At 37.7% G+C, this 72089-nt stretch overlaps 2 protein-coding genes across 2 annotated transcripts; one reads left to right on the forward strand and one right to left on the reverse strand.

The window, feature by feature from the left end:
• Positions 1-24733: 24733 nt before the first annotated feature.
• On the forward strand, positions 24734-26429 carry LOC145064537 (protein FAR1-RELATED SEQUENCE 6-like). The gene is made up of 3 exons (XM_079011966.1): positions 24734-25270; positions 25352-25601; positions 25681-26429. The coding sequence occupies exons 1-3, from the start codon at positions 24734-24736 to the stop codon at positions 26427-26429; spliced, it is 1536 nt and encodes a 511-aa protein (XP_078868092.1).
• Positions 26430-35940: 9511 nt separating this feature from the next.
• On the reverse strand, positions 35941-38243 carry LOC145061605 (serine/threonine protein phosphatase 2A 59 kDa regulatory subunit B' gamma isoform-like). The gene is made up of 2 exons (XM_079009139.1): positions 36607-38243; positions 35941-36522 (listed from the first exon to the last, which is right to left on the reverse strand). The coding sequence occupies exons 1-2, from the start codon at positions 37798-37800 to the stop codon at positions 36142-36144; spliced, it is 1575 nt and encodes a 524-aa protein (XP_078865265.1). The 5' UTR covers positions 37801-38243; the 3' UTR covers positions 35941-36141.
• Between the last annotated feature and the right edge of the window lie 33846 nt (positions 38244-72089).

Consider the following 72089-nt stretch of genomic DNA (forward strand, 5'->3'; position numbering starts at 1 on the left):
ACTTCTTCAAATCCACCAAAAATGTAAGTTTCCTACTCTAAATTCGTCCATATTGTTGGATTAGTGTCTAAGGCTATAACTGTATTTGGTAAGTACTTGACCCGGTTGTGCATGGTCCTTTTGGGTTGCCTTCACCATAGCAACTTGACAGGATGATTTGTTAAGAGAGAAGAGATATTATTGTTAATATATTATGAGAATAATATATTAAAGGAATAATAATGTTATTTCATTAATATAAGTCGTATATTAATTGAGAATTAATTTGGTGACTTAAAGAGGTTAATTGAATAAAGGGGCATAAAGTGTCAAATGTGTGACAGTTGTGTTTTGCGCTATGTATCCTTATGGATATAAGGGTGGACGGATTTTAGGGTTAGGAGACTTTAAAATCGTCCAAGCCTAATATCTAGGAGGATCTTGGATTGCTTAGGGCCTAAGTTATTCAATTAAGGTTAAAGGTGAAACCCTAGTAGCTCATAGTATAAATAGATCCCTTGGGTGAGGGAAATTGACACTCATGCAAGGCAAGAAACCCTAGAGCCGATTTCTCACCCTCCTCTCTCTCTCTCTCTCAAGATCATCCTCTTGCTAGTTGGTGTTTGTAAGCCATTAGAGGAGTGACAATTGTGACTCTAAGCTCCAAGAAGAAGAAGTATCAAGCAAGTAATCCAAGGTATTGTTCTAGATCCGACTTCATATGATTAGATTCAATTGTTTACATTAGATCTAGTATTGTAAGTCTTGGATACAATGCATGTTCAATTAGAGAAACCTAGATCGAAACATTAAGGTTTGCATGTGCACATAGGAAAGTTCTTATGGCTCAAACCCATCAGTGGTATCAGAGCTTTGATTGATTTCTATTGAATTGATGCATTGGTTGATTGCTTGTTGCTTGAAAAATTCGATTTTTGTGATTCTGCCTAATGAACTCGGCGAGTTCCACTGTGGACTCGGCGAGTAGCTCCAACTCGGCGAGTCCATAGTGGAACTCGGTGAGTTCGAGCGTCAGAAGGAGATAGTTTCGGGATTTCTTGTTGTTTTACTTGAGGATACTTGCCTTAACTGTTTTGGGTCATTAAAACCCGATTTTAATCAAACATATGAGTAATTCTTGACCAAACCAAAGATAATTACCAATTAGTTGAATAATAATTTCCTTATATGATAATAATTGATTATTAGAATTGAATTGGTGAATGGTTCTGCAAGTAATATTGAATAACATCAAATTGAGATAATCTAATTAGTTGATTTATATTATTTGCTATTTGATCCTTATGTTTTGAAAAGTTTAAAACTTGTCCTCAAGTTTTGAAATTTAATTTTTGTGATCAAAAGTTTGATTTGAATAATTTAAATTTCAAACCCTAGAATTTTACAAGTTTAAAATTCAACACTATACTAATATATTATTACAAGCTTAATATATATATCTATATATATATATATATATATATGATTAAAAATGCTAGTCTTACCGTTAGTAGGCCTCATTCACGAAGCCGGTCTATAAGGTGGGTATAAGGTTGTTGCCTATAAAATGGTTCTTAATGGGTGTACACTCACACCCACCGCTTGCTTGACTGGTAGAGGGTCGTTAGCCGAACGGGTAGGATAGGGCAAACCTCTTCTCATTAATAAGTATAATGAATATATATAAAAAGTAACTAAACGTATTTCATAAAATTCCCAATCTTAGTTACTTTAGGAAAAGTGAATTGATGCAATCCCATGAAATTACACTTTGCACCCTTGCTAAGAAGTTAGTGGAGCGTGTGTGGTTAACCGGCACACTAATTGGTTCTAAGAAAAGGTTGCAAAGGGTAATTCATTGTTTATCATAGTTCGGTGGAGCGTGTGTGGTTTACCGACACATCGAATAGGTGATTGTAACAATGAAGGCACCATGTAGATTTGCATGGTTATTCACACCCACTTTGTGATCCTCGGTATCCCAGTCACAAACTAGAGGGGCATATCGAGATTTAAACATGCCATTAAAAGGTTCAATGAATCTCAAAGAAATCTAGGAATTCTTAATACATTTAAAACTTAAGCTTATGTTTTTCATGGTGAAGAATTAGTGAATCGTCATTCACTTACCTCCAAATTATTTGCATGTTGGATCACGGCATCCCTTTTCTAATGTGTAAATAATGTTGCTGGGTCCTAGCCCTAATTTTTCATTTTGGTGTTAATTAGGGACTTAATTCTAATCAACTTTGTTCCTTTCTATTTGTAGGTGTCTAACGCAAACAACGCTGCTGCTAGCTCATTCACGCTAATGAGCCTTTGTCAAAAAGTGACTTTCGATGGATCGAACTTTAGCGAATGGATAAGATACACTTGCACGATCGCGCGTTACGAGGACAAAGAGTATGTTCTCGATGAGACGCTCGAGAAGATCAATCCAGAAACTGCTACTCCCGAAGAAATGGTTGTCTTTGAGACCCATGAGCGTGATGCAACGAAAGTCCATTGCATCATGATAGCCACAATGAACTCTGAATTCCAAAAGTCCTATGAGGACATGTATCCTTATGAGATGCATCTAGACTTGATGGAGAGATACCACCAAAGCGCGAGGCAAGGGTGATATGAGATCATAACGAATATGATCACTGCTAAAATGGGAAGTGGAGAGTCTCTAACCGTGCACTTGCAAAAGATGCAAAGGTATGTTGATCGTCTTCGCAAGTTGAATGTCAACTTTGGGGAAGATTTGGCTATCGACATTGTTCTTCACTCCTTTCCCTCATGTTACAACCAATTTAGGATGACCTAACACATGAACAAGGAAGAGGTCACCCTAAGCAAACTCCAAGGGCTCCTAAGGACTGCTGAGAGAAACCTAAAGGACAAGTCTGTTGCACCAACTCCCAATCCACCCGCTGCTCCTGTTTTGGCTATTAGGCAGGGAAGGGGAAAGAAGAGGAAGGCTTCTTCAAAGAACCACCGCAAAGGAAAGTCCCAAGATGGTTCCTTTTCTAGTGAGACCAAGGTTGATCCTGCTAAGCCCAACCCAAACCCAAAGGAGGCAGAGTGCCATCATTGCCACAAAATAGGGCATTGGAAGAGAACCTGCCCGGAATATCTACAAGCCATCAAGGATGGGAAGATCAAGCCATCTTTCATAGGTATTTACACAATTAAATCTAATGATTCATCTCATGCTATTTCTTGGGTTGTTGATACAGGGTGTGGTTACCACATTTGTTCTGATTTGTAGGGACGAGGAAGAAATAGGGATGTGGAGCTTAGAAGAATAAATCTAATCATGGGGAACAGAAGATCGTCGCCTGTTACCAAGATTGGAGTGTATTCCTTAGTGCTTAGTAATGGATTGAATTTAGATTTAAATAATTGTTGCTACTCGCCAGATATGGCAAGAAACATCATTTCCTTTCATGGTTTGTTTAGACAAGGATTTAGATATTCATTTAATAATGAGAATGGTTCGATTTATGCTTATCTAAATGGTGTTTTATATTTTGAAGCAATGCCTTGTAATGGAATTTATGAAACTGTTATGGTTGTCGATAACCTAGGAAATGATGTGTTGTGCATGGATTCTTCCAATAGTATGGATAGAGCATCCTTGTGGCATTGTTAACTTGGACATGTCAACAAGAAGCGCATAGCCCAACTCCAAAAGGATGGAGTGTTGGAGTCATTTGACCTTAGGGAAGATGACACGTGCGAATCTTGTTTACTTGGAAAGATGACCAAGTCACCCTTCACTGGCACTTGTGAGAGGGGTGAGGGTTTATTGGATCTCATACACACCGACGTGTGTGGGCCCTTTAGATCCACCACAAAGGATGGGAACCGCTTCTATGTGACTTTCACCGATGATTATAGTAGATATGGGTATATTTACTTAATCAAGCACAAGTCAGAAACGTTTGAAAAGTTCAAAGAGTTCAAGCATGAAGTGGAGAATCAATTGGGTAGGAAAATCAAGATGCTTCAATCCGATCGAGGAGGAGAGTACCTAAGTCTTGAATTCCATGACTATCTCAAGGAATGCGGAATAGTTTCGCAATTGACGCCACCAAAGACACCACAATTGAATGGTGTGGCAGAAAGGCGTAATTGAACCCTGTTGGACATGGTTTGTTCTATGATGAGTCGTGCTTCACTACCTATCTCATTCTGGGGGTATGCCTTAGAGACTGCCACCAATATCCTTAACCGAGTCCCTACAAAGAAGGTTGCCAAAACACCTCACGAGATGTGGACAGGGAAAGCTCCCTCGTTGGCACATATCAAGGTTTGGGGCTGTGAAGTTTTCATAAGACGAGAAACTCACGACAAGCTCGAACCTCGTAGTGAGTGATGTATTTTCATCGGCTACCCGCAGAAATCCTTTGAATATCTCTTCTATAGACCGAATGACAATGTTGTCTTCGTTGCGAGGAGAGGGGTTTTCTGAGAGCGAGAACTCATAAGCCAAGGGGACAGTGGGACGAAAATCGATCTTGAAGAGATTCAAGACTCGAGCAATGAAGGAACCTCTAACACTGGCGCTCAACCTGAGGAGGAAACTCCAGTTGAACCGATTGACAAGTCCTTACCTCTTAGACGTTCCGAAAGAGTTAGAGTTCAACCCCAATTTTATGGTTTTCATATTACTACAGAAGGGGACACGTATATTAGTGATGGTACACTAATAAATCTAGAAGAACCTAATAGCTATAAGGAAGCCATGGCAGGCCCAGAGTCTGTAAAATGGAAAGAGGCGATGGACATCGAGATTCAGTCCATGTATGACAACCAAGTTTGGAATTTGGTTGACAATGTGCCCGGACGTAAGACAGTTGGGTGCAAATGGATCTTCAAGAAGAAGACCGATTTGGATGGGAATGTGCACACGTATAAGACACGATTGGTGGCGAAGGGCTTTACTCAAACTCCCGGAGTTGACTATGATGAGACCTTCTCGCCAGTTGCTAAGATAAAGTCTATTAGGGTGATGCTAGCCATTGCTGCATTTCATGATTATGAGATATGGAAAATGGATGTCAAGACCGCTTTCCTTAATGGGAAGCTGGCTGAGGATGTTTACATGGCTCATCCATAAGGTTTTGTCGATCCGAAGCATCCCAATAGAGTGTGCAAGCTTGAGAAGTCCGTTTATGGACTTAAGCAAGCATCTCGCAGATGGAATCTTTGCTTCGATGAGAAAGTCATAGAGTTTGGATTTGTACGAAGTGAAGATGAATCATGTGTATATGTCAAGGCCAGTGGGAGTATAGTTAGCTTCCTAGTTTTGTATGTCGATGACATACTGCTCATAGGAAACGACGTCCCGACTTTGCAGGAGGTTAAGTCCTGGATCGGGAAGTGCTTCGCTATGAAGGACCTCGGAGAGGCTTCCTATATTTTAGGAATAAGGATAGTGAGAGAGCGAAGTAAGACACTAATAGGACTTAGTCAGAATACTTACTTGCATAAGGTACTAAAATGTTTTAGTATGGAAAACTCGAAGAAAGGATAACTACCGATACAGAGTAATGTCAAATTGAGTAAGACTCAAAGTCCGAGTACAGAAGTCGAGATAGCTGAGATGAGCCGAGTACTCTACGCTTCTACAGTTGGCTCAATCATGTACGCTATAACTTGTACGCGCCCTGATGTGGCCTTTGCTTTGAGCATGGTCAGCAGATATCAAGGGAACCCAGGCAGAGCTCATTGGATTGCGGTCAAGAATACACTTAAGTACCTTCGGAAGACCAAGGAATGGTTCTTAGTTCTCGGAGGGAGTGATGACTTAAAGGTGCAAGGGTATAGCGACGCAAGCTTCCAGACCGACAGGGACAACTATCGTTCGCAGTCGGGCTGGGTCTTTACCCTTAATGGAGGAGCAGTGACTTGGAAAAGTTCCAAGCAAGAGACCGTAGCTGATTCAACGTGCGAATCAGAGTACATTGCAGCGAGCGAGGCGTCAAAGAAGGAGATGTGGTTGAAGAACTTCATTGATGATCTTGGAGTTGTGCCTACCATAAAGGAGCCTATGGAAATTTTCTGTGATAATGAAGGAGCGGTTGCCTTGACCAAGGAACCGAGGGATCATGGTAGATCTCGGCATATCGACAGAAAATATCACTTTATTAGACATCGAGTAGAAGAAGTACACCTCGTAGTAAAGAGGGTATCGTCAGAGGATAACCCAGCAGATCCGCTTACGAAGGGACTGAGCAGGGTTAAGCATTTGCAGCACGGTAGGAGCATTGGGCTGAAAGGTGATATTAGTTTAGATTAGATAGTTTTGGAAACATGTAGTAGATAAATGTAATTGACATTTGATGATTAAATAAAGGAGTATTATTTATAAGTAAAGCTACTGTCTTATGTTAATTGTTTAACTATTGTTTCACTTTGCATGTTTTGACTTCCTGAATAATTGAGTTATTAAGAATAATCGAATTATTTGAATGGTCCACAATCGTTCATATGTTGGAAGTAGGTATCAATGAAGATTGTCATGAATTGGTGTGTAGATTGTCTAAAAGGTATTAGACATAGCAAAGGTTTTCTACAACGTTCATGAGTGCTTATGAACAAGTTTTGAGCATTAGAATAAACATGTGCTTGCTGGAATCACTTTATGGAATATGACACAGTGATCGCAAGACGATAATATCATATGGTCTTAAAACCAAGATATATGGTTTTTGTTTATTAATTGGTTGTGCATTGACAATGCGAAACCGCATCAGTAAATTGATGTCATAAAACGCATTGTTGTGTATAATTGATTAGTAAATAAAAAATGCATATAAGTCGAAGTTTATCTGTTACTTTCATCCTAAGAGGGTAAAAGCGATATCAGGGCCCATCGCTGATTTGATTTGAATTATGTGTCGGGCCCGGTCAGGACTGAATTGATGTGTTCAATTAAGTTCTATGTCAAATGAATCTGAGATCGAGAAACCAACTGTTGGACAATAATTCCATAAGATTGTTCGCACAATATCTAAATAGAGGAATGTACGATCCCTTATCTAAGGGATAGGATACTGATAAGATCAGAGTTTGACAGCGTCTTTGAGAGCTACGATTCCTAATCGGATTGTGTTTGCATATACAGTTACTAGAATTATCCAAGTGGGAGACTGTTGGATTAGTGTCTAAGGCTATAACTATATTTGGTAAGTACTTGACCCACTATATTTGGTAAGTACTTGACCCAGTTGTGCATGGTCCTTTTGGGTTGCCTTCACCATAGCAACTTGACACGATGATTTGTTAAGAGAGAAAAGATATTATTGTTAATATATTATGAGAATAATATATTAAAGGAATAATAATGTTATTTCATTAATATAAGTCGTATATTAATTGAGAATTAATTTGGTGACTTAAAGAGGTTAATTGAATAAAGGGGCATAAACTGTCAAATGTGTGATAGTTGTGTTTTGGGCTATGTATCCGTATGGATATAAGTGTGGACGGATTTTAGGGTTAGGAGACTTTAAAATCATCCAAGCCTAATATCTAGGAGGATCTTGGATTGCTTAGGGCCTAAGTTATTCAATTAGGGTTAAAGGTGAAACCCTAGTAGCTCATAGTATAAATAGATCCCTTGGGTGAGGGAAATCTACACTCATGCAAAGAAAGAAACCCTAGAGCTGATTTCTCACCCTCCTCTCTCTCTCTCTCTCTCAAGATCATCCTCTTGCTAGTTGGTGTTTGTAAGACATTAGAGGAGTGATAATTGTGACTCTAAGCTCCAAGAAGAAGAAGTATCAAGCAAGTAATCCAAGGTATTGTTCTAGATCCGACTTCATATGATTAGATTCAATTGTTTACATTAGATCTAGTATTGTAAGTCTTGGATACAATGCATGTTCAATTAGAGAAACCTAGATCCAAGCATTAGGGTTTGCATGTGCACATAGGAAAGTTCTTATGGCTCAAACCCATCACATACAACACTAAATCTAGTGTTTATACATCATTTTTCATCCATGGATCTTGATTTTTACTTAGATCTTCAAGCATCATCAAATCACCAAGAACACACTAGTGTTTTTGGGTCCTAAAACCCTCTTACAAGCTTCATATAAGTAAGTATAGTCCTCCTATCTAGTTATCTTCTTAGTATGCTTGAAATTTATGGAATAAACCCCAAGAACAAGTGTTTACGGTTTGGGGATCTCCCAAAACCGTAAACACCTCAAAAAGGGTGTTTTGATGCCCTAACTCCCTCTCTAGAATGACTTATGGACTAGGAACTTTCTTGAATGATAAATGAACCCCAAAACTCGAAGTGGATGGAGTAACCATGAGTTTACTGCCGTAAACTCATGGGTTTACGGTAGTAAACTCCCCAAAAATGGTCCAAGGACCATAAACTCCAAAAGGTGGTCAATTCATGCCCTAACCACTTCATGGGGGATATGGTTCAAAAACCGTAAACACCCCTAGGTACTACCATTTGAGGAGTAAACTCCAAAGTGAGACTATACTCTCCTTAGATGCAACCCTTAACACTCCTAGCACTTGAAACAAGGTGTTTTCATGCATTAGAGGGTCTTTACTTACTTAATTGGTGATTAAATGACTAATTAGACACCATTATGTGTCACTACATGTTTCATAGGATATGTGTGTGTGTTCAAGTCCTCACTTGACACCTAGCATCCTACCCGACATTTTCATCCACTCCACTCACTGCATGTGAGTTCATACCCCTTAGTTAACCTTTCAAATATTTTTAAATGCTTTTAGGGGGGGAATACAAGTTGAATCCAACAAATTATAGTATCAATCACATGTGATTTGTAACTTGAAATCAAAAAGGATTTCTATACTTTTAACCGCTTTGCCATCAAAACTGCTTTAAATGTTTAGCAAACTCATTTTTTGTGTTAAATTGTTATGAAAACTATTTCCAAACTCTTTTTAATCCTCTTATGTTCCCAAACTATATCTACACCAATATATTTATATAAGTAAGACTTGAAGGACTTAGGACTGATAGCTCGCCTTATTTCCTGTTCTTGTTTGATTGTGGTCTTAGGGTTTATTGTTATCTGTCCAACTGTCGTTGAATTCTTAGTTATATAGTGTATATATTTGTGTTGGATATGAACGTCTTCACTCAGTTCAATACCTTCATGTATCAAAGACAGGCTACAACATGCTATTTAACTATAATAGGTATAGTTAAGGTTTACCGCTCCTTACTACCATTACTATGATACTTACCATAGTTAGTACTATTATGAGTCTCTACATGTTAAGTACTATATAAGAAGAATACTATATAGTATACAAGAGAACACCAAATACATGATACCGAGAAGTACACTATACACTAATACAAGATAATATAGTAAAACAGAATGTGACACACTATTCCTCTATACGGCACTTTACTGCGCCTTCGCCATGTAACCATAGTCTCTTGGAGGGAGAGCGGGCTCTACGTGTATAGATCTATACAGGACAGACACTCCCACATCCCGACTGCTAGCTACAGTCCGAGCCGACTAGGCCTAGGGATGACAAAATGTTACCACACTACGTGTGACCTGGAGGGTCATTAGACATTCGATCGCCTATCCGCATGGTTACATATGAATTCACATTCGGATCCCTAAATGAACAAATTAAGAAATAAAGGTAAAACAGACTCCCCGAGGTGTATTATATACTTATCACTACCTTGAGTCTGCAGTCTATTTTTCCCTTCAGCCGACAGTAACACTGCTAGAATAAAACCTTATCTTCCCATTTACTTTACATGAATGAAGTCTAAAACTATATTTTTATAACTGAGAGTCTCATTGGGAAAACTTTTACACACTCAAAGGATCAAACCTACAAGTAACCAAGTCTTGGCAGAAGACTACTTTTACTGGAAAATATAGGATTTTCTACAAATTCATACTATTTTCAAACTTGATAACAACTTTTATATTACACGATTGAAAACACTTTTATACAAGCAATGACACTAAATGCTTATGAACTCACCAGCTTTATGCTGATACTCGTTTTCAAAATAACTTGTATTCTCAGGTCATCAGTAGACAGGTACAGATGCAGCTTTTGAGAAGACGGAGCACACACAAGACTCCTCTTTATTTTGATTATACCTTTTTGGTGTCTAACAAACTGTACAGAATACGCTTGTATTACAATTACTCTATTAATGCAATGGATGTTGTTGCTTGTTTTTTTACTATTATGCATTTTTATGATACTGTACATGACGTCCTCCACCCCAAAATGTATTCTGCCGTTCTCGATTTTGGGGTGTGACTATATATATATATATATATATATATATATATATATATATATATATATATTATAATTAATGATATATTTTATTTTAATAAATCATATATGATTATATAGTCTAATTTTTATTTAATTATATATTATAGATCATGATCATATATGATTATTCATATAAATTATGATTAATGATATATTAAACTATATGAGTAAATCTTTTTAGAAAGTTAACTTATTTGTTATATATGTTTTTTGTAGTTGTTGTATGTGGATAGTTTCAAGTTTGATCATTTGCAAGTCACACATAAACGTCCAACTATTTTTATTGGACGTTAGAGAAGATAAGGTTTCTTAAGGATATTTTATAAGAGAATGGAGGATTTGGATGTGGAGATGTTAATGAACCATATGTTGAAGAAGAATGTCAAGAATTTGAGTATAATAAGGAGGAATCTCGTGGTGATGAGCATGAATCTGATCATTATAAGGATTTATGTGATGAGGATGAAGAAGATTTTGACGTTAATAAAGTTAGTGTTATGGAGGTAATTTTATAGTTTTATTCATTTATTATTTTATTAGTGTATTCATTATGACTTTTTATGTCTAAGTATTTTATTTGTAAGTATCTTTTTTCTTATGTAGGTGTATGAAAATATAATTTCATATATGTATCAGAACATGGAGGATTTGAAAAAGGATCTTGTTGTAAAGATAGATGAGGGGGTATTGAAATTTTCTCAAAGTAAAAATTTGAAAAATTGGAAATTATTATTTCCTGTTGAAGATTTAAGCACATAAAGTTTTGATTTCCATTATGTTTCACAACAAAGTAAAGAACCAATATTGACACCTGCTTTTGTTCAAGTTAATGATGAAGATTATGGGAATGATTTTCTGAATGATGATGAAAATGTTGAAGATGATGTGTAACGCCTCGATTTTCAGGTATTGAGTTATGTTGAATCCTTTTTGGCCTTTGGGTCTACTCGACAAGTTGGTTTCCCTACTCGTCGAGTAGCAGCGGGTTGGTCCACGTGTTTTAGTGACCTACTCGCCGAGACCAAGAAGGGACTCGACGAGTAGGAGCTAGCAGATGAAACCCTAATTCTTGGGGTTTTGCACCCTATTTAAAGAAGCACAAGCCTCCATTGGCCTCCTTACAGTCATTGAGAGTCCAAAAAGGCCCTAACTCGAGTATGTGTGTATTGTTTGGAGGTTTAAGCTTGAAGGGAAGTTTTGGTGGAGGAATCACTTGGGCGAAACAAGCTAGTTGAAGCAAGAGTTTGAGGGCTTCAAGTTCTATATCAGAAAGGGCTCTCTTGAAGGTATTAGATCGTTTTCCCTTGGCTCATTTTCTCCTAAACCCTTTTGTACATGAGTTTAGGAAAGGTTTCTTGTGTTTAAGCCAAGATCTAAAGTTGTAACTTCAGATCTAAACTATAATACTATTTATTATTGAGTAAATTTATGAATTTAGTTCAATACATATTGATTGAAGGCAAACGGGCAACAATCTGCGCCGCTAGCCCTTTCTGTATGGCAAAACCAATTCTTTCGAAAACAATATTTGTGGATCTAGGAGATATGACATTAGAATGCATGACCCGTTGGACTCTATTGAGGAGTTGCACCGCCTCTGGTGCAACAAACCCAAATGTATTGAATGCAAAAGGTACAAACACACGTTGATTTTCTAACATATGTTGATCTGGACTCCCCTTGGCTTCTAGATTCATAAAGCCATCAACCTTGTTAAGTATGAGCCTTCCCCCAAGGATGTGACTTCATTGCAATCTTAGTTGTGCCATTTTAGGGTCTTAAAGCCTTGCATGCACGTAAAGTTTGTAACTTTACGTGATAAGCATGCCTAAGGAAGTTGGATCTACAATTTGGGGCCTTGGCATGGCTTGAAAAGTGTCTGCATGGTTAAAGGGCCGAAGGGACTCGGCGAGTCGCATAGTCAACTCGGTGAGTCATATGAAGATAGGCATTGAACTCGACGAGTTGGATGAACAACTCGGCGAGTCCGATGAAGATTGTCGTAGACCCGACGAGTTGGATGAACAACTCGGCGAGTCAGTTAATGTTTCCCCAAATTGATGAATGTGTGTGAACCTATCGAGTTGGAAGAAGGAAACTCGACGAGTGGACTTAGGGTTTGATCGCGAACCTTGGGAACTCGGCGAGTCACTCCAGAGACTCGGCGATTGAACGAGTATCTCGAGGACTCGGCGAGTAGTCGAGGGTACTCGATGAGTAAGGGTCAACATGGACGGTTGACCTTGAATTTTGACTTTGAATTGGACTAGGGGTTGACTAGTTGACATATGGGGTACCTTGAAGAGTTGGGAACTTACGAGTATGGTTATTTTATGATAATAGGTGGTGGAGTTTGTGGCAGTGATCCGAGATTTGGAGTTTATTTACCCAGTCGGCATTTACGGGGTGAGTTATCCTCACTATACTAAGGGGTCTAAGGCACCAAGGTCGGCCCATTAAATATGTTATCCTAGCAGTGTTAGTATGTTGAGTATGAATTTAATGTTGTGTGCTCAGTGGTTATGCCAGTTAGGTAGATCTATAGGACTACATGTGTTGTTATATGATTATCTGCATGCTCGGTGGTTATGTTAGTTAGGTAGATCTGTAGGACTACCTGTGTTGTTATATGATTATCTACATGCTCAGTGGTTATGCTATATGTTGATATGTTATGTGGGATGGGTTGAGGTGGGACTGCTGCGTGCGGTAACCAACAGACCCGGGAGCATTCCAGTTACGGGCTAAGGGAGACTCGTACTGTGGGCTCGATGGCAAGCCAGATGTGAGCTGTGGGCCCACAAGGCAATCCAGACTCACATTTTGGGCCCAGGGGGTAATACAGTCTGTAAAGTTGTGGACCCTTTGCATTATGTTTGATTGTGTTATGATGTTGCTAACATGGTTAAGTGGACTGTATGTGTATCGGTATTTTGGGGGAACTCACTAAGCTTTCGGGCTTACAGTTTCAGTTTATTGTTTCAGGTACTTCAGGGTATCGGGGCAAGGCCAAGGCGTGATCGTACAACTCCTCACTTTTTATAAATTTGTTTATGGGATACTCTGATGTGATACATTTTGAAAACAAGTTGTAATGTTTAATGGATTTGAAATGTTTTAAAGTTTAAATTGGCTTGAATTTTTATGGGTATTACATGATGATCAAGGGAAATGTTCCGGTGATCAAGGGGATGGAAGTGGTCCACATGAGGGCAATATTGGTAAAAATCATGTTGAAGGTAAAGGTTATGTTAATGATCATGCATAAGAGGACGATATTGGTAAAAATAATGATTTTTTGAATGAGAAAGATGATGAACAAGGAAATGCAAGTTGATGCAATGAAGAAGAGGCCATGAATATAAATTCTGTTGTCGAAAATGTTACTAAGAGTGTGGGTCTAATTGATAGCCAGGAAGGTGCATCTTTTAGTCAATTCATTTGTGATCCAGTTGTTGAAAGTTTTCTTAAAACTTTGGACCAAGGTAAACATATTTTATTATTATATATAGTTTAATCATATATGATTTTAACTTTTTGTATTTGAATTTTATAGGTACTGAAAACTTGGTTGATGGTTGTACAAATCAGAAACGAGTTGAAGATGATGTGAATGCCAATTTGACTGGTTTTGAGAAAAATGAATTTGATGATGGTAAGTATTTATTTATGTATTTTTTATACATAAAATATATTATGATTTTAATAATTTGGGACTGTAAATTTGGGTGAGAATGATCATAAGAAAGAAGTAATTTTAGATCATACTGTTGATAAAGTTATTGTAGCAAAGAAGGATGGAGAAGGTGAAGACGTTGAAGTTGATTTGAATTAACGGAAAGCAATAGAAGATTGTTCAAATAAAAATAAAGATGGAGGTAATTAGTTTATAATTATTGTTTATTCATATATGATTGTGTTTATAATTCTTGTTTATTCATATATGATTTTTATAATTTTATTGGGTAGAAACTGTTGTAGATGGTTTAGAAATTATACTATAGAAGGATTCAAATAAGACTCAATCATTGGAAAAGGACAAAGTAGAAGGGAAAGTTGAGAAGTTTTCTGTTCCAAGTTTTAGTCTTGGATTTAGTCAAGATTCTAAAGGTTCCAAGAAGTCATCTCAAAGTCAAAGTTCTACTGAACAGATGACAAAGAAAAAGATTAAGGATATAGTTTATTTGAAGAAACCAAGTGTTGGTCCAGAGTGTGTTATTCCAAATGTTGATGTTACTGATGCTAGTCCAGTTTCTTTTGCACCCCCTTTGGGTACACTAGAAGGACCATCAAAACCAATTTCTGGCAAACCTAAAGATATAAATGAAGAAGTAACATCAATAGTAGATGTCAAAGGAAAGAGAGAAATGAATTTTTGTTATGTGTATAAGTCACCTTTTAAGGAAAGGTTAATTGATTTTAAACCAAGTTCGACACAAGTAGAAAATGTTGTTTGTGAATGGCTTTTCATTCTTCAAGGAAATCCAGGGTAATTTTTTTAAATATAATTTTTTATTTTTATAATTATAATTTTTTATTTTTAATGAAATTTAAATAAATATCTACAGGGATATTGTCTTGCTTATGGAAACAAATATTATGGGTTTTAGAGCTAATTATGAAAGTCTTTATAAAAAAACCTATTTGCATGTAAGTGTTCTTGATTCATGGTCTCGTATACTAAATCATGAAGAGAAATTTAGAGATGTTGTTAATTCTCCACTCAGATTGTTCAATATGTTGACACTATAAGTTTTTATTTTATTCTTTTCTTTTCTTATTTTTATAATCATTAATAATTTTTTTTATTAAATATTTTACATTTTATTATATAATCATTTCTGATTTTTTTATATTAGAGACTTTGTTATTTGAATATATTCATTTGAATGAAAATGGAGAATATAAAGTTTTCAAGGAGAACTTCTCTCGCAGTATTTCTGGTGATAGAGACTTGAAGGTTTTGAAGGATGTTGATATGGTATATTTAGTTTTTTATTATACATTTATATATACATTTATTAATGTTTTCTTTCTAATATAATACATGTTGATGTTAGGTATTTTTCCCTGTTCTGAGGCAAAAGCACATATATCTTATTGTTATCAATCTGAAGAAACGTGCTTTTGAGGTTATTGATAATGGTGTAGATGATGTTGATTTCGATGATAAGTATGGTGCAGTTTTTAAAACTCTTGTAAGTTTCAAATCATATTTATTATTTAGATTTGAAATCATATATGATATGTTTTATAATTATTATACTTATATTTTTCTGATGACAAATCATATATGATTTTCAGAAAAAAGATTTTTTTGAAGTAAAAGAGATCAATCATGTTAAAGCAAATGAAATGGATGATAAAAATCTTACACCACTAAGATTGATAATGCCATGGAGGACAGTTTACAACAAAGCGGATTGTGGTATTTTTGCTATGAGACATATGGAGAGTTATTTTGGAGAAAAAGGTTCTAAATGGAAATGTGGTCTTCCAAAAGAAGGTGGTTCTCAAGAAAAAATTCTGGAAAAGTTGAGAATGAAATATGCAGCAGTAATTTTAACTTCTGAGATTAATACAAAGCGTGATCATGTGTTGAAAGCTGCGTATGAGTATCAAAAAGTTGATCCAAAGATTCGTGGTAAGCAGCATATGATGCTCAATGAAATATAGAAAGAAGGTTGTCAAAATTTTTTTGATTGAATATTTTCTTATTTTAGAAGTAAATGGATGATGTTATAAGAACAAGATTGTTTATGTAGTGTATGTTATGGATATTCTGAAGAATGTTTGTTTTTATGGTGAAAGAAAACAAGTTTATATGTATTTTGGTGGATTTTATTATGTAAGTTTGTTTCTATGAATTATGTTATTTAATGTTAATCATAAGTAATTATGTTATATTTTTATATGTAATTATGTTTTTAGTACCGATTATATCTTGTTTGTATGTAATCATTAGTGATTGTATCGATTATTCTTTTCTGTTTTTGTAATCATAAATGATTACATATGTTGTACAAAACATTATAATTTATTATATCTTTTTCTTGATAAGTGAGCTTATGTTTAGTGCATGGAATACATCACCATGCATAATCTTATCTTTCTAAGATTTTAGTTTTGTTTTTTAGTGTTTGTAATGAAGAATCTTTTCTTTATAAATCAAAATAAATTGGGGAATCCAGGTAGTGTTTGAGTTGTGAATCTATTTTTATAAAGGGGGTAGCCTCGTGCTACCCCTTATATTTGCTCAAAGATGAGTGCTTATACTTCCCCAATGGTTGGTTTTTTTATATTAATTTCTTCAATTTTTAATTTAATTTTTTTATATATCACAATTAATTATTTATGATGTAAACAACTTCCATTTCATTTCAAGTAAATTATGGACTCTATTAGTCAAAAATAACTAATTTTGTTGTATCTAATAAAATGTTCCCCATATTTTCAAGATTCTTGTTCTTTTAATCATAGCTAGATTTTCATACTGATTGTATATGACTCCGAGAACTCCACTTCCACCATTACTTAAAAAGCTTATCTTCATTGAACATATCAGATATTTACTAGATGTCTTTGAAGTAGAGGAATGTTGTTCATTTAAAGAAGATTTCTTTTTAATGAACAACATTTCTCTACATCAGATATGTAGTAAAGATTTGTTATGTTCAATAGAGATAATATTTCTAAGTAATGGTGGAAGTGTTCTTAAAGTCAGCTACAATCTGTATGAAAATCTAGCTAGGAATATGAAGAACAAAAATCTTGGAAAATGGGGAACATGATATTTGAGACTTGTGAAATTATTTGTTATTGAAGATTTTATCTTGTTTGATGTTATTCTATGATGGTGATTAGAAGTTGATTTTCTAGATGGATATTGTTATGCTTATATTTTTTATGATCAGTGTTGTATATTTGTTAGGAACAATGTTGTTGTATATGGTTATATGTAATGAGTTTTGAAGTAGAACTTAGATGTTATTTATATTTAATAATATTTTTAATCACTTATGATTAAACAAAACATATGAATTGGTATTACATAACCCTTTATGATTATACAGATGAATATTGTATAGGTTATATGTAATGAGTTTTGTAGTAGAACTTAGATGTTATTTATATGTAATCATAAATGATTGCATGTATTGAATAACAGTTAACACATTACATAATTATTTTATTTTTATAATCATAAATGATTACCTAATACCACTTTATATGTTTTTTTAATCATAAGTTATTATATACTTTTGTAATCATAAAAGACAAAAGTTAGATTGAAGAAGGTTTAAGATGGAAAATTTTCAAGAAAACTGATTCGTTATACTATTAATAAAATCAAAGAAAGAGTTATCAAAGTAAATTCTATTTTATAAAAAGAGTAAAGTGTAGCAAACAAAAAATATATTATTTAGAAAAAAATCCTGACTTATTCATTACTGATTAAACTAGTAATTATCAATGTAGCTTTTGGTGATTGTTTTGATGCAAGTTTTATTAGGTATGTACGCAAGTTATGAGGGGCTCTTTCTCCATATCCTGAGCATCTTCTTGTTTTCTTGTTTGAATTTTTATATTTTATTTCTGCTGCACTTTGAATTCTATTTTTCTTTCCACTTCCTTTATTGCTTTGAACATTAATGTCAATGTCTTTTGAAATAGAAATGCCCATAAGCTTTCCTACCTCTTCAACATATGTCCTATTTTTCTGCAATTCATTTTTAGGATCGTTCTCCTATTCCTTCAGCATGCTTTCTGTTTTCTTAACAAACAAATCCATTTTGTCTTTATTTTTTCTTACGTATTCCAAACATGCTTCAAAGTTGTAGTATGCTTGATTGACAGATCTGTTAATTTTACTGTCTCCTGTATCATATACATGCCTACCAAAGTGATAATGCCTTGATATCACATCCTTTCTTTAACGATTCTCAATTTAATGTTCAGGTATTTCCTTAATTCCATATTTCATGAGTATGTTGAATGCATGCCTGCACAAAGTCCCAAAGCGGTTGAAGTGTTCACAAGTACATTTTACATCATTTATTGGAAGTTTTATTTATACCTGTTCAAAATAAAACTAAAGCATTAAGTGTTTTATAATCATAACTGAAAATTTTTGTATATTATGTTTTGATTCATCAAAAATTAAAATAAGAATACATTACCTCAAATTCTGTTTCCAGATCATTGTCTTTGTTCAGTTGTTCCACTTTGTATAACTCTCATCCGTTTTTTGTTCCAACATGTTTGTATTGGCAGTACCAGGAACCTTTGTAGATTTCTTTATCTACTTCATAAAACAATGTACTTGTATAAACTTTTGCAGCATGTTTTTCTATTGGTCGCGGTGAAATAAATTTCTATATTTCCTTCTTTGTTTGATGATCAAGCTCCTTTTGTGTATTTCTTTGTTTTTGAATTGTTGTGCCATTGTTCATCATGAAATGTAAAAATAAATATCCAGATTGCGAGTAAGTGTTGAAGAAGGAATTCATGCTTTCTGATCTTGAAATGGTTTTCATCAATCCATACATTATAGTGTCACTAAAGTATGCAGGTATCCATTTGTCACGTAATTTGAACATATCATTGAACCATCTTTTATCTTCCCGATTGAATTCATTAATAATCAACTCCCACTTCTTCTCAAATTCATCAGGTTTGATATGCATGTTCCATACAAGCTTGTTAAATCTCTTCTTGAAGTCTTTGTTTTTAAATAAATCGCCAGTAACCTATGAATGAACAATTTTCCTTATATAGGTATAAATTATATACTTATTCGGATATATCATATATGAGTAATCATATATGATTATGTATTGTAATGTAGGATTAATCATATATGATTATCTGATAATTCATATTATTATAATCATATATGATTAACTATTCTAATAATATGAATTATCATATATCATACTATATAATCATATATGATTATATATTGTATTATCATATATCATACTATATAATTATATAACATTAATCATATATGATTATACAGTATGATATCTGATAATTCATATTATTAGAATACATAATCATATATGATTATACAATATGATATCTGATAATTCATATTATTATAATCATATGTGATTAATCATATATGATTAACTATTCTAATAATATGAATTACCATATATCATACTATATAATCATATATAATTATATATTGTATTATCATATATCATACTATATAATCATATATGATTAATCATATATGATTATACATTATGATATCTGATAATTCATATAATTAGAATACTTAATTATATATGATTATACACTATGATATCTGATAATTCATATTATTATAATCATATATGATTAAATATTCTAATAATATGAATTATCAGATATCATACTATATAATCATATATGATTATATACTGTATTATCATATATCATACTATATAATCATATATGATGATATCCGATAATTCATATTATTAGAATAGTTAATCATATATCATTACATATTTTTATTTTTATTATACATTTGCTTGTGGTTTTTTCATTATGTGCCACATGCATAGTCTGTGTCTTGAATTTGGTAAGACAGATTTCACTGCTTTTTTTATTGTTGGATCTTGATTAGTTAGAACAATTTTTGGTGCTTTCCCTTCATGAGCTCTAAGAAAAGCTTTAAGTAGCCATTCATACGACTCAATTGTCTATCTACTCAGCAACCCAATGCCAACAGTAACTGATTTCTTGTGGTGGTCAACTGCTGTGAATAGAAAAAATACCATTTTATACCTATATAAAGAAAATGTGTTTAGTACAATCATATTTGATTAATAGTATGTTTAAATTTAATTGTATAATTTTTTTTATTTTAATCATAAATGTATAAATTATGTAAAGTATATACGTTAACTTACTTGTTTGTTCTAAAAGTTGCATCAAAAGATATAACTTCTCCAAACTCTTTATAAAAAGTCTTTTCTCTTTCATCTGCCCAAAACATAGCAGCCAACAGATCTCCATAACGTAGGAACTCAAATAAATAATTTGGGTAATGATCTCTACGATCATTCATTTTTTTATCATTATTTGAGCATCCTTATAACATAAGATTTTATTTACTCCTCTCCTCAAGTTTTTTTTAGTCTGTTACCTTCGCCCCTACATATTCATATCCTCCTTTCAAAACTGCTCGCATTTTGTGAGCCATTGTTGGACCAATTTTAGCTTTTGATGCATGTACTACAAACTCTTTTTCAGAATATGACATCTTTCATGCCTTTTTCGTATAAGGACTTTCCTCAATACTTTCTAGTGGGTGGTTGTGCTATTCAAAGAATTTCTTAACTTTGTAATCTGTTGTTCCATAAACATTTTAAAATATAACCTTTGTTGTACACCCATTAATTATCTTGTTTGAATTTGGTTTCCTCTTGATAGAACGTGTAGCCAACGTATCACAAGGTTCTGGTTTATCCTTTCCACCCCTATTGCATATAACATATTTTTTTTATTTGGCTATTGTATTTTGATTGGCTACTCAATCTTGTATGAAAACCTGCCATTTCTGCATAATCAGTATACATTTACTGCCAAATTTAGTGATTTGAAAACACTATTTACAACTGGTACAAATTCTATAGGGACATCTGGTTTATATTCAAATTCTTCAATTATGTTACTGCAATATGATTCATTTGTTGAATTGGACCTTTCACCTGATAAAAGAAGGGAATGATAAATATGTTATTATATACTTTTATGTTGTAATAATTATATGTGATTAACAATATGTATCTATATAGTGTAATATATTATTAATGATATTTTAGTATGAAAAATCATATATGATTATAGATATTAATATATTATTAGATGTTAAATCATATGTGTTTGTACATTGTCTCATATGATTAATCATATATTGTACTGTGTAATCATAAATGATTATACGTATTAATTTATAGGTAATCATACTTTATATTGTTTAATCATGTATGATTAATCATATGTATTTGTAGTTTGTAATATATGATTAATCATATTTTATGATGTATAATCATATATGACTATTCATCCTAATATAAGATTAATATATATTTCAATTTGAAAACATATATGATAAATCAGAATTACAAACTATAAATACATATCATTAATCATACATATGAATAATCATATATAATTATTCATCCTAATATAATCATATTTTATGATGTATAATCATATTTTATGATGTATAATCATATTTTTTTTTACAATGTCTTATATGATTAATCACATATTATATTGTATATCATATATGATTATATTATTTAATATATAATTAGTCATATATTTAGATCTATGAACACATATGATAAATCATATGTTTTTTTAAATTGTTATATACGATTAATCAAATGTTAGTATGTATAATCGTATATGATTATACACTGTAACATATAATTAATCATAATTTATACTGTATAATAAAAAAATCAGAATGAAGTGTAGAAATTGTAATGTAATACATAGTATTAAAACGAATTATTTGTACCTTCGATACGAATCGTATTTTGAAGTTCTTCAGAAGTCAAAGAAATTGAATCGATTTGTTCATCGTTACGAGATGAATTGATTTCAGCTAACAATAGTATCAGTTGCGATTGACTCGTCAATTTCTTTTGAATTCGACATCATTTATGAAAATTGATTTTGATTCAATTTTCAAATGTTCTGTTGCTCCCTTGAATTGCGTTGATGAATGTGATATGTTTGTTTCTTCGATTTGAGGATTATGTCTCGTATTTATGAATATATGAACTGATGCTCTGTTTTGATCGTTTTTTTCGATTTGAAGATTGCGATTAACTTGATAACAAATTCAGTAAAAATAGGAACTTTATGATGATATTGAATGATTTTTGAAGATTGAACGATATGGTTACGTGATTGATATTGAGAATCGATGATTTAGCGATAAGATGATTTTTAGAGAAGGAAGGTGTCCCGCTTTCTAGACATTAAGTTGAAATTTACTGTTATACCCCTACATCATTTAACAGTTGATGGAAGTTGAGGTTAAGTTCCATTGGCTGATGTTTAATCTCACAATCTCTAATTTTTTTATTAATCTCAAGGGAACCATCCCTATATATATATATATATATATATATATATATATATATATATATATATATATGTGTGTGTGTGTGTGTGTGTAACTTGATCTTTAAAGCCTCTATATGTTGATCGTAATTTTTTTAAGAGCCTCTAAAGATAAATTGATCGTACTTATGAGTGTTATTTTTGATGTTTATCTTTGCCAAATCTAAAGTTTTAAAACGTGAACCATCCTTGTGGTTTGCCAAAACCTTTGGATGGGGTCCAAAAAGTTTCCAGCTTGCACCAAAGGTCTAAAATCAAGGTTTTCATGGGTTTTTCGTCCATTCTGTCATTGTCCGTTTGTTTGGAGCCATTAGTGCCATCACGTGCCCTCCATGTGAGGGCATTTTGGTCATTTTAGGTCCTAGCCTCCGTTGCTGCCACTTCAATTAATAAGATTGCAGACTGTACTCACTCCTTCGTCTTCTACTCATACCTCTTTGGATTCAAACGCAAAAACCCTAACGATCGTCTGAAAATTGGATTGTGTTCATGCTTTTGAAAATGTGGGGACTTAGAAATGTTGGAGAGATTGTCAACGTTCAAGAAGTTTATGGTAAGATTCAAACTTAGAAAACTCTGTATTTTATGATCAAGCTTCAAACTTTGAAAAACTCTAACTAACAATCGTCTATTTCTGTTTTGAAGATGGTTACCTCAACATATTCTCTAGTGAACTTCATCACGGAGGGAGTTTCACAAAGTTTCCAAATATCAGGTATATTAATGGCCAAGTAAGGTACTTTGATGTTGTCGACATTGATGAATTTTTTGTTCATGAACTAGACTTGACGATGAGAGAATTAGGGTATGATGGTACTAAAATCATGTATTACCATTTCCGTTTGCCTAATGAAGGATTTGACTTTGGACTCCGAGCATTAGGTAACGATGATGATGTGCGTAATCTCTCACAGTATGTTACCCATAATAACAAAATGATTAAAGTGTACACAGAGCATGGTCAAACGAACTTGCTTACATATTTTATGTCCCCAACTGGTCTAAGAAGGGTTATAATAGAAGACATGGACAATCATGGTCCTCGTAGACCCTCATCACCTGTAGTTGCTCATGAAGTGGTAACTCTAATCCAAATTGATGTTGGTGAGGGTGATTTAGGGTTAGCATTAACCTTATACAAATCAGCAACACCTGAATTTAGTAGGTCTAAAGGTTGGAAACATAGTAAAGGGGCATCGTCTTGTAGTAGAAAGCTTAACTTGGATTGGGAAGGTGGTCAAAAAACAATGGCAAGTGGTGAAGTTGATAAAGGTAAGGGTGTAGAAGGATTTACAGATGAATATGTTGTAGTTAATGTAGAAAAAGAGTTAAATAAAGAGATTGATGTGAATGAAGAACTTGACATGAACAAATCCAATGGTGAGGGTGTAGAAAGATTTGCAGATGAGGGGTATAGAGTTGTCATGGATAATGATCCTCAAGGAGTCAATGAATTTTCAACTAACATCAACATAGATGATGAGTTAATGACAAACTTTCAACCTTTTGAAGGGTTTGAAGACCAAGATAGCATCCCATTTAATGGGTTTGAAGGCCGGTTTGAAGGCCAAGATAATATTCCTTTCAATGATGAGTGGAGACAAGAGGAGCCTGATGACATTGAGTTTGAGAATCAAAACAGTGAAGATGAAGATAGTGACTTTATGATTGATGAGGACAACAGAATTGAAGATGTTGACGTTGACATGGAGGATTTCAATCTAAATATTGATACAGAAGCAGAGTTCAATGGATGTCAAAGTATGGGTGGTCAAAGAAATGAAGATAGTGATGAAGAAGAGGATTTGGAGGTAATTGATAATGACGAGTGGGATTCACTAAGTGATGACTCAGGGGACAACAGGAAAAGAAGAGAAATGATCAAAGAGCTGGGGAAACAAACATTATGTTCTGCTGGTGAGGTGCACAAGGTAGCTTTTCATATTGGGCAGAAATATAAATCCAAGAAAGAATTGAAAGATAAAATTGACCTGCATGCTTTAGAGGCAAGGAGGAATATCTCATTCACAAAAAAAACGACAAGAGTAGATTAACAGTTGTTTGTGATGGAACTGTAGTTTTAAATGCAAGTGGGGTAGGTGGACCTACCTCTGGGAAAAAGGTAAAGGGTAAAGATGTAAACTCAGATAAAGTTAAATGTACATGGAAACTTCATACATCTAGGTCAAGTGAACAGGATTATTGGTTTATTAAGACCTATAATCAGAAACACATCTGCCTCCAAACACGAAAAATCAGATCTTGCACAACAACATTTCTTTCCAAACGTATTATGGATCGGATTGAAGCTAATCCTGGACTACCTGTTCGTGCCCTACAAGAGCAACTCCAATCAACTTATGGAGTTAGTATTTCAGAAGAGAAAGCATTTAGGGCAAAAGCATTAACCACCAAAAATGTTGCAGGGGATTACGTAAAGCAATATGCAGCTTTGAGAGACTATGTACTAGAGCTACAAAAGACAAATGAAGGTACAACTGTAAAGATTGATGTGGTTTCTGAACCTGTGGTTTCATCCCCAACTAGGCAATTCAGAAGGATATACATGTGTTTAGGTCCTTTGAAGAAAGGATTTAAGGCAGGTTTGAGAGAATTTTTAGGCTTAGATGGAGCCTTTATGAAGGGACCTTTCCCAGGTCAAATACTAAGTGCAGTTGGTGTTGATTCCAACAATGGAACCTACCCATTGGCATATGCTGTTGTTGAAAGTGAAAACACTTCAAGTTGGAAATGGTTTCTTCAGTGTTTTGCAGAAGATCTTGACTTGTATTCAAATTCCAACTTCACCTTTATCAGTGATAGACAGAAGGTACTATAGTTACATTTAATATTGCATACTAGTTTCATTACAGACTAATGCTAATTACTTATTTTGTTTTGGTGAAAACAGGGTCTTCTACCAGCCATAGAACAATTGTTCCCTAATGCAGAACACAGGTTTTGTATTAGACACATATACCAGAACATGAGGAAGTTATTTAAGACTACAGAGTACAAGGAGTATTTTTGGAGGTGTGCTACAGCCACCACCATACCAAAGTTTGAAGCTGTAATGGTAGAGCTAAGGAATTATGACATAGAAGCATATCAGTGGCTCTTGAAAATCTCTCCACATCATTGGGCTAGAAGTCATTTTTCAGGTATTTTCTCAATTTGTTGTCTTATTTTTTATTATAGTATAGATATACACTAACTGTTGTTTTGTTAATGAACTATTAGGAAGGGCAATTTCAGACATGTTATTGAATAAACTTTGTGAAGTGTTCAATAGCAAACTTGTTAAAGGGAGAGACAAACCCATTATCAGTTGTTTGGAGTTCATCAGAGAGTACCTTATGAAGAGAGTATGCAATGTGATGAAGGTGTTAAACAAGTGTCAAGGTCCATTAACTCCAACTGGTACTAGGATTTTGGAAGCAAACACAACACTAGCTAGTAAGTATCATGCACGATGGAATGGGGGACAAAAGTATCATGTTAAAGGTTCATGGAATGATCAACATGTAGTGGACATGGAGAAAAGGGAGTGTAGTTGTAGAAAGTGGGAGCTTACTGGAATTCCTTGCAAGCATGCAATTGCAAGCCTAAATGAAATGGCAAACAATAATGAAAAGGTGGGAGAACTATACACCTATGTGCATAAGGTGTATTGGCTTGATACATGGAAAGAGATGTACTCCTTCAAGGTGGAGCCTATCAAAGGTAGAGCCATGTGGCCTAAGAGTGACTGCCCAACAACTCTTGTGCCTCCACCACACAACAAAGCTATAGGCAGGCCAAAAAAGAAAAGAAGGATTACAGCAGAGGAAAGGATTGAAATCCAGCAACGTAAGAGGCAAGCAAACAGTCAAAGTCAAAATGATAATGAAACTCAATCACTGAGCAGGAAGTTTTTAACTGTGACATGTAGTAAGTGTAAGCAAAAGGGTCACAATGCCAGGATTTGCAAGGCCAAAGATGGGAATTGATGTTTAAGTACTTTTTATGTTTGTGAAGACTTGTTAATGCACTTTAGTTGGTACTTTGTTGCCTTTTTTTGGTTCCATTTTGATAATGTACTTTGATGCCCTTTTATGGAACAATGTACTCCAATGTTTTGATAATGTACTTTAATGCCCTTTGTTGGTAATGATTGTGTTTTGGCATTTATCTGTTATGGTCCCCTTTTGGTAATGTTGTTTGTTATTTGTTTATGTTGTAATGTCAAAGTATGAAGATGTTATGGCGATGTACTTAATGTATGCATGTAAAACCATTACAATTACATATTCAAGCATAGAGAAAAACCATTACACTTGCATATCATGTCAAGATCAAACCTTTATAATTTCATATTCATAAAAGGATAAAACCATTACACTTCCCATTGTCATAAAAGCATTACATATACAATGATCCAAAAGACAACACTTACAACATATACAAACCACAATTAAACCTTCTAGCACCAAAAGACAACATTTTTAAGTGGTTATTACCAACAAAAAAGCCCTAACCTCTAATTCCTATTTCCAAAACAGCACAAACAACATAAACAAAACCCACGAGACAAGTTAACACATCTTCAGCTGACCCACTTCAACCTCATACCTATTCATTGTTCTCAACAATCCTGGTATGATAACAGTTGATCTTTGACACATAGGGGGATCGAACCACCCCAAAAATCCACATCTGGATCCCTACAAGAATACATTAAAGTAGAAGAGTTATTGCATAACTACCGAAATATCATAACCTAATATGAGTTTGCTTACCATTTTAGGGCATGCATAGAAACGACGAGCAGGGTTTCGTGAGGTCCATGAGGTTCGCACAACAGCAACGTTCCCACAGAAGCAGAGCACCATTTTTGAATCTCGTAGCAGTAGAAGTAGATGAGAGACGAAGAAGAAGAATCCCTTTGGGAGACGAAGAAGAAGAAGCCCTTTTTGCTGCTTCTCTGTAAATAAAAATGAAGAAGAAGAAGGGGATTGCGTATGAGTATGTATATAAAGGAGAAATATGATATTATTTAAAATAAGAACCTAAAATGACCAAAATGCCCTCACATGGAGGGCACGTGATGGCACTAACGGCTCCAAACAAACGGACAATGACGGAATGGACTAAAAACCCATGAAAACCTTGATTTTGGACCTTTGGTGCAAGCTGGAAACTTTTTGGACCCCATCCAAAAGTTTGGCAAACCACAATGACCAAATTTGCAGTTTTGTCAATATAATATGATAACCGAGCACAAATGAACCTAAACAAACATTAATTAACGAACAAGATCGGTGTTCATATTCGTTCGTTCAAAAAAATTAAAATAAAATTGTTTATTTTCATTAATTTATTGTGTAATGAACCTAGACAAACTTTCTAATATTTGGTTTCATTTACAAATCTAATTGTTTATAAACCACAGAAACCAACTTAATATCTTATTAAAAAATATTTTTTTAGTTATAACCAACTCTCATAATGTTTAAGTATAAAAAGTATTGTCGATTTATGATCCTTAAAAAACTAAAAATTTTAATTTTTTGTTGTTATTTTATGTTAATATTATAAATGAAAATATATTAATATTAGTTTTTATTGGTAAAGAAAAAAATCATAGAGTATTAATTTATTTAACTTGGATCTTAATAAATATAAAATATAAAGTCTTATAAAGTCTAACTAATAACACTATAAATTTTGCAAAAAAGATACTAATAATTAGACTCACCGATGATGATACCTGTAGCCATGTAGGGGAGATATCGATCGGATATTTTCCAAATCTCTCGTAACTTTGAGCATAGAGGGCCGGTCGTGCGATGTTTTTTTTTAATCCAGATTTTTTGTCTTATTAGGTTTTGAGTTGGTTTAATAAACAAAATCTAACATGAAATAGAAGATTTTGTCAACTTAGCAAAATGTTTAAAATGAATCAATTTAAATCATATTATATGTTTAATATGTTAAAGACTAAATCACATAAATGGTCCATGTGCTATTTGAAAAGTCCCAATATGGTCTACATTATTGAATACGATTGAATTGTTAGTGAAACGATGGGTATTTAATACCTCGAAGAAGTTTATTATAGTATATTATTGTTGACATTGTGTAAAAAATCGTCAGATGAACCTTGGTGTTTGGATCAATTTAGGATTAAATCCTCACCGTTTAAACTCTTTGTTTACGGTTTTGTTGACGGATATATCTTCCACTTTCGGAAGCTCACACAACTTCCTCTTCCAATTTTGAAGTTTTAGTAGAGACAGAGCCAAAATTCTAGAATAAAGCATAGATCGTATTAAATTATTCAAATATATTTTTATATTCTAATAATATAATAGTCTTTAAATTTAAGAGAGAATTTGTCAAAAGAAATTAAGATGTAGATTAGATTCATTTTTTATATTATTATAATAACATAACAGACTTCAAGCAGATTTGAAGCCCGAAACAGAATTAGAAAAAGGAGTCATTCGAATTATTCGTATACAAACATGAGAAGAAAATACTTACAATTATTGCATCATGAGTACAAACAGTAAAAAGTATTTACATAAACTTACTAACTTTTACTTTTCTTTCAATATCTCATACACACAGAACAAAGTATAAATATTATGACGTAAACATTTATCCAAATCATGCAAAATTGGTTTCTGTATATGTGAAGGCAGCTTATAAAATTGGTTTCTCATAAACTTCTCCATGTTTCATGTTTATTTAGTTTCAAATTTAATGAAAGCAACAACCAAATGACAACTATAGTAATATAAATATACGAAAACAATTAAATCACAAATCAAATAAATATTCATCGTTTGAGGATTGAGTACTGAAAACAATTATAAAATGGTATAAAACAATAAATTTGAAGTGGATTGATGTACTGGGCTAGACTATTCCAAATGGACTGAAATATATAATTATGGGCTTCATTTTTCTGTTGTAAAAAATTATAAGACAGGTCCTTCAAAAATTATTAGGAAATCTTCATAAAATTTATAATATTTTGGTTAAATTTATACAAAAGCCCTAAATTTTATTTTGTTTATAAAAAAGTCCTAATTAATGGATAAAAAAAATTCAAATCAGTCATCTTTTACCGGCAAACTATTTTTTCTCGGTTACGAATGTCTCATTATTTGGCACAGTCTTAATTTTTTTTATTTAAATTCTTTTACCCTTTCATTAAAAAGCTGGAATTTTCTTGGTTGAAATTACGAATAAGAATAAACGTCATTAAGCTCCATACAATTATGTATTAAAGACCTCCATAACCAATTATTTGTCACAAAACAATGACGTTAGCATCATTTTGAACTCATCGCCGTCCATATAATCCACTTTTCATACAAATTTATGTTACAAGTATCATAAGATATTCAAATTATATATTGAACATCTTAGTACAATCTACCTAAAAGTAAGTTAAAGGAAAACCAATTGTTATGTTCGTATAAGAAATCATTCACCGATGACAAACCAATCAATACAATAGTAGGTTAACTGAGGTTGTACGAATTATAAAAAAGAATATAAGTTTTATCTAAATGTTAATCATATATGAAAATTTCCTCCGTTGATCAATTACTATATGAACATAACAAGTTATCCATGGATTAATTACTATATGAACATAATAATTCCTCTATGGATCAATTATTTAACGATTCCTTCATGAATCAATTACTTTATGTTAATAAAGTAATTGATCCATGGAGGAATTGTTCATATATATGTTTAAGATTTAAGGCTAAAACTCATGTTCTTCTATATAATTTGTACAGTCTCACCTAACTTTCCACTATTTTGATTAGTTTATCATTAGTCAATGGTTTTTTATATGAACATAACAGTTGATTTTCCTTTAACCTACTTTTAGGTAGATTGTACTAAAGTGTTCAACACATAATTTGAATATCCCATAATACGTATAACATAAATTTGTATGAAAAATGGATTATATGGATGACGATGAGTTCAAAATGATGCTAGGGTCATTTGTTTTGTGGCAAATAATTGGTTATAGATGTCTTTAATCCTTAGTTTTATAGATTTTAATGATGTTTATTCATATTCATGATTTCAACCAAAAAGTTTTCAGCTTTTTAGTGAAAGGTAAAAGAGTTGAAATAAATAAATAAATAAAATAGGACTTTTTTTATAAACTGTATCAAATAATGAGATTTTTCTGAAGGTAACTGGTTAAAAAATAGTATGCTGGTAAAAAATGGTTTATTTGAATTTTTTATCCAGTAGCTAAAACTTTTTTGTTAAAAAAATAAAATTTGGAACTTTTACATAAACTGACCCAAAATATTATGATTTTTCTAGAGATTTCCCAAGAATTTATTACATAGGTCCTAGTTTTTTCATATATACCTTGTTTCTACATGGCTATACGCTAGGGATGAAAGTGGGACCCGGAAAACCCGGAACCGGTTAACGGGATTTTGTAGAACTAGAAATTGGACCGGTATATAGGAATCAGTTCCAGTTCGATTTCGGGTATGGTACCGGGTAAAGTGGGTCTAGAACCGGAAAACCCAGAAACATCAAAGTGGGTAGGTTGGAACCGGATAAAGTTGGTTTAGAACCGGAAAACCCAGAAAAACCGGAAATTTTTGGTAATTACTTACTACTTAGTGTTTTGAATTTTGAAAATTTTCATATTGATATCCCGACTTTGGGGGACTGTAACTCATTGAATAAGAAACCAAAATTAACATAATTATAGTCTAAAATCATGTACAAACTATAAAATACACTCTGGAAAAACCGCATGTCAATCCGACTTTAAAAAAATGAGATATGCAGGTGTTAACATTTTCACGGAATACAAATTACAAAAACAAATAGCTGAAAAGTTGAAAATTTTCAGTTTTGATATCCCGACTTCGGAGGACTGTAAATCATTGAATATTAAACCAAAAATGTCAAAATTATAGTCTAAACTCATGTACAAACTGTAAACTACAAGTTAGAAAAAACCACATGTCAATCCGTCTTCAAACGAAATAGATATGCATATTTTAAAACTTTCACCGAATACAAAAAAACTAAAAAACTAAAAACTTTCAGCTTTGATATCTCGACTTTGGGAGAGTGGAAGTCAATGAATATAAAACTAAAAATGGCAAATTTATAGTCTAAAATCATGTACAAACTCTAAACTACATGTTGGAAAAAACCACATGTTGGAAAAAACCACATGTCAATCCGACTTCAAACGAATTAGATATGCATGTTTTAAAACTTTCACCGAATACAAAAAAAAACTAAAAAACTAAAAACTTCCAGCTTTGATATCTCGACTTTGGGGGAGTGTAAGTCAATGAATATAAAACTAAAAATGACAACTTTATAGTCTAAAATCATGTACAAACTCTAAACTATATATTGGGAAAAACCGCATGTCAATCGGAGTTGAAACGAATGAGATATGCATCTTTTAAACGTTTCACAAAAACCGGTTCCGGCCATAAAAGTGGTTCCGGTTCCAAACACCGGTTCCGGTTTTTAGACCCGATTTACCTGGACCCGATGGACCCAAACCCGGATTACCCGGAACCCGGATAAAACCAATTTTTAAACTTGGAACCGGAACCAGTTCTATATATTCTGGTTCTAACGGTTTCGGTTCTGGTCCGGTTTTTCGGTTTTAAATCTCATCCCTATTATGCGCATACGCCATACATGTTGTCCTCATGTTAATACAATTAGTAAATTATATCCATCATGATAATAGCATCAAGCTTAATAATCTCTAATGTTAAACTCTTAAAGGGAAACATGTATGCAATAAATAACAAAATAATCATTTGGTTATTCATCATTTGTTTTACTTCCAGTTATTACCACCCACCCATGCCTGCCATTTTAGAAACTCGTAAAATGGTGATGATGGATGTTTTGTTCCAAATTGTAAGGAGAAAGCAAAGTTAAGTCCTTACCACAAAGGAAGAGAAATCATGATATGGAGTATCTACCTGATGATTTGTTATTTTGGGAGTTGATGGAATAAAAAAATTAGATAAGTAATCAGTTAAGAAGAAAATTAGGGTTTTTTTCTCTTGAGATTGTTTGAGCTCTAACGTCAGAGAATGTTTAAGATCTAGATTTCTATGGTTTTGATCACGTACATCTCGAAAAAATTCCTACCTCAGAAAGTATTGCATCAGCTTCAAGTTAACCAAGCCTAAGTGCTACCTATAAGTTTTTCGAGCTCATAACAAGCCCCGTGATAACTTGAATTCTTATACTATTAATTTTAGCATGAATTTGATTTTGGTTTTAGCATATTTAATATTATTTTTGCGTTAAAGTGTTAAATTTTATTGTTTTGAATATTTTTATTTGTTTAAGCGAATTTTATGTAGATTTATATGAGCAAGATAATAGCTTTGAGCACCATTAAAACCACATCGAAAGCCTTCCAACCATGATTGCAATCTTGTAGTAAGATCTGTAATCGAGCAGAAAAATGAAGTGATATAAATGAATTTTCGGATTTTTGGCAGCATTGCGCAATCTTCTTCAACTGATTGGAGGGGAAATCATTGTTCGATTGAGCTGAAATTTTATTAGTGTCTTCTTAACTCGTTGATTTTGAATCTAACCAAAAAATGAATGCATTTGGACAACATTTGATAAGGTTTTTTTTGCCTCAAAGAACATCATTCCACCAGCCCATTAGCATGACTTTTGGCCTAATTTGCAAGTGAAGCCCATTTTTCTGTGTTGGAGTATGACATGAAAAAATGTAGCATTTCATAATAAAAAGAAGCATCACACAAAAAACACAGACACGGAGGCATCACACAAAACACACATAGACACATAGAAAGGAGGGTAACAACTCAAGAAAGAGAGGATCTATTTCTTCCTTTTTTTTCTTTCTTCTGTTCTTTATGTTTGGAACATTACTATCATGATTTTACCATATTGTTTTTTAATGATTCATTTCCTTTTAGATTAAGCTAATTTTTGTATTAACACTTTAATTATGGACGAAGTTTTTGGAGCAACAATAAATGACGATTTGAAGAAGTTTTTATCATTTTTGTTCTGCAATCGGTATTTTGTATAACCTTTTTATCTTTTTATTATTATTATGAGTAGTTAATTTGTATTTTCAATATTCGGTGAGTCAATTGAATAATTACCTGATTAAGATTAAGAGTAATTTTATATGAGTTTTGATTGGTTTTCCATGTATGCAACTTCTATTTGAATTTCCAAATTATTCTTGTGTTTTTATTTTATGAGATTAAATACTTGAATGACATTAGTTAGTTATTTACGTAATTATGTAATAGATTATCAAATTAGTTAGTAACAAATGGTTTTGATGTATATTTTCATCTCATTTTTAAATCATGAAGTTGTGCTCTCCAAAGTAGAAGTATAAGGCTGTGACTTCCTTTAGATTTGGTGATTCTCATAATGTCCGTCACTTTCATGAACTAAATGCTTATTTGACTCATGACTTTGATTAATACTAGGCGAATGCCCGCGCGTTGCGCAGAAACATCTATATAGCTGAAATCTTTACACATATATGTTTTTTTAAATATAACAATAATGTTGTTAAATTTGATATAATAATTCGTATACTAAATTGATATAGTGTATTGACTATTTTGAATTATATGTTAATATATATACATCTATTAAAACTGCATAATCTCAATATTTTAAATGACCTCTACCCGCAGGTGACTCATGAATAAAATTAAATATAATAAATAGTTTAATGCTATTTATAGTTGTTGTTATTATTAATTATTTTTTTTTTAATTTATTTGCATAATGTTTTAATTTCTATCATTGTAATTATTAAAAACATCAAACATTTTTTTTATTTTAAAGGTAACAATATAATCATTTATATAAAGTTATTTTCAACTATTTATATTGTAAGTTATTTTAATATACTTATTTGAAAGCTTTTAACGATTATAAAAATATTTTTAGAAAATATTTTAGTTAAATTGATATTACAATTTAGTTTTTGCATTTAGCACTACAATTTATCACTTTTAACTATTCACAAAATATTCTTTCGATTTTTAAATGGAACTGGAATTTATATTAAAGTTGACACTGTTTTGTTATATTTAAATTAACAATTTAAGTATTTTGTCCAAACTGTTCAAAAATTGTAGCTTTAAACTGATAATGTTTACATACAACAACATATTAAATCTAATAAATTATGTATAATATGTTAAAAGTTAAAGACATAATTTTATAAGTAGAAGTAAAAATAGTATTTTAATATTGAAATTTAGTTTATTTATGATTACACTTTAGGTTTGATACTCATTTAACCTTATTAACCAACTTATAATCATTATTAGAAAGACACTACAATTTATCACTTTTAACTATTTACAAAATAGTCTTTAGGTTGTTTAAGTTAAACTAAAATTTATACTTAAGTTGATCCTGTAAGGTTATAGTTAAATGAGTAATTTAAGTATTTTATACAAATTGTTCAAAAGTTGTAGCTTCAAAATGGTAATGGTTTACATACAACAACATATTTGACCTAATAACTTAAGTGTAATATGTTAAAAGTTAAAAACATAACTTTATAAGTATAAGAAAATATATTCTTTTAGTATTGAAATTTAGTTTATATATGATTACACTTTAGTTTTTATATTTATTTAACCATATTAACCAACTTATAATCATTATTATAAAGAAATTGAAAAGTAATGGAAGTTTCAAATGAATGTGGTGACTGGAAAAAAAAAAATAAGAGTTTCAAATGAATGTGATGCAAGAAAAAATGCAAGTTTTATAAGTATATAATGAAGTGTGTTAAGAACTTCCCTAACAACCATGTTGTTTTATGAAAAATCTAAGTTACTTAAGATTTTAAGTTGCTATAGCCAAATTGGAATCTATCAAACTCATTGCACCACAAAATTATAATGATTAGTCAACTAATTAAACTTGCTATTTAACTCGATATTGGACCGTTTGTTTTATAGATTTTATACTTTGTATTTTTGTCATTTATTATAAATTAGTTTTATCACATTTAGAGTTATGAGAAAAAAAAAAAAAAAACCCTGTCATTTTATATTTTGTTTTGTATAAATTGAATGCATAACATTGATTTGAGTCAATCCATGTGAATTCGATCCCTGTTACTATTCCTACAAATTCGTTTTTGTATTGTGTTGTTTATAGATTTTTTATTTGGTAGTATAAAATGAAACTATAAGAGTAGTATAAGGATGATGAGAGTTAATAAGAAACATTCTAAGTAGTTGTTGCATGTTTGATGACCTCTAAATAGAACCATTTAGATAGGACCTTTGAATCAATCAACATTCAGCACATCTAAGACAGCCTCCAAATGGTTAAGAAAACCTATCTTCTCTTAACCATTAAGAGGTTCAAATCATTCGATACTAAATTATTTTGTTTTATCAAACAACTCTTAAAGATGATAATGCCAAGGACCATGAGTGAAACAAAAAAGAAGTTAAAAACTTAGATGAAATTAAAATAGATTAAATACATCAAAAATCATTTCTACACACTAATTTTATATCACAAACGCAAAAATAAATTACAAAAAGGCAAATCTTGATTAAACCTTCTTTGATTCTTGTGCATATCTGGTCAACCTTAGACCAATGACTCGATCGATAAGTGATACACACCTCATCATTTCACGGTGGTTGCAGTGGTGGCGGTGATGGTGAGAGAAGAGGCAAACCTTGAGACGACTGAATGATCGCCGGTCAAACCTTTAGCGGCGGCTATGGCATCCAGGCGGCTCCAGTTTGACTGTCGCTTTGCGACGCTCTCTTTCTCCTTCGTTTCATCTTCCCGGTACCTGACCTGGCACTCCTCGAACAGTGTCTGATCGGCGTCGGAAAATAGTTTCCGGACATTTACAGTCAGACTTTGAACGGCTTGATTCCAGTGACACCGTGTGTTTTTCTCTAATGCCGGAAAGATAATCGGCAAAATCACTTTCCGATTTTGACTTATTAGATTCCTTATATGCTCGTTGTTCCACATGAACAACGCACGCTCTGCCACCTGTTACACCACCGGAAAATTTCGTCATATAAAATTTCCGATTTACAGGAAAAAGAGAAGATATCGGAATGTGTTGTGTGTTACCTGGAAATGAGAGCTATTAAGACAGTGGCCGATCTGCCGGAATAAAGGAACCATACACCGTTCAAACTCCGCCGACTTGGTGGCTTCTAGAATCTCCTCCAATTCGCTAAGATACATGACTTCTTTTGAACTATTAGTCACTGGCCAATACTTGAGTAATCCTCGAATCACCATGTCTGCAAGCTTGAAATCTTTCTCGATGAACTGACCAACACAATACGAGAGTTGCTGATGATACGTAGATAAACATCGGGGCTTGTGGAGGGGGATTAAGACATGAGCCAGAAAAAGCTTATGTTCTTCCTTCAATGGCAGAGCAAACCCGTTGATTATACTCCCCAAAATCTCGAGCAATTCAGCTATTCCGTTGTGTTTTTCTGATTCAAAAATGAAAAGGTAGAAGATGTTGTTGATTGCGTTCCTGATGAACGGACGATGTGCCATGAACTTTCCGTAAATCCGGTGGATGATTGTCTTCAAATACTCCCGTTCTCTTTGATCTTCAGAATCGAAGAGATCAAGCAATCTTAAAACGAAGGAATGATCTATGTATCGTTTTGTAAGCTTAGGATCTGTTTCGGGAGAAGCCACAAATCTAAGAAGGAATTCATACACAACTTGAAGATGCGGCCATGAAGGATCCATTCTGAATTCATCGTCTTCTTGATCGTAAACATCTAGCAGTTTGCTTTCATGAGTAGTAGTATCAGGGAGAGATCGAAACAGATTTGCAGACACCATTTTCGTGATTTCCTGCACTGTAACTTCGTTGAATTTTGAGGAAACTGATGAGACATAATCAACAAGCTCGAGTAGAGTCTGTTTTTTCACATCCTTTTCTTTTGAATTCTTCAACGGATCGCTGAAATCAAACACTACACAACACATATTCAACTTTTTGATGAATAAATTGTGTTTCTCTGAACTTGATACTACTCGAAAACTAGGTAACGCTTCATAAGAACCATGATCCGATACCTGCACCACTTGAATCGCTGCAATTGTACCTGTTTTCTTCCCATGATTTGACTTAACAGTTGAATTACCAGTTTCATTATTCGATTTAGACAAAGATGATGAATTGCTTTTACTCGAACTCATAGCAACCAAATCCGTTTCGTTGTTTCTTTCATTATTGTGTGAGGATTTGGAAGATGGCTTCCTCGGAAGCTTATTTAGTATCTGCTTAATCATATCCCCCACAAAACCCTAATCCCGAAACTTGTTAAACCTCTTTTATTCCCAATCAATCAAAGCATCAACCTCGAAACATCCCAACAGCATTCGTTTCTAGAATCTATTAAGCCAATTCATATTTGAAAACCCTAACAAGAATCAGTTAAGCTCGTACCTTAAAGTCTGTAAGAGTCGAAGTGGATTGACTTTTGGAGGGTTTTGGAGTGCAATCGGATCATGTTGAGGTTCGAATCAGAAGAGAGAAAGCGGAACCTGGAGGTTATGAGTGCAATGATGAGAAGAAGCTTGATGATTTAATGGAAGATTTGGTAAGCGATTATGAAGAACCCTAGAGGAAAGAGGGGAAAAGAGGGTTCTGTGTGATTTCCATTTTGAATTCAAATCAAAATTTGTGTGGAGAGAGAAACAATGGTGTGGACTGAACGAAGACAAAGAAGGATATGAGATTAACGATAAACATTAACAGTAACATTATGTTTTAAATGTAAAAGGACAAAAAGGGGGAAAAAAAATCCAAAATGGTGTTCTTGTTATAGAATAGCATCTTTTAAACAAATATTATAATGTAATAACTAGTTTTATAAAATAGATTTTTTTTAAGTTCATTTTTGTTGAAATCCCATATTTTTCATAAAATAATTATTTTATTTTGTAAAATAGTAATTTCAGTTCAATAAAAAATCAGAAATTATATATGGCTTTTGTGGTAGAGGGCAGGAATCATAAGCAAGTTTGGGGATTGTTTGTTTAAAACTAGGGTTTTTTCCACAAAAATTATCATATATACAATTTTGTTTTGTTTTAGCCGTAATTTTATTTTTGGTTCCTTATTTGTCATTATATTTTAGAAAATATTTTATTTTCGGGTCCTTGGCCAGTCACCAATAGGTTATGATGACGTGTCGATTTCGTATTTTTCTTAGTTTGCATTTAGCCTTAACATTTACGTATGATTTTGCATTTAGCACCAATATTTTTTTGTTCTCTATTTGTCATTATTTTTTAGAAAAAAATTCATTTTAGTCATTTGTCAATCAAGAATAAGTATTTTAAAACGTAATAATTTGAACTGAAAAAGGCAAAAACGGAGGCACAAGTTGAAACTATGACTTCTTTTTTAGGGCGAAACGTGTTAGCCAATAAGTCAATTACTCAATTGCTCTATTTTTTATATTATGAGTGTTTTGTTGAATTTAATATATACATGTATTTTAAAATGAAAGAAAAGGACATGGTGTAAGTTTCGAGTCAGAAATATCTAATAAACGATGTGACATGTTAATCTTTGAGTCAATAAATAATCGAAACTTTGACTTCTCCTTGATGGGTAGGGGTGTTAGCTAGTAAGTTAATGACTCTTTTTTTGTATTATCGGTGTTTGTTGTATTTAAGGTATACATATATTTTAAAATGAAAGAAAATTACCTAGTCTAAGCCTTGATTCCTGTTGGTGACCGACCAATGGCCTAAAAATATAACGCTTTCTAAAATATAATGGTAAATGAGGAACAGAAAATAAAATTTGAACTAAAACAAAACAAGGTTGTATATATAATAACTTTTGTGGCATTAACCCTTAAAACAACATATGTTTTTTATTTTTATAAAGTAGTTTATTAGTTTATGAATAATGTTTGCATAAAAATATTGAATAAGTTAACATGTTTTTCAATATCAAAATAAACTACTTTGTGTGATACTAATAACGTAACGCAATACCCTAAGCTTATGTGGTATGGAGATGATTCCACACATGTGTGGAATCCGACCTAGCAAGTTGTCCCTACGTATGAACACCGACCCCAAGGCCGTGTTGTGGAGTGAATGTCTCTACAGACGAAGACTATGATTGATGAAAGAATGTGACCGTTCAATATGGATTCGTTGGCAATTTAAAATTTTAAACCAAACCACATTTATCTATAAATATCAACATTTTTATACATATTTCACACTACAAACATTTTAAAAGACGAATAATTTTTTACCTTTTTCTTCATTTGATGATGACAATGATGATTTGTTTATTCACATGTTCATGTAAACAACAAGCAAAATGTTGTGTCAAGAATTCGGAAGTGTAAACGTCGGAAGGAGGGCTAGAACTTTGATCAATAGGGATTGTATCGCCGCAAACGAATTTATGATACATGATTACTTTGCCCCTGATAGTTTATACGACCAAGAAAAATTCAAAGAACGTTTTCATGTTAGTAGAAAACTATTCCTGCGTATAGTTAGACATTTGGCATATTAATATGAGTTTTTTCAATTGAGATGAGATGCTAGAGGTAAACGTTGTTTTACTACAATACAAAAATACACAACCGCACTTTGATAATTGGCATACGACATCACGTTAGACGTATCAGATGAGTACTTGAAAATGTCTGAGAGGACGGGTCGAGAATATGCATATTTTTTGTGGGTATAATATAGAGCTTTACTGTAACATATACTTGTTGAAGTCGACATTAATTAATTTTGAACAAATGTATGTCTCACAAGCTAAACGTGGTTTTTTAAGAATGCTTGGTAGCATTGATCGTATGCATTGGTAGTTGACAAATTGTCCCAATGCATGGCGAGGTCAATTCACGCGAGGTGTTCACAACGTATCAACTATTATACTAGAAGGAGTTGTTTCACATGATCTATGGTTTGGCATGCATTCTTTGGTAGGGCGTGGTCAAACAACGACCTGAATGTGCTTGGAGTGTATTCGATGTTTAATAGCATTCTACAGGATAAAGCAAAACATGTCATACGTTGTGAATAGACACAAATATAATTATGGGTATTACCTTGGTGATGGGATATATCTAGAGCACGCTACATTTGTCAAGTCATACTCTCTTACGAACAATGAGAAATGAAAATTATTCAAGTTTGCACATGAATCGACAAGTAAGGATGTAGAACGGGCGTTTGGAGTCCTTAAAAGCAAGTGACACATAATAAAACATTTGGCACGATCATATGATATGGAAAAATTAACGAATGTAATGATTTTATGTGTCATTTTACATAACATGATAACAGAAGAAGAGGGTATGACTATTTGTATGTACAGTTCGAACGATATACTTCATCCACATGCACTAATACAAGTCGACAGCCCGACATACTTTACAAGACTTTTGCCAATACAAAATAGAGAAACACATCACAATCTACGTGACGATTTGACTAAACACATATAGAAAAATCAGTTCAAACAAAATAATAACAATGTGGATGACGACGAGGACGACGAATAGTAGTTTCTCCTTTCTAGCTTAATTTCAATTTTTTTATTAGTAAGTCAAGTTTAAATTTCTATTTTTAAACTTTTATGTATTTTTAATTTGTAATGTAGGTTTTTTAATGTAATCTTTTTTTATTAGTAAAATATTTTTTGTTTCGAAAATTATGTTTTTTATTTAATATAATAGCTAAAATAAAAAATAATTAATTATTGATGATTTGAAGTGGTGTCCATTTCTAAGGCTGAATGGTATGAGAAAGAGTCCCATACGTAAAATCCGATGTGGCAAAGAAACCTAAATGTAAACACCCCCCCCCCAAGGGGCGTAGGCGTCTTGTGAAGTGGTTGGGCCTGCGCTTGATCACGACCAATGAATTATTTTCTTCCCAAACAATAAAAAACAAAGTCGTTGCATGCATATGTTTGTGTATACAAAAAACACAAATTTATTAATTTTTTCAAATGTAAACAATACAACCTAACTATAAATATCAACCATTTTATACACATTTCACATTACAAACATACACAATATCTTTCTATTTACTCATTTTTTCTTTAAATTATGGAGCCAAATCTGTGACATCCCCAAAATCACGGCCAGAATAGACCGATTTTGTTTATGCTTTATAAAAATCAGAGTACTTCATTTTATAAAAAGGTTGCGGAATTTGTTCCCAGAAAAACATGGTAAATACGTTATTAAAACATTTTCGAAGAAACGTATTTATTTCATTTTAAAATGTTTGGGATGTCATCGTTAATACTGAAACATAAGCATAAACAGAACTTACAATGATTTACACTAGTGATCTACATCTCTTTTAAATCTCTCAGTGTAATGTCACTTCACTTCGTCACCTGTGATATACATAAACTGAGTGGGTCAGGTTGGGAAACCTGGTGAGTACATAGGGTTTTCAACCCACAATAATATAATTATTATGTTCAATCAAACAATCAACCCAATTACCCATCCCCATTATCTTCTTTACTCTTTAAGGATTTAACCTAAGAGTCATCTATCCTGCATTCGTTTATTCCGAAGTCCCTTACTTCCAGGGTTATAGGACTGGCACTAAATCCATAGCTGCCAATGTTCGTTCATAAAGCACTAATTCCATAGCTGCTATAGTCTATTCATCGGGTACTAAATCCATAGCTACCAGTCTTTATCTAATAGGTACTAAGTCCATAGCTACCAATGTTCAACAGGTACTAAATCCTTAGCTACCAACGTCTAACTAATAGGTACTAAGTCCATAGCTACCAATTCCCAACAGGTACTAAATCCATAGCTACCAACGTCTAAAAGGTACTAAGTCCATAGCTACCGGTGTTCGTCTCATAGGCACTAAGTCTATAGCTGCCAATATATACTCACGTCATCTTCTATCTCTCATCATTCATCTACCCATCTCGTACCCAACATATTCGTATATATAAAATACGTATACAGTTTAAATCCTTTAAAACATGTATAAAACGTTCATCCAACATAGACAGCAAGTATTCAGATAATATGCACACATAGCACGTAGTTTATATAAAATACTTCATATCTATGTGTAAGATGAAAGAGACCATGCACTCACCTGAGTAGGTGGTGACTCAGTACTCGGACAACGCTTCGATACTCTCAAAACGATATTCCTTCGATAAAACCTAGTACCAATACCACTAGGGTTTAGTTTAACGATAACCGCGACAAATTCATTAGTCCGAGTATTATTAAGTGTTAATAATACTCGATATAATTCATTTTAATAGCCCAAATAATTATTTTAAGGACCTAATAACATTCCTATAATTATATGAAAGCTATATTAAAAATTGCGTAAGCGTAGCACACTTACAGCGAATTTTATCGAAAACCGGAACTTAATTGGAGCAGCGTTTCGAAACCGAAAAACTCCTTTTTCTCGGGACTCCGGGAGCCTCGGGGCTTCCCTAGGGTGCTAAGGGGCTTAACTAGGGTTTAGGGGTGGTTTGGGGTTGTAGAGAGAGAAAGTAGTGAGAGAAAGAGTTGATTTTTAGTGTGAAAAACCGGCTGCCCTCGCACCCCTTTTATAGGTGCGAGGCTTCGCACTACGCGGGGCGTTCAGAAGGTTACGCGGGGCGTAACTTCGGATAAGGGTGCCAGATGGCGAGACCTCGGTGGTGCGTCGTGGCTTCTTCTGGACCGAGAATGGCTAAGCGAACGCGGCGCGTACGAGACCGAACGCTGGGCGTAGCGAGGGGTGACGCGTCACTCATCCGAGGCGACTTCAGCGATCATCATCAGACGGCTGGGAAAGCGCCACGTCAGCGACTTCGTATTAGATCTCGCAAAATCGAGTACAATCTTTAAAAATTCGTAACTTTTGCGTACGATCTCCGTTTTCGACGTTATTTATATCCACGCGAAGGTGGGAACGTACTCTACAACTTTCGTTTAGACTCCGTCAGCTAATTTTGGCTCGATTTTAAATTTTATATTATTAACGGGCCGGGACACGATTGGTCCGTTAAATCCTCATAACTTCTTCATCCGACATCCGTTTTCGCCCATCTTTTTCTCGTTACGCTACTCTCAACGAGATCTTCGATTCTCGTTTAGGTCGTGTCGGCTAAAAACCGCTCGATCAAATATTCGAATTTCGGGCTGTACACTGCTAGTCCGAAACTTCGAAAAATCATAACTTCTTCATACGAAGTCAGATTTGGGCGTTCTTTTTATCGATGTTCTTAGTTTAACATATTCTACGACTTCCGTTTAGATCGCTAAGGCTAAATCTCGCTCTATCGTAAATTTACTATTTACGCTTCCCGGTGCCGTGCCGGTTTTGCCGTAAAACTTCGACGGGCCATAACTTCTTCGTTATAACTCGGATTTCGGCGTTCCTTATATGTACGGAAACCTTGTGACATACTCTACAACTTGGTTAAGATTATTTATTCTAAATAATATTTTGTCGAAAAGTCATTTTCGACTCCTATTGCCTCTAATTTGATTAGCCCGGATTTGCGGGCGTTACAAAATCAAAATAACACACCCACTCCAAATGTAATGCTTGTTTCAGGTATCATTTATTTCTCAAATTTTTAAGGTTTTAGACTGGAACTCGACGAGTTGGGGAGCTCCAACTTGTCGTGTAAGGATCATATTGGACACGGGATTAAGGGTCTACTTGACAAGTTGGAAGGCCCCAACTCGATGAGTAGACGCTGGAAAGGAAAACCCTAAATTTCAGGGCATGTACCATATTTAAAGGCCTTAAGCCTCATTAGTAGCCTCCCTTATAGCCCCCATCGTCCAGAGAAACCCTAGCTCACCCATTTCCTCTCATTATGTGTGTGTGAGCTTGGAGAGTGAATTTTGGTGCTCTTTTGAAAGGAGAGTTAAGAACAACATTTACGGTGTAGATCTAGATTTTGGACAAAAGAGCTTAAGGATTAAGCTCTTAATAGGAAGAAATGTTGGTAGCCGAGTACGTTGGGCGTATAAAGGGTACGTTGCCAGCCCCTCGCTTCCTAGTCAACCGCATAGTATGTCACGCTTACATGTTGAGTACGTACAACGTACTCAGAGAGTTAAGCAGGTTGACTCGGTTGACTTTGACTTTGACAAGGATTTTGACCAAGTTTGACCTAGGGGTATTTGGGTATTTTGAGTTGTAGTCTGAATTTTGGTCATTGTTATTTATAAAGGTGACCGATAGAGTTGGTTTTCGGAGCAACGTATTGTTCAACTTTTTCATCCGTCTGTGAGGTTTGTCTCCTCACTATATCCATGGGTCGAAGGCACCAATGCTGACACATTATCCGGTTATATATAATGCTAGTTGTTATGTGATATATATCTTTTTTGGTGATCGGGTTGAAATACACCCCATAGTGGGTCCCATTATTATATGATCGGGTTAAAATACACCCCAGGACGGGGCCCACTATCGTGTGCCGGTTTGAAATACACCCCAAGGTGGGGCCCACTACGGCATGTTCGAATTGAAATAGGCCCCGGTGTGGGGCTGTAACACCCAGGATTTTGAAACCCAAGAAAGTAAAGGAAACCCTAAATTTAAGAGGGACTCGACGAGTCAAAGGAAGGACTCGGCGAGTCGGAGCGGGATCCGGGTCGATAAGAAAGTGACCGACTCAACGAGTCAGCCATTTGGACTCGGCGAGTCTGGTCTGTGCGAGGAAAACCCTAAATCCGGGGCTTGGAACCTATTTAAACGTCTCAATCTTCTTCCTAGGGCTCCTTTACAGCCTCTCACACCCAGAACGCCGCACCTTAAGCCCCCATGGTGTTCATTCAAGTTTTTAGCCATTTTTGAGTGGTTTTAAGGAAGAAGAAGGAGTGGAAATCTTTGAAGCATCAGGGAGAGGCTTTGGATCTGAAGTTTGGGAAGCATTTCAGAGCATTGGAAGGTATCAATTCGTTTCCCTTCTTTAGATTTTCCTTGGTTATGAGTTTTGAGGCTTTTGAGCCATGTTTAAGACCAATCTTGAGCTTGAGGTCCAGATCTGAGGTTGCTACCTCAGATCCATGCTTGTTTTGGTATGGAATCCCATAAAGTAGCAGCCATTGGGTGGAAATTGGAGTCTCTTGGTCCTAAACCCTAGCTATGGGTGTATTTTGCCTAGATCTCACTCTCTACACGTAAAGTTTGCAACTTTACGTGGGAAATAGGCTTGGGGAGGGTAGATCTACAGTTTGGAGCTCATGCATGACTCGGAAGTCCTCTGCATGTAAGTGGATCTTAGTGGACTCGACGAGTCCTTCGAGTGGACTCGGCGAGTAGCTTGAAGATGAGGAGGAACTCGACGAGTGGGACGAACAGCTCGTCGAGTCGGATGAAGATAGGCATGAACTCGGCGAGTTGGATGAACAACTCGGCGAGTTGGATGAAGATTGTCGTGTGCTCGGCGAGTCTGTTCTTAGACTCGGCGAGTCAGGTCGAGTGGTCCCAAACCCTTCGAGTTAAGACTCGAGTCAGCGAGTCGAGCCAGGACTCAGTGAGTTGGACAGGACAGGAATCGGGAATCAGTAAACTCGGCGAGTCAGGGGCTGACTCGGCGAGTAGAGTCGCGAGTGGAAGGACTCTGGATTTATGAACTCGGCGAGTCAGTAGGGTGACTCAGCGAGTAGGGTTGACCTGGAAGGTTGACTTTGACCAGGACATTGACTTGGACCAGAGTTGACCTGGTTGACCCTTGGAGGTCAGTTAGACTAAGTGTTGGGTGGTTATTGGTAGCTCGGGGAGCTAGCGGAGCAGCAGTTCGGAGTTAGCGGTCAGGTAGCGGTCAAAGGGGTTAGCAGCAGCAGTTCAGCAGTATCAGGTGAGTTTCCCTTTGTATGAATGGGTCGACGGCCATAATGCCGGCCCATGTAGTTATGAGTAGAAGACCCGGGGGTTAGCCCTAGGCACAGTATGCTAGTATGATATTTGGACGAGGTCCAATGACAGAGGGCGGGTGCCCAAGGAGCGGTTTATGTGATAGTTTATACTTGCTGTCTGTGTGATACTTGTATGTGCCTGGTAGGGAGGTGAGAGAGGGCGAGGTCCCGTATCTCACCAATAGCAGAGTGTGGATGGTGTTCCACATTTCAGTAGCAGCAGAGCAGGGGCGAGGCCCAAGTTAGGGAAGGAGTGAGGGTGGGCTGGGCCCGAACCTCACTATCAGAAGGAGTATGGACGAGGTTCCATGACTCATCAGTAGCAGGACTCGGGCGGGGCCCAGAGATAGGCGAGGCCTTAGAGTAAGAGTTGTTAGTATATGTTTAGCTTATGTAATGTTATGTGATACGTTTATGTGCTATTATATGATAGTGGGCGAGGCCCTGTGACAGGCGAGGCCTAAGTGAAACAGATCTGTATCCGAGCGGGGCTCGAAGCCAGGCGGGGCCTGGAGCGGCGGGGCCGTTATAACGGGCGAGGCCCGAAGTAGAAGGGCGAGGCCCAGGATAGCGGGCGTGGCCCAGAATGTGCAGTATGTGTTTTTGCGTGGTATGTGGTAAGGTGGGGAACTCACTAAGCTTCGTGCTTACGGTTTTCAGTTTTGTTTTCAGGTACTTCCGGTAGCGGAGGGAGGAGCTCGGGGTGATCGCATGGCACACACTATAGATTAGTCAACCTGGGAATGATTACTCTGATAATAAACAAGTGTTTTGAAAACTTATACTCAGATTATGTTTTGGAATGATGTCTTTGTTTAAAGTAATGTTTTATTAAAAAGAAATTTTTGGTCTTAAATTTTGGGATGTTACAAGTTGGTATCAGAGCCTTGGTTTGAGGGATTCGGGCATACTCTCGGGTGTGCCTGAACTCAAACTGAGGGGTCGGATAAAAAGTTTTTAAAAGTGAAAAGACAGTTTTGTAAAAAGAATTTTGAGAACGAAAAACAGTTTAAAAAAAAAAAAAGAATTCAGAAAGAAAAGAACTTTGAAAAGAGAAAGGAGGTGTGGTGCATGCAATCAACCGAGCTCAAGTAAGTACCCCAAAATACCCATACAAGTTATATTATGATTATCAGTTGGTGGAACAGCATGCTAGAATAGGACTAAGGATCTAGGGATGATGCCTTATGTGCCTGTTATTTGTGCTTTTGAGCTGCATGATAATGCTGATTAGACAGCAGTAGGATAGCCTGTCTAGGTTATGCCTGAGTATATGAGTTTGTGTTGCATGCTAGTTCAGGTTCTTGCTTGTGTATATGATTGCTTGAGTATGTTATGGTTAGATTTTCCCTTGACCGAATGCTGCCTGCTTTGTGCATTGTGGGATTCTGAGTGATGGGAGTTAGCCATTAGGTGGATACGACACGCCACATGTGATCAGGGTTGAATAATCTCAGAGTGTTGGGATTGGTCCTATTGCGCAGCTCTTGTTTGAGTCCAACCGTTGTAGGAACGAGTCTTATACTTGAAGGATTATCTGAGCCTAGTCACATGTGATGGTATTTAGGTGATGGCTAATTGGCAACACAAGGAGACCTTCAGCAGCTGAGGATTGGTTTGAGTTGAGTCAGAGGTTTCCCTAGGGTAAGCCTAGGATGAGATAGAGCTGGGAGCAGTATTAGTGGATAAGGGACCTGGTGGAGTCAAAGCAATTCCTGAGGAAGGTACGGATAAATGTGGAAGGTAGTATGGGCCCGTACTACTGAAAGCAGAGGATCCTTACTCGATTCAGGAAGGGCAGAGACAAGACCGGGAACCTGGTAGGGCATGTTTGGTCTCGTATCAGTGATGAGTATTCTGATAGTGGTTGTGGTATTTTTGCAGCATGGTGACATTGCGAGAGAGACCAGCGGGCGGATCAGGCGCCGGAGAGGGATCAGGCTCGGGTTCAGGGACCGAGCAGCTCGAGGAGCGGATGAGGGAGTTGATATCAGCTGAGGTTACGCGCAGTATTCAGGCTCAGACTCCTGTGATCTTTGGCACGGTCAAGGAGGGCATACTGGAGATCTTGGAGGAGAGGCTGGGAGCCTTCCGTACTGAGATGATGGCATTGATGGGAGCGCGTACCTTGACGTTTCGAGAGTTCAGAGCCTGCGGGGCCCCAGATTATCATGGAGCTAGGGACCCCATTGCTAGTAGCAGATGGTTGGCTGATGTTGCCAACGCTTTTCGTACGAGCAAGTGTCCCGAGGGGGACAAGGTTAGACTCGCCTCCTGTCTTCTGAAGGACAGAGCGAGGGATTGGTGGGAGGAGATTGGTCATGCTTTGGGGGATGATGCCGCGTTGGACGTGATGACTTGGAGCGATTTCTCGACCAGGTTCAGGGCAGAGTTTTCGCCGATTATTGAGGTGCAGCAGCTGGCACGAGAGTTTCAGGATTTGACGCAGACTACTGAGACTGTGGCGGAGATCACCGCCAAGTTCAGGGAGAGGGCTCTTCTTGTACCGCAGTATGTAGCGGATGAGGAGATGAAGAAGGCTCGGTACCATGAGATGTTGAGGGACGACATCAGGGAGTTCGTGAGCAGGTCCAGCTGTAAGACGCTGGAAGATATGATTTCTCGGGCTAGGGAAAGGGAAATTGATTTGGAGCAGATCCGGAAGAGGAAGCCGGAGGAGGTTCAGGTATCAGCGGGTTCGGGCAAAAGGCCCAAGGGATCGGATTCGAGATCAAGGGATCATCAGGACCGCAGTCGGTGCGGAAAGTGTGGCAGGGCGCACGGGGGCGCGTGCAGGAGTGGTAGCGGTGGTGAGTCTGGTTGCTTCAAGTGCGGTCGGACTGGTCATTTTAGCAGGGATTGTACTGTTACCGCCGCGCAGGGATCAGACATGATATGTTTTCATTGCAACCAGCGGGGCCACAAGAAGGCCCAGTGCCCCAGTTTGTCTTCAGCAGGACGAGTGATGGCACCCGCCCCTGCGACCTTGAGGATCACGGATGGCCGTCAGGGCCGGGCAGAGGCACCTGCAGCAGGGAGCAGGGCTTTCCAGATGACGACTTTGGAGACGCGAGCATCGCCGGACGTTGCAGGTATGCAATTTCCATTCTCAGTTCTTTTATTTTGTGCATGATTTCATTGTTATGGTTCTGCATCATTATCGGTATGAGTATTTTATTTTGATTGGTTGATTGTGATCGAGTTATATGCCATCTGCATACCTTGGATATTTGTATGGTAGTTAGGGGGATGTGCTCTATTGAAGAAGGTTTCGAAGGATGCAGTAACTGTAGCATGCTTGGGAGGGATTTGGTACGTTTCGCTAGTTTAGAGTGGTGCAGTGATTGTGATGGATTGGCTAAATCCCTAGCTATGGCGGGCTTGGGTTCCTCAGTAGATGGGCTATGGAATGGTAGTAAAGATCGGGATCTCTTTGAGTATTGAGCAGCAAGGGATAAGCAGGATCGAAGTGGGGGAGAATTCTCCGGGTGTGCCCAGAGAGGAGTACGCAGACCCAGAACGAGTACGTGACCTCCGAGAGGGAAAAGAAGTAGTTCAACGTTTGATGGATTGAGGATTTCAGGGTTGGGAGTTTGAGAAACTCCATATCAGCTAGCGCGTGGGATGGTAAAGGTTGGTTATGGTTGAGAATTCAGGTTGTGGATTGCCTGAAGGACTCGCGGGAGTCGGAATAAGGATCTTGAGAAGCCAATGGCACGTGGGTGCCTTCGTATTAGCAGTCAGTGGTAGGAAGTGTTGTAAGACTACGGGTAAGCCGTAGCACTCCTTAGTAGTTTCGTTAGCGGAGTCGGGGAGAGGCCCTTTATCTCCTAGTGATCAGGTAGGGATCAGGAATGGGTAGTGGATGAGAGTAGTAGGGAGTTGCCTGTATAGCTCTAGAGAGGTGAGACCTTGGGAGAGGCCGCTCCAGGATATAGTTGGGTGAGACCCGTGGGCGAGGCCCGTATGAGATCAGCAGTGTAGATGAGACCTGGGAGCAGGGTTACTCAGTAGTATGGTTGGGTGAGACCCGAGGGCGAGGCCCGTGAGTTCTTGCAGCACAGGTGGGACCTGGTAAGGACTCTAGTGTCAAGATAGGGGGATCGGGGATCCCAGGTTTGTGGTGCCTGGATGGCAGGATTGTTTGAGCAGTTATAGGTGGTCGAGGTCTCTTTGGAAGTCGCTGAGAGCGACCAGTGATGGTGTTGGGACTAGCTACCGGTGGGAACCGGTAATCCAGTCATTGATAGGTTGGTAGGGACCAGGGCGGTCCCAGTTTATCAGGAAGTCAGTCGAGGAATAGCTGAATTGCCAGTCGGTGGCAGTGCGAGTATGCAGCATATGGTGGAGTTCAGTTAGTTGAGTCGAGGGATGCTCGACACCAAGTGTTGGCAGGAAGGAGTGTCAGTGAGTGCTGACGGTGATGACCCGTCCTGGAAATAGCAGGGAGGTGATGGAGTTAGTGAAGGATAGGACCTTCACAGTGTCAAAGGAAAAGTCGGTAATGAGGCTTGCCTTGGGAAGGCAAGGGATTTACGCAAGGAAAGAAGTGGAGGACCCCTGCGGGATCAGTGTAGTATTCGGTGGAAGACCAGCGCAGGTAGGCGGCTGGTGTTGGGTATTGGAGGCAGACCGTAGGCGGTGGGCCATGGTAAACTTCGAGGACGAAGTTCAGTTCAAGTGGGGGAGAGTTGTAACACCCAGGATTTTGAAACCCAAGAAAGTAAAGGAAACCCTAAATTTAAGAGGGACTCGACGAGTCAAAGGAAGGACTCGGCGAGTCGGAGCGGGATCCGGGTCGATAAGAAAGTGACCGACTCGACGAGTCAGCCATTTGGACTCGGCGAGTCTGGTCTATGCGAGGAAAACCCTAAATCCGGGGCTTGGAACCTATTTAAACATCTCGAGTGGTCCCAAACCCTTCGAGTTAAGACTCGAGTCAGCGAGTCGATCCAGGACTCAGTGAGTTGGACAGGACAGGAATCGGGAATCAGTAAACTCGGCGAGTCAGGGGCTGACTCGGCGAGTAGAGTCGCGAGTGGAAGGACTCTGGATTTATGAACTCGGCGAGTCAGTAGGGTGACTCGGCGAGTAGGGTTGACCTGGAAGGTTGACTTTGACCAGGACATTGACTTGGACCAGAGTTGACCTGGTTGACCCTTGGAGGTCAGTTAGACTAAGTGTTGGGTGGTTATTGGTAGCTCGGGGAGCTAGCGGAGCAGCAGTTCGGAGTTAGCGGTTAGGTAGCGGTCAAAGGGGTTAGCAGCAACAGTTCAGCAGTATCAGGTGAGTTTCCCTTTGTATGAATGGGTCGACGGCCATAATGCCGGCCCATGTAGTTATGAGTAGAAGACCCGGGGGTTAGCCCTAGGCACAGTATGCTAGTATGATATTTGGACGAGGTCCAATGACAGAGGGCGGGTGCCCAAGGAGCGGTTTATGTGATAGTTTATACTTGCTGTCTGTGTGATACTTGTATGTGCCTGGTAGGGAGGTGAGAGAGGGCGAGGTCCCGTATCTCACCAATAGCAGAGTGTGGATGGTGTTCCACATTTCAGTAGCAGCAGAGCAGGGGCGAGGCCCAAGTTAGGGAAGGAGTGAGGGTGGGCTGGGCCCGAACCTCACTATCAGCAGGAGTATGGATGAGGTTCCATGACTCATCAGTAGCAGGACTCGGGCGGGGCCCAAAGATAGGCGAGGCCTTAGAGTAAGAGTTGTTAGTATATGTTTAGCTTATGTAATGTTATGTGATACGTTTATGTGCTATTATATGATAGTGGGCGAGGCCCTGTGACAGGCGAGGCCTAAGTGAAACAGATCTGTATCCGAGCGGGGCTCGAAGCCAGGCGGGGCCTGGAGCGGCGGGGCCGTTATAACGGGCGAGGCCCGAAGTAGAAGGGCGAGGCCCAGGATAGCGGGCGTGGCCCAGAATGTGCAGTATGTGTTTTTGCGTGGTATGTGGTAAGGTGGGGAACTCACTAAGCTTCGTGCTTACGGTTTTCAGTTTTGTTTTCAGGTACTTCCGGTAGCGGAGGGAGGAGCTCGGGGTGATCGCATGGCACACACTATAGATTAGTCAGCCTGGGAATGATTACTCTGATAATAAACAAGTGTTTTGAAAACTTATACTCAGATTATGTTTTGGAATGATGTCTCTGTTTAAAGTAATGTTTTATTAAAAAGAAATTTTTGGTCTTAAATTTTGGGATGTTACAGGGGCCCATATTTGTTTATTTGGGTTGGAATATACCCCAGGGCTAGGCCCAGTTGTGATGTTTGGTATGTGGTAATTCGGGGAACTCACTAAGCTTTGTGCTTACAGTTTATGTAAGTCCCTAATTTGCCCGTGTATCAGTCAGATCCGTTTGATGGTGCGGAATCCCAATCAAACGGATGATGTCAGATCAAATAGAAGAGAAGGAGAAGAAGAATAATATGAATCTTGAATGCATTGATGAATAGAATGATGATCCGGATACTAGAGATTCACACACACTAACACACAATAGTTCTTCTCTCTCTTTGGCCGTAAACTCTCTTCGTGTTCATCAATCTCTACTCCTCACCCTAACACCTCTATTTATACTTGTAGAACATGGGCCGGAAACACATGGGCCGTAAATGAGTTTACGGCCGTAAACTAGACCATAAATTCATAAATATTACAGTAAAATACAATTGCCCATAAAAGTAAAGTATAAACCATATTTTGACCTAACAATCTCCCCCTTGGTTTATAGCTTTCTTTTTTTAATTGACCCAACAAGCTCCCCCTAAAAAGTAGCTGACTCTTCTTGTCAATCTTCAATGAGAGCTTGGCTTTAGCTTTAACCTTCGATTTCTTCACAGCATCAGGATGAACATATGAATCTTCAATGAATGACTTCATCTTGAGCACTTGAGGTTTTCTTCAGAATTTGGCATTGAACGCACATTGGGTGAGGAGGCTTGACGTACTGATTCTTGAAAGATGGCACTTTCAGCTTGAGAATCTTCAGAGAGAACATTAGAGAGAACAAATCTTCTGGATCACTTCAGGAGGTACAAAGATAGCAGCAGACTAATTGAGGAGGCTTCAATGCAATCCGTCACATATTCTTCAATTTCAGCTTCACCTTGCTTCTGGGGTTGAAGGATTGAATGTTGAAAGAATAATCTTCATTTCTTGCTCCTTCGAATGTGAATTCTTCGATGCTCACAGATGAGGCTTTGGCTCAGAAATCTTCAACACAAACTCCATGAGTCTTATCTATACCTGAAATCACTATTCAAGACAAAAACAAAACTAAAAGAAAACTTAGCACACAAATTAAAATAGAAACAAAAATATTTTTTTTGGATTTTTTATTTTTCTGAACAAGAAATAAAACAGAAATAACACTATTTTTGGATTTTTAATTTTTTTATTTTTCTTTGATTTTTGAATTTTTTTTTATTATTTTTATTATTTTCATTATTTTTAATTTTTAATTCTCCCCTAATATTTAAATTAGAAGAAACTATGACAAATTTAACAAAAATAAAAAAGATATCTAACTTTAAGAGTGATTTGGGATCAAAGTTTTTAGACAGCCTTTATCCACTTGTCGGTACCTTTCATATTCACATCTTTGTCTGGTCGATCGTCGGTATTGTTGTCCACTTAAACACGAAAAATTGTGACAAATTTAGGACGTACTATTTGTTACAAGACAAGGTGAACTTAAGTTCCTAAAAATCATATATGATCCTAATTCCTTAGATATTATATCTTAAGGACCATTCATCTGACGACGACCAGGGATATTGTTGTCCACCTAAATTGAGCAGCGAGATCTATAGACAATCTTTGAGTGTTCAATTTTAATTGTACTGGAACATGTTTCCCGCTTCCTGATATGCCCCAGTCATCAAGAACTACCAGAGTACTCCTTACACCGGGTGAGCAGACAACCATTCAGAGAGAGGATAGATTCAGAATTCTATTACTTATTACTTCAGAGGGGTTGAGAAGAAGAAGGTTGCATATGCTGTGTACCAGGTCGGATTAGAAGTCGCGCAAAGGAGACAACATATGGCTAACAGATAAGAAGTATTTCATATATATAGCCTGCAGAGAAATAGAGTTGCATATGTTGTGTACCAGGTCGGATTGGAAGTCACGCAAAGGAGACAACATATGACTAACAGACAGAAAGAAAGAAAATGATATTCTGCAGACCTAATTTATCAGAATTTACCAGTCGCCCCATCCAACCGGAATTAAGGACAGAATCCGCACATCGAGGAAAAGTTAAACCACGGTTCCAAGTACGAGTTCAATTAATGTGACGAGTAGATTCTCATATATATCTCCCTGCTCAACCTATCCGAGCGTCGTATTGTCAGGCTGAACGTATCTAACTAGGTCAAGATTTGTCAAGTCTATAAATTTCCTAAGTTCAACTCTCCCTAGTCAAGTCCATTTAAAAATTTTCGTGCCTACCGACGCATCAAACCAGAGCATAAACCCTTCAACTTTGGGTACGTTACGCAGACTCAGGTTTCCTGTTATCACTTGATAATATCACTTCCCAAAACATCTCTCTCAAGCAGCAAATTTCATAACCAACAATTTTTTAATTTTTTTTAATTTTCTAATGTTTTTGGATTTTATTTATTTATTTATTTATTTGTTTTTATTTCTCCCCCTAAATTTGTGCATGAGAGAGAAACGAAAGTAAATATGCAAATTTAAACTATCCTAAAACAAAAATTTGTCTTTAAAGCGAATCAGCTTAAGAAAAACTCAGGAGTATAGAGAAGAAAACTCAAACTGTAAGTCACCGATTGAATTTGCATCCAGAAGGTCTGAGAATAGAACGCATAATCTCAGAATAGATCCAAAAGTTCTTCACATCGTTAAGCACTAACCCTATGAGTGATCCCTTCCTTTCTTCCCTTCTCGCAAAAGGACACATACTCTCAAGCAAAAGTCTGAATGTTGTACAGTTGAGAGATGTCCCCAATCATATGCCAGGAGTAGCCACTACCAACAAACCGAAGTCTGATGATATGCCTCCATAGTTTCTCCAATACAGAGCGGGATCAGTTGGTCTTTGGAACCCAGTCCATTTTGAAACTGGGTCGACCTTTGTCATCAACGCACGATACTCTCTCCCATGACATATCTTGTTTATCACAAACAGAAGATGTAGAAACGTTAGAAGCATTAGGAGATTTAGGAGAGTGAGCCTTTGGAACCCATTTGTAGTTGGGTTTAATCCATTTCTCTTTCGATCCTATGGGTAGCTCAGTACTTGATTTGGAACTTGAAGCCGACTGCCGAGATGACTTTGGCCTAACCGGTCTTGGCTTCACAGGAGCATCTCTTGAACTGGGCTTGTTGGCTGACATTTCCTTCTTGCCCTTGGGATTCGGATGCTTGTCCTTTGGAGTTTGATTCTTGGCCTTGGGAGTTACATTCTTGGCCTTCTTGGCATTCCAGTCGTCAATGTCTGAACGTGACCTTGAGGGGTTTCTTTTGGAGTATCTCCCTCTTGGCACGTTCTGCCATCCTTGCGCATAGTAGGGAACATATGCGCGATTAGGACAATTTATGGCAATGTGTCCAGGTGTTCCACAGTGAAAGTAAGTATTTTTCTTCACTGTGAAGTTATCTCTTCCTGCCCCTGGTGGCGTATCCTTGCCTTGTCTCTTGCTTTTCCCACACGCACAGTTGCAACAGGCACCCTGTTTAGCTTGAAATGGTGGCCTGTATTTACCAACGACAGTTTGATTAGAAGCAACAGATTCAGAGTTCAAGGGGTCGTTTGTTTGTTTAGAAGAACTCTCCTTGTTCTCATCCTCTATTACTTTACCTGCACAAGAAGTAGCAACATTAGTATCTTCAATATTAATAACTCCTCCTGACACAAATCCAGCTCGTGTGCCATATTGAAGATGTGGCTCCCTGTCAGTTTCGTCCCGTGTCATAGGGATGGATGTGTAGTTATGATTATAAGGAGGAGGTACACTATCATACCCTAGACCCTTGTTTTGATTTTCTTTGAATTTTAATTGGGTTTCATATAAGGACTCGACTGTCTGACTTAACGCAGTATAATTTTTGAAACTGACATCTGTTTTTCCACACTTAATTTTTAAAGCGTCAAGTTCTTCAGTTACAGTAGCAAGTTGTCTCTTAATATAATCATAATTTTCACACTTGTTTCTATACTCTTCCTGAAGCTTCCTAAAGTCCTTGGTTTTTGCTTCTAATTCAGCCTTCAGGGGTTTCTGTCCTTTCCTGAGTTGATATCCTTCATATCTCAGGTCCTCAACTTCTTTTTTAAATAAATCAATTTGTTCCCGAAGAAATTTAATCGTGGCTTCACAAGCTGGAGTACATGTAACTTCAGTGACCGGAATGTTTTCAGAACTCATTGTTTCTCTACACTTCAAAGTATCAAGTTCTTGAATTACATCAGCAAGACTAAGATGATTGAGATCTTTTGTCTTCTTGATGATAGCCACGTTCATATCCCACGATTTCGGAAGTGAATTCAATATCTTTTTGTTTATCTCAGATTTGGTCAAAAAGATCCCAGCAATATTCATCTCAGTAGTAAGTGTAGTAAATCGCTGCAACTGAGTTTCGAGGGTTTCTCCAGGGATATAATCGAACATGTAGAAATTTTGTCTTAACATTTCATGACGACTCTATTTCATGTTTTCAACTCCCTCGTAGACCTTAAAATCAATTAAAAAGCACAACTAAAAACCAAAATCAAACTTAAAAGTCAAACCCTTTGATTATAAACCTCAAAAGTCAACCTTAAAAGTCAAATTTAAAAAGTCAAACTTAAAAGTCAAACCGAAAGCTAAGTTTGAAAATTTAAAAGTCAAAGTTTAAAATCAAAGGTCAAACCTGAAAGTCAAAGTCAAAATGTTAAAATAAAAAGTCAAAAAAAATAAAAATAAAATAAAATAAAATAAAAGTCAAAAAATAAATTATTATTATTTTTATTATTATTATTATTATTATTATTATTATTATTATTATTATTATTATTTATTTTCGATGAAAAAGGAATTTGAAATTAAAAGAAATTTAGTTTTGGGGTTAAAAGTGTAAAAAATGCAAAAAAAAAAGAACCGAGAAGGAGTGTTTTTGAATAAAAGTTGCGAAGGAAAGTAAAAAAAGCGTTGTTGGAGGAATTGGTAAGGCACTGAGTTAATTTCCCAAAGGGGTCGGGCTCGATCCTTGCCAGCTCCAAAATCCAATCCCATTTTTTCTGATGCTTTGTGCGAGGAGTCTGCTGCGAGGCGAAGCTGCTGCGATGTGCGAGGCCGAGACTGCTTCTTGCGAGGCCGCAAACCGAGGCCGTGAACTCCTCGGACCGAAAACCGAGGCCGCAAACACTTCGGAAACCCTAGCTGCTGGCCGCCACCCCCTCGCTGATTACGACCAAAAACACCGTTTTTTCGACTTTGAAGCTCCAAAACTCGATCAAAAACCCTTTTTTATGAAAAACACAAAGAACAAACCCCCCTTATTTTTGCGAGATCTATCCAAAAACGCAAAAATATTTCGAAAATAAGATCAAATAATGCCCCAAATCTGACAAAATTGACTGATACAACTTGGCTCTAATACCAATTGTAAGTCCCTAATTTGCCCGTGTATCAGTCAGATCCGTTTGATGGTGCGGAATCCCAATCAAATGGATGATGTCAGATCAAATAGAAGAGAAGGAGAAGAAGAATAATATTAATCTTGAATGTATTGATGAATAGAATGATGATCCGGATACAAGAGATTCACACACACTAACACACAATAGTTCTTCTCTCTCTTTGGCCGTAAACTTTCTTCGTGTTCATCAATCTCTACTCCTCACCCTAACACCTCTATTTATACTTGTAGAACATGGGCCGGAAACACATGGGCCGTAAATGAGTTTACGGTCGTAAGGTGTTTACGACCGTAAACTAGACCATACATTCATAAATATTACAGTACAATACAATTGCCCATAAAAGTAAAGTATAAACCATATTTTGACCCAACAGTTTATGTTTATGGTTTCAGGTACTTCTGGTTCAAAAGGGATGGGACCGGCATGATGGCACACCATCTTCCCTCATGATTTTCCGCATATTGAATAATTGTAATATGATATTTTGATATTATACTTGTTGATGGTTTTTGAACATGTAATGAATGAAACTGTTGGTCTTTCAAATGAAAAAAAAAATTATCATTGTTTTTTGGGTTGTTACAAGTTGGTATCAAAGCCTTGGTTTGAGGAATTCAGGCACACTTTCGGATGTTTCAGAACTCAAATTGAGGAAATGATAATCTTTTTAAAAGAAAAAAAAAGAAATTTAATTTCTAACAATAATTTACTAAGAAGAAGGGGGTGCGATGTGTGCGATCAGCCAAGCTCAAGTAAGTGGTTCTCAAATTGCACATACCTATGTATTATGATCAGTATGCTTGATATGTGCATTGCATGCTAGATTGGAGCTAAGGATACTTTTAAGAATTATATGATAGAATTACCTGATTTATGTTATGCCTTATAGCCAAGGAGGATTGGATGCTATGTTTTACTTGGAATTGATATTGGCTCCGTTAATTGCTAAGTGTATGCTTTTAAAGTTGTATACGATCAGGAGCATATAGCCCTAGAATGATCGATTTAGCCTCATTTCTTGTTCCTTTTTTGTGGACTTAGGGTAGAATCATCATTTGACAGTCTATATGATTCCATTATGTGTATAACTTGCATGAATAAGGCGACTAGCGGTGTTGATTAAGGCTCTCGGTATGTGAGGGTAGGACTTTAGAATTCCTAGGGAAGTCTAGGATATGTATCTTGTTTAGCATAGGAGTGGTGTATAGTTATAGTATGTTAACCTAGAGGAATCAGGACGACTCTTGAGGAAGGTACAGATAGGTGTGAAAGGTAGTATTGGGCCTGTACTACTGGAACCACAACATCTGTACTAGAGACAAGAACAGACATAGGGACTCTAAGGATACATGTATGTTGTGAGTTCCCTTGAGTTTATGTTGATTCTTTATATGTTTGTGTTTCCATTTGAGTATGGTGATGATCACTCGAGGATGAGGTTCTTTCTCTGGTTCTAGTTCACGTTCTGGCTCAGGCATAAAACCAATTGATGAGAGGCTGCGCGAGTTCATTACGTCCGAGGTCACTCGCGGTATATTGGATAATACTCCTATGATGTTTGGTACTATCAAGAAGGGGATTATGGAGCTTATGGATGAACGGATTAGGTCCTTTCGAGTCGAGATTGTTGCAGGTCAGATTGGAGCGTGGACTCCCTTGTTATGCGAGTTGAAGGCGTGTGGAGCTCCAGTGTTCTTTGGGGCTAAGGACCCCATCGCTAGTCGACACTAGATAACTGACACTGAGAATGCTCAGTAGATGAGTTTTTCCCTGAGGGGGAAAAGGTGGGATTTGCATCCTACCTGCTGAGAGACCGAGCACGAGACTGGTGGGATGAGGTTGGCTGAGTTGTAAGGTCAGCGGCACTCATGACTTGGGAGGATTTTATTTCGATGTTCCAGAAGGAGTTTGCACCAGCTATCGAGGTGCAGCAGCTGGCAAGGGAGTTCCAGGACCTTCGCCAGACTATTGAGACTATGGCAGAGATCACTGCCAGGTTTCGAGAGAGGGATATGTTGGTTCCACAGTACGCTACGGACGAGGAGATGAAGAAGACGAGATACCACAACATATTGAGGGATGACATTAGGGAGTTTGTGAGATTTTCGGGGTGCAACACCCTAAATGATATGATTAAGAAGGCCTTTAAGTGGGAGATTGAGTTGGAGCTTCAGACGAAGCGTAATCCGGAGCAGGTGCAGACAATAGTGGGCCAGGATAAGAGCCCCAAGACTTCAAATTCATGTACCAGGGGCTAGCATGGTTGGGGTCGTTGCGTCAAGTATGGCAAGCCGCATAGTAGGGCATGTCGAGCGGTTGGTTCAGGATGTTTCAGTTGTGGTCATCCGGGTCATATGAGTAAGGACTGCCCCCTGAGTGCTCTAATTTTCTTCCATTCTAACTAGACCGACCATAAAAGCCCGATTTTCCAAGATTAGAAGGAGGGGCAGTGGCGGTGCCTGCACCAGCCACCTTGAGGATTACGGAGGCACCTCTGGTGAAGAGCAGAGCATATCAGTTGACCACCGATGAGGCTCGTGCTGTACCGGATGTGGTACTAGTATGTGACTTATTCATATCTTTATTTTGCCACATCGACCGTGGCTCTGCTGACTCCTGGATCTGTGATCTGAAACCTTGGGCTTTTTGCCCGAACTACCTGTACCCAAAACCGCCTCCGGTTTCCTCTTCTTCTCCATCTCAAGGTCAATCTCCCTCTCCCGAGCCCTAGCAATCATGTCATCCAGCGTTTTACAGCTGGACCAGCTCACAAACTGGCGGATATCGCTTCGCAACATCTCATGATAACGGGTCTTCTTCATTTCCTCATCGGCTGCATACTGAGGAACGAGAAGAGCCCTCTCCCTGAACTTGGCGGTAATCTCCGCCACGGTCTTTGTAGTCTGGGTGAGGTCCTGAAACTCCCTGGCTAACTGCTGCACCTCAATAACCGGTGCAAACTCCGCTCTGAACCTGGTAGAGAAATCAGCCCAGGTCATGGCATCTAGTGCTGCATCATCTCCAATGGTATGTCCGACCTCTTCCCACCAATCCCGTGCCCTGTCCTTTAGAAGACAGGACGCCAATCTAACCTTGTCCCCCTCGGGACACCTGATCGTGTGGAAAGCGTTGGCCACATCCGCCAACCATCTAGTACTCGCTATGGGGTCCCGCGCCCCATGGTAATATGGAGCTTCACATGCCCTGAACTCCCTGAACGTAAGTGTGCGCGACCCCATCATGGCCGCCACCTCGGGACGAAAGGTGCCCAATCTCTCATCCATCAGCTCTAGGATACCCTCCTTGATCGAACCGAATATCACAGGAGTCTGCTCCAGTATGATACGAGTAATATCTGAAGAAAGAAACTCTATGGTCTACTCATCCATACGCTCGGCCCCCGAGCCTGATCCTGATCCCTCCCCGGCACGGGTACTGCCGTCTGCTAGCCTCGAACGCAAAACCACCATTCTGAAACACATCATGGCAACATCAGAAAACTGAAATATCTCAAGGGATCATTGATACTGCTACTAGCTTCCTGGTCTTGCCTCAGCCTTCCTTGATTCGAGTACGGATCCTCTGCTTTCAGTAGTACGGGCCCATACTACCTTCCACATCTATCCGTACTTTCCTCAAGAACTGCCTTGACTCCACCAAGTCACTACTACTACTACTACTAATCTATGCTAGTCTCATCCTAGGCTTGCCCTAGGGAAATCTCTGACTTCACTCAAACCAGTCCTCAGCTGCCGAAGGCCTCCTTATAATGCTAATTAGCCATCACCTAAATACCATCACATGTGATGAGGCTCAGATAATCCTTCGAGTAAGAGGCTCGTCCCTACAACGGTTGGACTCAAACAAGAGCTGCGCAATAGGGTCAAATCCAACACTCTGAGATTATTCAACCTTGATCACATGTGATGTGACGTATTCACCTAATGGCTAACTCCCATCACTCGAAGTCCCACAAAGCACAAAGCAAGCAGCATTCGGACACAAGAAACTACTCAAGCAATTCTATCCTCATAACGAGAAATCTATACTAGCATACAATGCTAAACTCATAATATCAGGCATAACTTAAACAGGCTATCCTACTGTTGTGTACTCAATACTATCATGCAATTCTCATAAAGCTGAAACACATATAGCAGGCACATAAGGCATCCTCCTAGATCCTTAGTCCTATTCTAGCATGCTGTTCTACTGAAACTGAAACTGAAACTGGAACTAAAACTGAAACTGAACTAATAAACTTGTATGGGTAATTTGGGAGTACTTACTTGAGCTCGGCTGATCGCATGCACCACAACTTTATCTCGTTTTAAAATTCTTTTCTTTCTAAGTGCCTTTCAAAATTTCTTTCGAAAACATTTTCCTTTTGAAAATCTTTTTATCTTTCCCTTAGTTTGAGTTCAGATACACCCGGAAGTGTATCCAAATCCCTCAAACCAAGGCTCTGATACCAACTTGAAACATCCCAAAAATACAACCCGAAAATTTCCTTTTAAATATAACAAAAATCATAAAACTGAGTATCACATAATAAAACCATGCATTGCGTATCCCAAAACCATACTAAAATACTGTGAGAAAAACTGTGTCACAACTATATCAAAACATATCTAAGAAACTGAATCAACTCCCAAGACAAAAACTGAAGCTGTGGTGTGTGCGATGCCATCATCCCGAGCTCTTCCCTTTACTTGCGGAAGTACCTGAAACCAAAAACTGAAATCGTAAGCACGAAGCTTAGTGAGCTCCCCCAAACTACCACATACCACACAATAACAAATAAAGCACATACTGGGCCTTGCCCACTGCATCGGACCGAAGTCCGGAACTGACTGCATCAGACCGAACTCCATGACTAACTGCATCGGACCGAAGTCCGGAACTAACTGCATCGGACCGAAGTTTGGAACTAGCTGCATCGGACCGAAGTCCGGAACTGACTGGGACCTTGTCCCCTGCATCGGACCGGAGTCCGGAACTAACTGCATCAGACCGAAGTCCGGAACTGACTGCATCGGACCGAAGTCCGGAACTGACTTCATCGGACCGAAGTCCGGAACTGTCTGAACATAGCATAACATAAACACGTATTTGCTAACATAACACATATACTGCATCGGACTGAAGTCCGGAACACATAACACAAAACATGCTTGAATCACAAAGACATCAAACACTCTAACTACTGCATCGGACTGAAGTCCGGAACTACTGCTAACTAAACGGGCCGGCATTGTGGCCATAGACCCATTCCTACTGGAAGGAAACTCACCTCGTGAACTGGCTGCGTATGGCTCTGGAAGCTATCTGCTGCTGCTCCGGTATCTCCCCGGCTACAATTCCATAAACACACTCAATCAACTACTAGTAACTGAATTGGGGTAAAATGACTCTTTTACCCCTGGTCAAAGTCAACTCTCCCGGTCAAAGTCAACCTACAGTTGACCTGACTCGTCGAGTTGGGCCGCCAACTCGCCGAGTCTCTATTCTCACTACTCAACCCTACTCGTGGCTACTCGTCGAGTATGGCATCAACTCGACGAGTTCCCTTTCGATTCTAAAACTCAGGCTATCTGCATCCGACTCGCCGAGTCGTATGAACAACTCGACGAGTTGTTCTTGAGCTAAGAAGATTGCCTTGGACTCGCCGAGTTGTATGAACAACTCGTCGAGTCCCTCCATCACTGAGTCTGACCTCCAACTCACTGAGTCCACTCTACTACTCACTGGTCCCCACTCGTCATCACTCAAAAGGGGAAAAATTGGGGACTCGCGACTCGACTCGCCGAGTCGTTCTTCCGACTCGCCGAGTCGCATGCATGCAGCTACTCTAAACTCGATTCTGCTTGAATCCAGCGTATAAAACTTATAGATCTGGGCTCCCTTAGCTCGATTAACACGTAAAGATTCTATCTTTATGTGCCCATAAGCATCCAAGAAGATTAGAAGGCTCAAAAAGCATAATAAAGGCTAGATCTAGGGTTCTCATGCAAAGCAACTTCAAAAAGGCAATAGATCAAGGCTCTACAACTCCTAAATGAACAGATCTAGGGATATCTCGACCTATTATGGCATCCATACAACTATAAAGCTTGAAAAAATACATTAAACTAGCCTTAAAGGTGTTCCAATGGAGGTTTTAAGCACAAAACAGAAGGATTCTGAGAAATACCTCAATGAACTCTGATTTTGACCTTGGATCTTTGCTCTACACCTCTTCCCTTTGGTCCTTTCTTCTTTCTCTTCTTCAAACCTTCAAGGATTCACACAAAACACTTTAATCAATCAAGGAATGGTTTAGGGTTTTCTCACAGGCTCTCTGAGGGTGAAGGAGGCGAGTTTGGGCACATAACATTGCTTAAATAATGAGCAAACCCGGGGATTTAGGGTTTCTTCCTGGCAGGCGGACTCGCCGAGTCCCGAATATGGACTCGCCGAGTCGCCGACTTACACGTGCTCGAAATCCCGTCCCTACTCGACGAGTCGGGCTATAGACTCGCCGAGTCCCTCTTGAAAATTTCTAAATAAATACCATGGAAGCAACATACCAGAGACAGGTCGTTACAATTGGGATGGATTGGCGGGGACCCAATGGAGCTATGATTGACTGTGAGCCCCAGTTAGTGAGATTTCGAACCCTAAGTTGGGGAGAACTAGTTATTCCTAGCGAGAGAGCTTCACATGGGTCAGTTCTCTATTCAGTTGCGAGGGCCAAGAGATATCTTCAGCAGGGTTGTTTTGGGTTCCTAGCTTATGTGGCAGACACCTGAATTGAGGGCACGACAACATTAAGTGAGGTGCCCATTGTTTGGGATTTCCCCGATGTGTTTCCTGATGAGTTACCCGGAGTGCCTCTCGAGAGGCAAGTCGAGTTTTGGATTGATTTGATTCCTGATCGGCTCTTATAGCCAAGGCACCGTATATTTTAGCACCACCAGAGATATAGGATTTGTCTACGCAGCTTCATGAGCTGCTAGACAAAGTATTTATTCGACCGAGTAGCTCACCATGGGAAGCAACGATCATGTTTGTGAAGAAGAAGGACGGTTCACACAGGATGTGTAACATCCCGAGTTCAGGAGTGCAAGTTCAGGGTTCAAAGTGAAAATGTGAATGGGAAACTCGGCGAGTCCATGGGTGGACTCGGCGAGTAGGTTCGCGATTCTGGTCGCGTTAAGTGGTCAACTCGGTGAGTCGGCAGCTGGACTCGGCGAGTTGGTGCTGTGTGGAGAAAACCCTAATTTCGGGGGTTGAGCCCTATATAAAGGACATTATACCCTCTCCCCGACCTCTTTACTCTTCCTTGAAGTCCAGAAACCCTAATATTCGCTTGTGAGTGAATTAGAGAGCTTTGGGGCCTTGAAAGAGTGTTTGTGGAAGAGATTTTTGAAGGCTAAGAGGTTTGGAGCAAGGGGATTCACAAGGATTTGGATTTCTCTTCTGTTGGAGCTTTCCTTTGAGGTATTATTTCGTTGCTTGGGCTGATATTCATCTAGATTCATCATTTTAAAGTTTTTGGAAAGTATAGCTTGTGATATTTAGAGTTGGAGGTTAGATCTGAGGTTGCTACCTCAGATCTGGAATGGAGAAGGTCTAAAGTGCATAAAAGTCCCTGTTCTTGAGTGATTGGTGAAGCCATCTTGTCCCAAACCCTAACCCTAGAGTGTTATATGCTTAGATCTCTTTGGATTCACGTAAAGTTTGCCACTTTACGTGATGGATGGTTTGTAGAAGGGTAGATCTATGGTTTGGATCATCTGCATGGCCTGGAAATCCTCTGTATGGGTTAAGAGCTAGTGGCACTCGGCGAGTCACATGGGTGTACTCGGCGAGTTGCATGAAGATAGGCAGGAACTCGACGAGTTGGAAGAACAACTCGGCGAGTTGGTTGAAGATAGCCTTGGACTCGGCGAGTCTGTTCTTGGACTCGGCGAGTCTAGTCGTGAGGTCCTAACCTTTTTCTGGTTAAGCTGTGAATCGGTGAGTCAATGGATGACTCGGTGAGTTGAGTGAGAAAGGACTCAGAGTTTGTTGGACTCGGCGAGTCTTGGGGCGAATCGGCGAGTTGAGTCGCAGATTGGGAGTTCTGAGCTTGGGGACTCGACGAGTCAGCGGGTTGACTCGGCAAGTAGAGTCAGTCAGGAGGTTGACTTTGACTTTGACTTTGACTGTGACCAAGAGTTGACCAGTTGACTTCCTGGGGCATTTTGGTAATTGGATGCATTTGTTTTGAGTTCAGTGTTTTGGTGTTGGCTAGTGGTGGAGATCGTGTCAGTGGTCGGAGCAGCTTGGTCTTATCTTTTCAGTCAGCAGTTGCAGGTGAGTTATCCTCACTATATCGACAGGGTCTACGACACCAAGGCCGGCCCTTTATCGGATTGTGATTCGGGTATCGTTGTTATGTTATTGCTTTGCTGTGTTTGCATCCTGGTAGTTGGGATGGTATATGCTAGTGACCGGTTAGGTCGGTATCCTGGTTAGGATGATGTTATGCTATGTGATCTGCTAGATCGGTTTGATTGGATGTGAATTATTATATGATTGAATGTTTATGTGCACATGGTTGTTGGACTGGGGTTGGGTTGAGGCGGGTCCTGCTTTGTGCTGTAGGCCAACATACCCAGGGCAGACCGGTTATTCCGAAGCCCCAACGAGCGGTCCGGATAGGCTGTAGGCCCCAAGAGGGCGGACCAGATGTGCCAAGGTTTGGAGAGTGGACCAGGCCGACTGAAGGCCCAGTGCAGGCGGACTAGTCATACTGTAGACTCAGAGAGTGGACCAGGTGGATTGAAGGCCCGGTGCGGACAGACCAATCACACTGTAGACTCGACGTATATGGCTAGACTCGGAGGGTGGACCAGGTGGACTGAAGGCCCGGTACGGCGGACCAGTCACACAATAGACCCGAAGTGCATGGCTGTTCTGTGTTCTGTTATGATATGGCATGTTGTGCGTGTATGGTATATGTGGTTGGTATTTTGGGGGTATCTCACTAAGCTTTCGGGCTTACAGTTGTGGTTTATTGTTTTTCAAGTTCTTCAGGAGGCTGTGGCAAGGCAAAGGCGTGATCGTACCGCTCCTCATGATTATGTTTTATGATGTGGTTCTGGGAAGACTCTGATAAATAATTATATTGAAAACCTTTTTGTAATAACTTTATGAAACCGGGTTGTTTTTGAAAAGTTTAAATTGGTTGAAATTCTTAGAGTGTTACAAGATGTGCATTGACTACTGATAGCTGAATAAGCTAACGGCGAAGAACTGTTACCCACTCCTGAGGATTGGCAATTTATTTGACCAAATCTAGGGTGCATCTTGGTTTTCCAAGATTCATTTTCAATCAAGGTACCATCAAATGAGGGTCAGGGATGATTATGTGCAAGAGACAACCTTTAGGACTCGTTATGATCATTGTGAGTTCATGGTGATGCCATCTGGGCTCACCAATGCACCGACAACATTCATGGATCTCATGAACCGATTTTGCAGGCCGATACTGGATCGGTCAGTGATAGTATTCACAGATGATATTATGGTCTACTCCAAGACCAATGAGCAGCACAAGGAGCACTTGCGAGAGTTATTAGAAACCCTATGGAGGGAGAGGTTGTATGCCAAATTCTCCAAATGTGAGTTCTAGTTGTGCGAGGTGCAGTTCTTGGGGCACATTGTCAACCAGAGGCCTATATTGGTTTACCCGACCAAGATCGAGGCAGTGATATGATGGGGGTCCCGAGGATCCCATTTGAGATTCAGAGCTTCTTAGGACTCGTGGGTAATTATCCGAGATTTATCCAAGATTTCTCCATGATTACAATGCCTTTGACCCACTTGACAAAGAAGAATATTACTTTTTGTTGGAGGCCTGATCAGTAGTTGGCTTTTAAGACTCTGAGATAGAGATTTTGCGAGACCCCGATTCTCGCGTTCCCAAGGGTATGAATGATTTTGTGGTTTATTGTAACGTCTCTATTTCAGGATTGGGAGTTGTTCTTATGCAGAGGGGTCATGTGATTACCTACACTTCAAGGCAGTTGAAGCGTCAAAAGGCGAATTACCCTAGGCATGATTTGGAGTTGGGGGCTGTGGGTTTTGCCCTCAAGATTTGGAGATACTATATGTATAGGGTTAGGTGTACTATCTAAATTGACCACAAGAGTTTGAGGTATCTGATGAATCAGCCAAAATTGAATATGTGACATCATAGATGGTTGGACGTGGTAAAGGACTATGATTGCAAGATCATGTACCACCCTGGGAATGCCAATGTAGTGGTTGATGCCATGAGCCGCAAGGCAGTGAGTTCGCCTATCAGGGATATTTTTCTGAGGATGATTATTACTTTGCATTTGTTGGATTTGGTCAAAAAGGCTCAGGTAGAGGGATTGAAAAAGGAGAATTGGAAGGCAAAGTGTATCAAGGGCAGATTCTTTTATTTGTCAGAGACAGTCAAGGTTTATTGACTCAGTGTGGCACAGTTTGGGTTCCGACTACTGGTGGGGTGAGACAGAGAGTTCTGGAAGAGGCTCATAAGTCAAAGTTTTCGATTCATCCATGGGCCACAAAGATGTATCGAAATCTGAAGCCGAGTTATTGGTGGCCATGTATGAAGAGGGAAATATCATGGTTTGTAGAGCGTTGCTTGACTTGCATAAAAGTCAAGGCCGAACATCAGAGACCCCACAGAAACATGCAATCATTACTTATTCCCATGTGGAAATGGGAAAAGATTACCATGGATTTCATCACAAAGCTGCCAAGGACGACACGTGGAGTTATTTGGGCCATTGTTGATAGATTGATCAAGACTGATCACTTCATACATATTGTCGATAATATATTGTTGGATTAGGTGTCTAAGCCAATAACTGAATTAGTATATACTCGAATTATTAGCAAAGTCATTTTGGGTTGCCCTCAAACCTAGTAATTGAATATAATGACTTTTGGAGAGATAGACTCATTTATTGATTTATTATATGATTAGTAAATAACAATAACTGAATTTATTAATATATTATAATAATAATATATTAATTAGAAATAGTAATATTTAATTAAGAATTAATTAGAATTAATATTGGGATTAATTGGATTAATTAAAAGTGCAAGAGTTAAAGCGCAATTGTTCTATAGTTGAACAAGAAAGAGTCCAGAACCTTCCATGGAAGGGTTGGACGAATTCTAGGATATTCCAGGGTATCTGGAATATTACTTATGGATAAATAGGAAACCGGATAGTTACCAATTTGAATAAAATATTATTTTATTCATTTTACGGTTATCTAGGATTTCCATGTTGCATTATATAAGGAACCCTTAGCCTTCAATTTTCAGCCACTTGATTCTTGAATAGCCACGGCCAAAATTCACCATCCCCTCTCTTATCTCTTCAAGTCTCTTAGTTGCTAGGGTTGGGTGTGAACCATTAGAGGCACGAGATTTTTGGTGCTCGCTTCCAAAAGCATTGAAGACGGTTTAGATTTTTTTACTACAACAAATCAAGAGGTATGTAATTTTTCTTTTGTGAATTCTGATTTCATTAGAGTTTTTGTAGTTTGATAGTTCATAGTATGTCACCTTTATATGAAATACTTGGATCCTCTTTAGGTTGCATGTGCCCTAATCATTTAATTGTTAAATGTTTTTCTGCTTAGAGCATTGTTTTGTAATCTATGTTTTCCATCATATATCTGCTGAGAAGTTAGCTGACATCTACATATAGGAGGTCGTGTTTCAGAACGGGGTGTCAGTTTCGATGGTTTCAGATTCAGATATATGTTTCACCTCCGTGTTTTGGAGGAATTTTCATGAGGAATTGGGTACTCAGTTGCATTTTAGTACAACATACCACCCCAGACTGACGGTCAGAGCGAGCGAACGATTCAGACGCTTGAAGATATGCTTTGTGCATATGTATTAGATTTTGGAGGGAGTTGGGATACTTATCTTCCACTGGCCGAGTTCTCTTACAACAATAGTTATCATGACATTATTGACCGAGCACCATTTGAGATATTGTATGGGAGGAGGTGCAGGATGCCGATTTACTCGGGGGAGGTCGGGTATTGGTTTATGGGGAGTACTGAGGTGGTGCTCAAGACTACTGAGTTGATTCAACAGGTGTACGATAGGTTGCGAGTCAAGCAAAGCCGACAGAAGAGATATGCAGACCGTCAGCATTCAGACCTCGAGTTTCGGGTGGGGGACTTGGTACTTCTGAAGGTGTCACCTTGGAAAGATGTCATCCGATTTCGGAAGCGGGGAAAGTTGGGTCCCATATTTATTGGTCCCTTTAGGATTTCCCCCCGACTGGGCAAGGTTGCATACCGACTGGATTTTACTGACAGGCTCAGTTAAATCCACAACACTTTCCATGTTTCCCAACTTCGGAAATGTGTGGCCGATGATTCCGCATTTGTCCTTTTGGATGATATTCAGGTTGATTATTGCCTGAATTATGTGGAGAGACTAGTGGCGATCTTGGATAAGAAGACAAAGGTCCTACGCAACACAGAGGTGTTGATGGTTAAGGCCCATTGGCAGCATCAGAGGGGTTCTGAATGGACGTTTGAGCCCGATGTAGAGATGCAAAAGCACTACCCTAATTTATTCGCGACAGCAGACTTCGAGGATGAAGTCTGTTCAAGTGGGGGAGAGTTGTAACATCTTGATTTCCAGGTATTCCATTTTGACCTTTGTTTTGAGTATGGTTTGCAAATTTACTCCCAAAAGGTGCATTTTCGTAATTTTGGGCCATGCTTACGTACGTTCGGCGTACGTGGCAAGAGTGCAAACCCTAAATTTTAGGGTTTGAACCCTATTTAAGCATCATTATAGCCCCATAATCGTCCTTAACTCCAACCTTCATCTCTATTTCGAAACCCTAAAGTGTGTGAGTGTGTGAAGCTTGGAGTGTCATTTTGGTGCTCTTGGTGACGATGAAAGAATCTTGAAGTTATGGTGTTTCACTCAAGGCCTTGGATCCATCATTTACTCTCCTTTATGCATCTTTTGGAGGTATAAAGCTCCAACCTTAATGAGTATTCCTTTAGACCTTGTTCTAGCTTAAAAGTTACACCTTTTTGTCCCAAATCTTGATCCTTGTGAGTATGGAATACTCTAGGACCTTTTTGTTGTCCTTTCAGGTGTTTTAGGATGTGATAAGTCATAAAAATGTGATCTTGTACATTAGTTTCCTTCCATGCATGATCTTGGTTATATTAATGGGTCAATAAGCTACGGTTTTTGATGTTGAGGTCTTAATAGCCATGCAAGACCAAAAAGTTGGAAACTTTATGGTTAAGAACATCATTTGAGAGCTAGATATGGATTTTGGACGAAAGAGCTTAAGGATTAAGCTCTTAATGGGAAGAAAGGTTGGCAACCAGCGTACGCTGGGTGTACCAAAGGGTACGTTGCACATACGTGGTCAGTCCCTCGACTCCTTGTCAACCACATAGTACGCCCCGCGTACTAAACGAGTTCACCCGGTTGACTTTGACTTTGACCAGGATTTTGACCAAGTTTGACCTAGGGGTTTTTGGGTATTTTGAGTTGTAGTCTAGGTTTTGGTCATTGTTATTTGTAAAGGTGACCGGTACAATTGGTTTCTGGTGTAGCATATTGTTTAGCTTTTTCATCCGTCTGTAAGGTGAGTCTCCTCACTATATCCATGGGTCGAAGACACCAATGTCGGTCCCTTATTCGGTTATATAGAATGCTAACTATTATGTGATATATTTGTTTGTGTGATCAGGTTGAAATACACCCCAGGGCGGAGCCCACTATTGTATGATCGGGTTGAAATACACCCCAGGGCGGGGCCCACTATGGCATGTTCGGGTTGAAATACAACCAGGGCGGGTCCCCTGGGGGGGGCCCATATTTGTTTATTTGGGTTGGAATATACCCCGGGGTTAGGCCCATTTGTGATGTCTGGTATGTGGTAATTTGGGGAACTCATTAAGTTTTG

The sequence above is a fragment of the Lactuca serriola genome, chromosome 7, assembly GCF_051521515.1.
Source record: "Lactuca serriola cultivar US96UC23 chromosome 7, Lser_US96UC23_V15, whole genome shotgun sequence".
Taxonomy (NCBI): domain Eukaryota; kingdom Viridiplantae; phylum Streptophyta; class Magnoliopsida; order Asterales; family Asteraceae; genus Lactuca; species Lactuca serriola.

Coding starts and splice junctions, on each gene's coding strand:
- LOC145064537 (XM_079011966.1), top strand. CDS start 24,734: ATGGATCGGATTGAAGCTAATCCTGGACTACCTGTTCGTGCCCTACAA. Junction 25,271..25,351: donor TTATCAGTGATAGACAGAAG/GTACTATAGTTA, acceptor TGGTGAAAACAG/GGTCTTCTACCAGCCATAGA. Junction 25,602..25,680: donor GGCTAGAAGTCATTTTTCAG/GTATTTTCTCAA, acceptor ATGAACTATTAG/GAAGGGCAATTTCAGACATG.
- LOC145061605 (XM_079009139.1), bottom strand. CDS start 37,800: ATGATTAAGCAGATACTAAATAAGCTTCCGAGGAAGCCATCTTCCAAA. Junction 36,523..36,606: donor TTAATAGCTCTCATTTCCAG/GTAACACACAAC, acceptor GTGGTGTAACAG/GTGGCAGAGCGTGCGTTGTT.